Below are 61,511 nucleotides of genomic sequence, written 5' to 3' on the forward strand. Positions count from 1 at the left end.
ACACACACGTGGTTAACACACACGTGGTTAACACACACAAGTGGTTAACACACACACGTGGTAAACACACACGTGGTTAACACACACGTGGTAAACACACACGTGGTTAACACACACAAGTGGTTAACACACACACAAGTGGTTAACACACACACACGTGGTTAACACACACACACGTGGTTAACACACACACAAGTGGTTAACACACACAAGTGGTTAACACACACACGTGGTTAACACACACACGTGGTTAACACACACACACGTGGTTAACACACACACAAGTGGTTAACACACACACACGTGGTTAACACACACACACGTGGTTAACACACACAAGTGGTTAACACACACAAGTGGTTAACACACACGTGGTTAACACACACACACGTGGTTAACACACACACACACACACGTGGTAAACACACACAAGTGGTTAACATACACAAGTGGTTAACACACTCAAATGGTAAACACACACACACGTGGTTAATACACACACACGTGGTTAACACACACACACGTGGTCAACAGTAACCACAGCGGCTCGAGACTCCGGGCTGAATAGGCTCAAGCAACACCGCGGAGTGTCCGTGTGGATGTCGAATGGAATTCCCTTTCCAGGATGGGGCTCGTGTGGGACTCCCTTTTAATGCGCACAAGACCATCGATGTAGAAGTTCTCACAAAAGCAGCGCCTCTCGTTTTATGAACCCAAATGGATGATCATGCGAGTTGACCTCCGTCCCCCGCTCTCTACCCGCCCTGCAGGTTCCTATACGGATTTCGTCACCAAGTGCACGGACTGTCCTCCAGGCACATTCAGTGACCGGCCCGGGTCTCGCTGCCGAAACTGCACACGGTGGGTCCAGAGGAGAACCCCCCTCTTTTGCGACGTCTCCCGTTTTTTTCCCCGTACTCAGAATATTTTTTTTTATTTACACCGGAGGAGGGTATCCGATGAGCCGAGAAGCTTATTTTTTTTCTCACAGATGTCCAGACGTGGGGCCACGGGGTAAGAGCGTTCCAACAAACAGCTTCAAAAACACGACAGGAGTGCAAAAGTACAGGGAAGGCAAACAAATCACCAAGAAGCATCAAAAAATTAAATTGAACCGTCCCCACCCTACCCAGGCAAAGCCTACTGAGGCATTAACTTCCCTTTCAGAAGTGACTACAGTTAGAACGGGGCAGCACCTATAACAATAAAACTTATCTGTGGGGATTGCCCCATCACTGCGCCAGTCGTTATCACTCGATGTGGCTACAGAGTGCAGCGAAAAATCCCAATTCGCCACCTAGTGGTGACGGTAAATTCTGAAACTGTTGGCCGTGCGTGCGCGCGTGTGTGTCTGTGTCTTTGTGAAGCTGTGAACGAGAGCTGGCTCCGTGTACGAACGCCAGCGACGCCGTCTGCAGCGGTACGATGATTCTACGTGCACACGGCAGTGGTTTAGTAACAACAAGGGATGATGTACATGTTCTTCATCGGTACTTCTCCGTGTGTTCTTAATAAATGTGTGTGTGTGTGTTGTTAATCAGGCCCAGATGTATCTGCAAATGGCAAAGCACATGCAGCGATAGCTGCAGGGGCAGCAGTGAGTCTCTCCCTCTGGGTTGCTGTGCTGATGGTGCTGATGGTGCTGCATTCCCGTCGTGCTTCCTTTCAACACAAGGATGCCCCTCTGAGCGACTCCAGTTCCATGGAGAAGTTTTCCACCCAAGGCTCCTCAGCAACCCTGCAACGCCCAGACGAACAACAGTCAATGCTGAATCTGAATGCTTGAGATAACATCGAATACATCGTCAAGTGTGTGTGTGTGTGCAGTGGAAATGAATCTGAGACAAAAACGGATATCAGCCCTTTTGTCAGACCTCTCCTAGTCTTTATAAAGACCTCAATACCTGAGGCCATCATTAGACCTCCTTTGCCAGTACCAAAATATAATAATAGGGTTTTTCCTCTTTTTTCTGGCAACAAAACTGAAACCTTTTTACGGGGAATCATGCGTGCATTAACCAAAACACTTGTGGCCAAAATGCAAACAAAAACACACACTCTTATAATATTTCATTGGCAAAACAGCAAGACTTTCCTCACGCAGTGTGTCACCGGCAGCATACCTTGCAATCACACTGAACTGGGATAAATGACTCACGTCCGTTGACTCATCCAGAGCGAGGGAAAAGCATGGCGCTGCATTTATGTCCTTCACTTGTGTTTCCTCCACTTGATTTGCCATCATTATGGTACGATCGTGAACAGTTTTTGCTGACAGAGGCATGTCGTTTATTCGTTTGATCATCTTGTGCGGGTTGGTGAAGGGGGTTACCAGGACCGGTTCAGTCATCAATCGCCACTGATGTTAGCCGTGACCTTCAAATCAACGGCAGGTTGCTGAATTCATCCCTGGGCCAAACGCTTCAAGCTTAGTACAAACAATCCATTAATAAAGTTCACAATAAGAGAAGTAGCTATCGACTTCGTGACAGGTTTCAGTTCGCTAACGATCCCCCGGCACGTATTGTAATTGCCCCCTGGGCTCGTGGCTATGGAGAGAAGCGATTTTGTTTGTGGTTAGCTTGAGCCTCCTAAACCGGTTCTGTGAGCAAACAGGGACTGATTTTAACTTATAAACTGTTCCCTTCAGAGAACCCCAAGTAAAATGTCTCCATGACTATTACTTAACGAACCAAAGAAGAGCCAAATTCGACGAAACAACATCCCCTCCCAAGTGCCCACAATGCCCCCCCCCAACACCCCTTAAACATACAGACAATGCCTTTTTGGAATGTCCAGGCATTAACAAGTTTTTATTTTCGAATGATCACTTTGCTCCTTTAATCACATTCACAAAAACAAGCATCTCACCCTCACCAGAAACGTCGCTGTTGGGGGTGAAAATCTCAAGGGCATTTCCAGGGAGGCAAATACATTTTTCCACATTTTCAACGTTACGGCAAAACGCCCAATTATAGCCAACAGGAAATAGCACACTCCCCCAACACTGCAGGATGGGGCCATTACATTGTAAAACAAACTGCCGCTCTAGAGCATCTACGTGCCAAACTAAGCAGGAGGGAGGAAGATTACTTCATGGGACCTCCTTTGCCATGTTGTGTTAGACCAGAGGACGCCAAAAGGCGTCCTCTGGTCTAACACCGTTTTGAGACGAGGCTCAAAAGAAAGCTGTCTCTGGTGTGGACCAATCAGTTTCAAAGACAATGCATATATTATCAGAGGATGTTTGTTTGTTTGAATTCTGACCACAAGCATTGTGGTTAATGCAGACATGGTTCCATGTGAAAGGTTTCAGTTTGGTGTTTTAACATTCTAACAAAGCTGTTTTGTTGCCAGAAAAAGGGGAAAACCTATTCTCATTACAGGAAGATTACCACTAAACACGGAACGCCTTCACTACCTCTCCAGTGGGCATTAATTCTTAAAAGCATTCATGGGGTATTCAGGCACTGCCCCCCTCCCCTACCTTTGGTTTTCCGACAGGGGTCTCCGAGCTTAGGAAGACACCAGGGGGTTGTAGAGTTTATTGAAATAGTTTATTGAAACATGCGGTTTAGACAAGTTTTCATTGCACTGTAATCCGTAATGTGTTTATGTTGGTGTCAACCCCCTTTCATAAACTCTGTTGTGTACCTGAATCGTTTTGTTTATAAAATGCTTTTGGAAAAAAAACCCTACAAACTATGTTTATTTTACCGAGTAAGGTGGACTAAGCTACGTAACTCTTTTCATAAGCGACCTGGCCATCACAAACAATAGCTCAACGAAGTGGCTTATCATGTGGAAATGTATAGCAGCGAAATACTTTAAACGCATGCTTCTAAATGTGGAGAGAAAAATCGGAGGACCCGGAGAAAAATTCCACGTGACCACGGAGAGAAAATGCAAACTCCAAATATACAGCAAGCGTCAGGGTCGGGATCGAACCCACGACCTCCTGTAAACCACGCGAGGTAGTTAACTTCTCCTAGCCACCGTGTCACCCTACATTTACGCGTGGTATTCAAGTCTGTGGCAACATATGCCAAGGGCAAACAAAGGAGCAGGCTGTTAATGAACGTCATCTCAAGCATGCTCCACCATTGGCTGCCACCATTCCATCATGAATCTTGACAACCATGTTTTAGTGACTTGTCCTGCCCAAGGCAACGTACGTATTTTTCATAGCATTGTCTACGCCATCACACCAATTGAAAAAGAAGCCACCTACAGTGAGGGAAAAAAAGTATTTGATCCCCTGCTGATTTTGTACGTTTGCCCACTGACAAAGAAATGATCAGTCTATAATTTAATGGTAGGTTTATTTGAACAGTGAGAGACAGAATAACAACAAAAAATCCAGAAAAACGCATGTCAAAAATGTTATAAATTGATTTGCATTTTAATGAGGGAAATAAGTATTTGACCCCCTCTCAATCAGAAAGATTTCTGGCTCCCAGGTGTCTTTTATACAGGTAACGAGCTGAGATTAGGCGCACACTCTTAAAGGGAGTGTTCCTAATCTCATTTTGTTACCTGTATAAAAGACACCTTTCCACAGAAGCAATCAATCATATTCCAAACTCTCCACCATGGCCAAGACCAAAGAGCTCTCCAACGATGTCAGGGACAAGATTGTAGACCTACACAAGGCTGGAATGGGCTACAAGACCATTGCCAAGCAGCTTGGTGAGAAGGTGACAACAGTTGGTGCGATTATTCGCAAATGGAAGAAACACAAAAGAACTATCAATCTCCCTCGGCCTGGGGCTCAATGCAAGATCTCACCTCGTGGAGTTGCAATGATCATGAGGACGGTGAGGAATCAGCCTAAAACTACACGGGAGGATCTTATCAATGATCTCAAGGCAGCTGGGAACATAATCACCAAGAAAACAATTGGTAACACACTACGCCGTGAAGGACTGAAATCCTGCAGCGCCCGCAAGGTCCCCCTGCTCAAGAAAGCACATATACATGCCCGTCTGAAGTTTGCCAATGAACATCTGAATGATTCAGAGGACAACTGGGTGAAAGTGTTGTGGTCAGATGAGACTAAAATGGAGCTCTTTGGCATCAACTCAACTCGCCGTGTTTGGAGGAGGAGGAATGCTGCCTATGACCCCAAGAACACCATCCCCACCGTCAAACATGGAGGTGGAAACATTATGCTTTGGGGGTGTTTTTTCTGCTAAGAGGACAGGACAACTTCACCGCATCAAAGGGACGATGGACGGGGCCATGTACCGTCAAATCTTGGGTGAGAACCTCCTTCCATCAGCCAGGGCATTGAAAATGGGTCGTGGATGGGTATTCCTAGCATGACAATAACCCAAACACACGGCCAAGGCAACAAAGGAGTGGCTCAAGAAGAAGCACATTCAGGTCCTGGAGTAGCCTAGCCAGTCTCCAGACCTTAATCCCATAGAAAATCTGTGGAGGGAGCTGAAGGTTCGAGTTGCCAAACGTCAGCCTCGAAACCTTAATGACTTGGAGAAGATCTGCAAAGAGGAGTGGGACAAAATCCCTCCTGAGATGTGTGCAAACTTGGTGGCCAACTACAAGAAACGTCTGACCTCTGTGATTGCCAACAAGGGTTTTGCCACCAAGTACTAAGTCATGTTTTGCAGAGGGGTCAAATACTTATTTCCCTCATTAAAATGCAAATCAATTTATAACATTTTTGACATGCGTTTTTCTGGAGTTTTGTTGTTATTCTGTCTCTCACTGTTAAAATAAACCTACCATTAAAATTATAGACTTATAATTTCTTTGCCAGTGGGCAAACGTACATAATCAGCAGGGGATCACATTCTTTTTCCCTCACTGTACATCACCAGCATCAAAATAGGGAAGCTGCACATCACCAAACATGTCCAAAGCCCCTAATTCAACATGGCCAAAGCCTGGGCTGCCAAGTGCACCAATCCCAGCACTATACGTTGGTGACCTTAACACCCACCACAAAATGTGGGGCTGTGCAGTAGGTCAGGCCGACGGTAAAGACCTCACTGACTGGATGTCCGCCGAATATCTGCACGTAATTTTCGATCCCAATCAGCAAACCAACTTTCCACTCTGCTCGCTGGCAACGCGACTACAAGCAAAGTGGGAGGCACACTACACGCATCCGGAAAAAAAATACTTCCACACTGCTCCAAAAGTCACCACAGGCCCATCATCACCCACATTGGTGATGGTACATTTATGTTTGTGCTGTCATCGCAGATGTCTGACCAATGTCATTTCTGGCTCTGTGCTTTCAAGAGAGCACATTACCTGGTTATTGTTCTCGAGATCACCGATAGTTTTAGCTAGACTCGCCTGCGGAAGCTACCTGGTTTGTATAGTGTTCATGGTGCAGCGTATAGGGTGTTCATGGTGCTGGTTGACTTTGTTTTCATGTGAAGTGCTCCATGAACACTCGCCTCATCCAAAAAGGTGTTGCGATTACACAACTTCGGCAAACTCTTGCAAGCAGTCTTGCCAAAAGATACAAACTCAACTGTGTTTGAATTCCTGCGCTTAATTATGCAGGTATAAGTTTAATGCCAGTTTTTATGAGTAGTTATTAAAGTCTTGGCTCAGACCACGGACTCATTTTACTTGAGAAACCCAGTATCATTATGTGCGACTGCTTTAATTCAAATATTATAATAGAGTAAAACAACCCTAGTCAGTATTAGTGAAACCTATATTCCTATCTAAGACCTTGTTGCCAGTATCAACGTTATACAAATGCATAATAGGTTTTAACCTTGCTATAAATAAAACAGGTGTCAAGATGTTCAAACACAAAATAGATAAGCACCTATTGCAAGGCATCATCAAGTATATTAACCACACACACTTGTGGCAAAACATGCAAACATACAAACATGCTCTTATAATATACGCATTGTCTTTGAAACTGATTGGGCTACACAAGAGACATCCTTCTTCATGGCCTTGTCTCGCTACCAGTGTTAGCCCAGAGAACGCCCAAGGATAAACAGTAGAAAGGGAATGCACTTATCAAAGTATCAATAGCTCAAGTTGAGCAATTATATCTATGGGATAGATATCGTAAAGATATCCACGCCAACCACTCAATCAACTACCCACTCTCCCAACTACCCACCTACTCACCCACCCACTCACCTACTCACGTACCCCTCACCCACCCACTCACCTACCCACTCACTTATCCACTCACTCACCTACTCACACACCCACTCACCTATCCACTCAAATACTCACCCACCCAATCACTCCATAACCACTCACCAACTCGCCTACTCGCCCACCCACTCACCTACTTATCCACCCACTCACCCAACTACTCACCCACTCACCTACTCACCCACCCACTCAATCACCTATCCATCCACTCACCCAACCACTCACCCACCCACTCATCTACTCACTCAACTACTAACCTACCCACTCACCTATCCACTCTACCAACCACTCACCCAACCACTCACTCACCTATCCACTCACTCACCCACTCACCCACACACCCACTCACTAACCTACTCATCCACCCACTCACCTACTCATCCACCCACTCACCTACTCACCCACTCACTCACCTATCCAATCACCCACTCAACCACCCCACTCACTCACCCACTCACTCACCTACTCACCGACCCACTCACTCACCTATCCACCCACCCACTCACCTACTAACCCACCCACTCACCCACTCACCTACTCACCCACCCATTCATCCGCCTACTCACTCACCTACTCACCCAATCACTCACCTGCTCACTCGCCCACCCACCCACCCACTCACCCAACCACTTACCTACTCAACCACGCACTCACCTATCCACTCACCCATTCACCCATTCACCCACCCACTCACTCACCTATCCACTCACTCACTTACACACCCACTCCACATATGCACCCAGTTTAGATTTTTCACATTCCTCAAGGAGCTTAATTGAATCTGTCTGACCTTCACTCAACGCATGTTTGGTCAGGGTGTGACCGACTGTTCACAAATGTGCACCTCGAAATGTGGCTTTTTTAAGTTCCCGTCATCAACACGTCAATATATAAGCATCGACGAGCTAATGTGGCACTTGGCTATAACTCCACACACTCGCAAGATTCGTAAAGCGCTGCAACGCGTCCTCTCGTAGCTTAGACCCGACGTCATTGTTGTAAGTCAGTAGCTAGGCACGGCTGGTGAATCTGCCAGTCTTCCGAGTCAAGTCAACTCACAACACCTGGGGTCTGTCGCGGGACCTCCTGTCGGCGAGCCTTCGACGCTTCACGTGGCCTCAAAGTGCACCTAGCCTGGCACAAGCGCCGTGGTGACATCACCGCTTCTTTAGTGGCGAACGGGTGCTGCTGTTGTTTTCTTCGAAGACCTTTGCCCGCTATAATAAAGACACCGCGTAGGTGGACAACACGAACGCTGAACATTCAAAATATGTTGATGTCTACCAATTTGTTTTAAACCTCACAAGGTAAGAGCGACCATGAACCCCCACGCTTTTATATCCATTGCCACTTGCGCGTTTAATTGTCACAGAGTAACGTTAACTATTAGGGAGTGTATTAAGTTACCCGCGGTCGACCGGTGGTATAGTAATTGATGTTGTTGATTGAAAGTAGGCAAGCAAATGTCATTGAGAAACGAGTAGCTGGAAATCCGTATGACGTGCCTTTAACCACATGGCATTCATCCAACATTGGTTCATGCCAGCCTAACTATCCTGATGAGACACTCAATGTCGAAACCGATCCAGAGTTTGCTTGCGTTGAACCAATGCTGCTGGAATTACGCGCTCCCAAAAGGCCGTTTGGCTCGTCGGATGTGTAGAAAGTACTTTTATTTATTATTTAGACGGACAAAAAATACGAAGGTGTACTGTCCGCCTGTTTGCTTTGCTGATGTAACCTCCGATCAGCACGGTTGACTATGTACGGTGCGAAAGAAGTTCAACACACGTACATAACAAGTGCCGTGTGTGGTTAATGCAGACATGATTCCTTGCGAAAGGTGTCTGTTTTGTGTTTGAACATTTTAACGCCTTCATTTGAAGCTTTTGTGACTGCAGGAATCCATACTCTTTGGTTGTTTCGGTAACGTCACGTAGGTATATGTTATACCTAGGTATATTTTATACCTACGTGACGTTACCGAAAGAATGGAAGAGTATTTTAATGCCTGTTTTATTGCCAGAAAGGGGAAAACCAATTTCGATTTAAAGCTTTCGTGACTGCAATGATTCATCTTCTTTGGTTCTTTCGGTAAAGTCACGTACATATTATTATTAATACATATTATTGTGTTATTTTATTTTATCAATTTATTATTTTATTCTCATTCTACGTAACTTTACCGAAAGAACCAAAGAAGGGAAAACCTATTGTTATAGCCTTTGAGGAAGTCCGCTGTATTTACTGTGTTGAACTTGGCACGTAGCCAAACGCGCTAATCGGAGGTGCGGGGAAAGGACAGCAAACGAAACATAAACAGCAGTTATAAAGATATTAGTTTTCAATTTAGATTTAAAAGTGCAGTGGCACTGAGGCGAAAGAGTGATCAAAGCTACCACGTGGATTAACATAGAGGGGCCGTCCATAAATGACGTCACGCGATTTTGGACGATTTTTGACCCCCCCTCGTCACACGGCGTCACAAAAAGTCAGACCCCCCTCAAATATGACGTCACAAAGCTCTACCCCCCCCCCCAAACCATATTTCCATTTTGGAAAATAAAACATGCTTCAAATCACTTTAAACTATTGTCATTGCAGTGCGTATTTAATGTGGCGCTGCACTCTGATGTTGTAGGAGAAAACATTTATTAAAAAGGAGGCGTTGGAAAGCAGAAATTTTCCATAAAGTTTAGTTGAAAATATTCAACGTCTAACTAAAACTGCAGATGTTCAGAATATTATGTTGAAATTCTCTTATAATGATATATAAAAAGTAATTATGACTATAAAAAAATACTTGAAACTTTATAGTAGAACGAAGCAAAATGGAGAGTACAATTATAACAATCGCATGTTTATTCCACAGAATGAAAAGCCCTGGTAGAATCATTAGACTCAAAATGTTTAATAACAATCATAAAAAAATTTTACAAAATGTATGCTTTTCCATTCTCCCATGGAGGAAGCAAAATGCTCCTTCATGGAATAAATAAAAGGTGACCTTAGTAGATGTGAATAATCAAACAGTCAATAATGAAAATAAAATAAAAATTGTGTTGTTATAACAGTTCTGTTGAATTAATATGTTTTTAAAGTTGCGCATTTTGATGTGACGTCACATTTCTCAAACCCCCGCTCGTCACACATCCTCACAAATGTCTGACCCCCCCTCCCCCCCCCCTCGGTGCGTGACGTCATTTATGGACAGCCCCAGATCGCAGGATCTGGAGATGGCGATTGCTTTTTTGGAGAATTTCATCCAGCAGTGGCTTGATCATTGGCTCATGATATCTTTGGTCTTGTTGGGTAGTCCTAGTTACCGTCACTCAGTCAATGTTGACTCAAAATAAAACTAACAATTTTGTTGACAAGGTATTGTCGTCAGCAAAGAAGAAACAGAGCAGCCAAGCCTAAAAAGCTATTGGCCCAAAGTGCACATAGCCTGGCACAAGCGTGGTAACGTCACCGCCACTCAGTGGTCAATGGCGGTTGTTGTTATTGGCCCCAAGTCACCTCGCTTGCTGTGCCAGACTTACACGGCAAAAACAAATGCTGGACAGGATTAACCCACAGGCTAACGAGGCCTTAGGCTGCGTTGTAGGCCCTCCTGTAAGACTCTCCGTCCCACCGTTTGTATGTTGAATTTCTATCGCACCGTACCAATCCAACCGTCCTGATCGGAGGTAAAATGTTTACCTTGATTCGAATGCCTTTCTTAGTTTACACATTTTCTTCGCCATGTGTAGTCATGCATTCTTAGGGCCTTCCCTCCTACCAGACTTAGGCCCCTCGTAACTTTAATCCCCCGTTGGGTAAAACCGGGGAGCATTAGCTGTGCAGGCGTGTCTCGATTAACGAGCGAGATACATCACGGGACCTTCTTGCCAGTATCAAAATCTAAGAATTGGTTTTAACTTTGTTGGTGTTACCCTTTCTGCCCATAAAACAGGTGTTAAGATGGTAAAACAACAGAAACCTTTTGGGGCCGTCCATAAATGACGTCACGCACCTGGGGGGAGGGGATCAGACATTTGTGACGAGCAATGTGACGTCACATCAAAATGCGCAACTTTAAATAAATATAGACAACGCGTTCTACTTATATTCTTGGTTCTTTCGGTAAAGTCACGTAGAAGGGAAACAATAAAATAATAAAAATATAAAACAACACAATTCTCACGACGTTTTGACTGCAACAATCATCATCAGGTGTGAATACCACAGTGAGAAAATTTGAAAAAAGTGGCGGTTTTTCAAATTTTCTTGCTGTGGTTTTCACACCTGATGATGATTGCTTGTGTTGCAATCGAAACGTCGTGAGAATTGTATTGTTTTATATTTTTATTATTTTATTGTTTCCCTTCTACGTGGTGGTGACTTTACCGAAAGAACCAAGAATATGAATCCCTGCAGTCACGAAAGCTTTAAATCAAAACGTTCTACTTAATTAAATAGACTTTTTAATAAATGTTTTCTCCTACAACATCGGAGTGCAGCGCCACATTAAATACGCACTACAATGACAATAGTTTAAAGCGATTTGAAGCATGTTTAAAAAAAAATGTTGGGGGAGGGGGGGCAGAGCTTTGTGACGTCATATTTGAGGGGGGGCTGACTTTTTTGTGACGCCGTGTGACGAGGGAGGGGGAGGGGTCAAAAATCGTCCAAAATCTCGTGACGTAATTTATGGACGACCCCTTTGCAAGGAATCATGTCTGCATTAACCAGGCGTATTTGTGGACATGCAAACAAATATCATGCTCTGGTAATGTATGATGCATTGTCTTTGAAACTGATTGGTCCATATCAAAGACAGCTTTCTTTAGAGCCTCGTCTCAAACAGTGTTAGACCATAGAACGCCAAAAGGCGAACAGCACAAAGCCAATGCCACTCTCAGGGCATTTAGAGCTCGGGGTGAGCAGCTACATCGTGCGAAGTATGTTGCCAGTATCGTGATCACTTCCCGAAAATTGCTCTGTAAGTGAACAATTGTTAAACGATCGTCGTTTTCCCACTGACTACCGTGTTAAAATGTGAGATATGTTTCAGCCCTAAAATGTTCCAACTTTTGTTACACGAGATACACAAATTACCGTATAATTTTTTAATAAAAATTCAATTGTAACACTGACAACCCTTGATAAACCACAGGGCAAGATCCCCCGTAGAGTCTATATCACCTCCTCACTCTCCACTGTCTCCCTCTCTCCGTCTCATCCACACAAACCTCTCCCCTCCAAAGACAAGGATCTCCTTTATAGCCTTAACAGACTGTAGGGGAAAGTGGTGTTAGCGAGCACCTATGAAGGCCGGCAGGGCAAACGAGGGTGTGGGTGGCCAGCACCACACCCGGCCACCTTTGTCTCCCTAGTGGCGATGTTTACACATCACACCAGGTACTCATTTAAGGCTGAGTCGACCTAGTGGTTGCCCAAGACCGGTTCAGATAATCGTCACGTGGTGGTGTTGCCCGGGAGCGGGAATCGAACTCGGGTCGCTGGGTTCTTAGCGTGGCGCGCTAACCACTACCCTCCCCACACACACGTACACCATAACACACACACAGTGTACACACAAACGTGTACACACACACCACAGGTGTACACACACACCACAGGTGTACACACACACCACAGGTGTACACACACACCACAAGTGTACACACACACCACAGGTGTACACACACACCACAGGTGTACACACACCAACAGGCTACAATGTTCTAACATTGAGATTTTTTTTCCGTCCTTTTTTTAGTGCGCCCAGATTGATCAAATACTACAATGAACGTCCAGCCAAAACTCAGCCGAGCAAACGAGCCAAATAATCATCACGCTGGGATTCAGCAGGACGTGATCCCAACAGCAAGTTACAGAAGCCAACTGTTCTTCTTCCTTGGCACTCACGGCACTCTTTCCAAGGCACAAGCGTGTGTCATCCAGGACAGAATTATCAAGTCAATATGGCGTATTTGGCCTTCCTCACTGCTGTGAGTATACGAACAGAATAAACATTTCACTGCTGCTCGAGGCGAACGTCTGGGGCGCCGCGGTGGCGAGATGTTATCTCGTTCGCCTGGATAGCCGGAGCGCGTGGGTTCTACCCCGACCCTGGCGCCTGCTGTATACAGTATTTGGAGTTTGTGAATCCCCCCCACTACCCCCCTGGTGGTCAAGTGGATTTTTCTCTGGGACCTCCAGTTTTCCCCTCCATAGAATCAACGTGCGTTTAGATTATTTGGCCACTTTAAATTACCACGCAATAAGCCACTTCGTTGAGCGATCATTTGTGGCCAGGTTGCTCCAGAAAAAGAGCCATATAGGTCAACTAGAGGAAAGTACCCGGCATTGCCCGGGTCTTAAAAATATTTCAAAACTACTCTTAAAAATCTAACAGCAGTGCGTACTGACTGTGGTGGTACCTGCTATGATTACAGCAGTGCATACTGTGGTGGTGCCTGCTATGATTACAGCAGTGCATACTGTGGTGGTACCTGCTATGATTACAGAAGTGCATACTGACTGTGGTGGTACCTGCTATGATTACAGCAGTGCATACTGACTGTGGTGGTACCTGCTATGATTACAGCAGTGCTTACTGTGGTGGAACCTGCTATGATTACAGCAGTGCATACCGACTGTGGTGGTACCTGCTATTACTACAGTAGTACATGCTGACTCTATAGCAGTATTTATCGACTGTATAGCACAAAGTACTCACCTGACAGAGTGGCGTGGTGAGGCCTAGTCCCGTGCAGAGCCTCCAGCCTCGCCTAGATTGTCCAGCCGGCCGAGGTGGCACCTTGGCAGGCTGGGGCTGGGCTGCTACCCCTGACCCACCCCCCCCACAGCCACGATCTCCCCGGCCGCTCTGCAGTAATATCTACGGCCTATAGTGGTAGCATCTAGCGACTGTATAGTAGTAATAACTGCACGCATCGGGGTGGGAGGGACATCAATCAGTGAAAAATTAACGTCAGCGTTTAGTGTATTTTATAGAATGTTTAACACGAGAGAAAATGTCCCCCTCACTCCCACTGAAGGCGTGCGACTTGGCATGGGCCGTCCCTCCCACCAACGGCGCGTGAGTTGGTATGGCCGTGCACGCGTCATAAATAAATAAATGGAAAGTCCACAAAAATCACACTAAATCACTAATTAAACGTATTTAAAGTTGGCGGATGTGAAAAAGGAATAGCGCTGGGCTCACCGCGGGGCTTACGGCGTGGTACCTGACTATTTATTTTTTTACGTAAACCCCACCATTGGAGAGCCAAGCGCGTGACCACACAGAAACCCACACACAACCCCCGCCAAAATCCCACACGCAATTATTGACTTTTATATATATAGATGGGCCTTACCTGGTAAAATAAAAAGTTTCGATTCCCGCTCATGGTCAACACGAGTAAAGATTATCTGAACTGGTCCTGGGCCTCACCTAGGTCAACTAAGCCTCAAATAAGTACCTGGTGTAATTTTTAAGCATCACCACTCGGGATACAAAGGCAGCTGGGCGTGGTGCTGGTAACTTGCCGAAGACTAGTACCAGCGGTGTCAAAATAATCTTCTGTGGAACAGGAAGTTCGTGAAGGACGCTGCTGGGCAGTTGGAGGCAGTCGCCCTCCAACAACAACGGAGGGCAGAGAAGTGACGCGCACATAGATCAGAGCGCCATGCGGCTAAAATGCATCTATTTGGCACAGTATGGGGCACAGCTGGTGCATCCTCCAATCATCTCAGTCAACCCATGGCACCTAGGTCTGGCCCGTGACCTCCTGTCAGCGAGACGTTGACAATTCCCGTGGCCCCAAAGTGCACCTGGCCTGGCACATGCACCATGGTGACGTCACCACCATTTATGTTTATGTCTGCGTGTACGCGTTGTGTGTGCTCTCAAACCAGGTACTCTGTGTCTTGATTGGAGGAGTGCATACGGCACAAGGATTTTGCAATCGCTCCACACAATATGAACTGAATGGCCTGTGCTGTGATCAATGTCCTTCTGGTAAGAAATCAAAATAATTTTAGAAACAAAACCGATCATGAATGTTGAACTTCTTTCGCACCATACATAGCCAACCGTGATACATGGAGGTGGGGGAATCATCAACGCTACAGCACCATTAACTGTGGTACACACCAATGCTTAAGTGGCCAATTTCCAAATTGCATTCCTCTCACGCAAAATGTTCTCCCCTTCTTGCATTGTCAGTAAGCATTCTTCGTGAAACCCTTATTTAAAAAAAAACTTCCTGGCCACGGCCTAATGCTAATGAATGGTAGCCCATCTGACCCTCTACCGTCGGCCCTTGATACCTCAAATCTTCTGGGCATCCTCCCCTTCCCCAATGTCTCTTTCTGCATGTTGACCACCTCCAACATCAACGCATTAACCTCGACAACAAGCTCTAATGTTCATGTTTTTTTAATAATTATTGTATTGGGACTTTTGATGCGATTGCATTTAGGTGCTGTGGATATTGACGTTTTTGTTGACTAATGCTAGTTCTCTGTAGGCTCAGATTAACATGGGTACCCTACTTTGAACAATCTTGCATGCGTGTTGAACAGTTTTCACACCGTACATTGTCAATCGTTGCTATCCTTCGTATGGCCAGCCACGGTGTACCATCAAGTTGTAAAAATGAACAGGCGCTAACAGACGTCATTTTGCATGAGTGTCCATGTTCGTGATTGGGTGACAGGACACTTTCGATCCGCCTGGTGCACCGCGGACTCGCCGACTGACTGCCAGCCATGCCCTGAGGGCACCTACAACTCGGAGTACAACATTTACCCCAGATGCGAATACTGCATGCGCTGCATTCCAGGTGAATTTACAATAGTTCATCCGAGTTTGACACACGCCATGTTATTAATTTTACAATAGTGTATCATGTGGTTATTAGCAGTGGCGGGCCGTGTATTTTACACCTAGGTCTTCAGTGCGATCCTGCCGCAATTAAACCGCCTTCGAATAACCTCACCATGACGCTTGGGTTATAGGCTGTCGTCAATCGACGTAACCACCCCATATTCACAGTGACTGTAACCTTTATCGAGTGAAATGAAGTGATTGAACACGAGGCTCAGCACCTATGAGAGTTACAATACACTAATTGCAGAGGACATGAATACATGGTGACTGAAACCATCAAGGATGTACCACTATTACACAGTATGACATGATACTGCATCACAAATAGACATCGCATAGCCCAAATCAATGTCATTGGCAAAGAAAGAAGGACAAACTCACAATAACCAGTCACATTTACTCATACGACCATCAAGCAAGCAAAAATACCTTAAAACACAAATGATACAATCAGGATTCACAGCATTGCCTTTCCCATCCACGTCAAATCCTTTCGACTACTAAGCAGCCATCGTACCGAGGCGTGACATTAATTGCAGCCTGATGTGACTTTTTTTATGAGGTGTGGGGGTGGGGGCTTATTTCAGACCCCTACTTAACACCTTGTGCCACATGTGCAGTCGTGTCAGAGTGATGGTGGACTCATAATTTTTAGAATTTGCGTAAATACATTGGTATTCGCGCCCCAGATGACAATTTGGCCTGTTTAGCTGTGTCCAGTTGGTGGAGCATGCATACCTCTAATTGACATTTTACCAGCTCAATCTAGCCCAATAAATAAATTATTAATCTTTAACTTACACGCCATGCTTGAAGAATAAAACCTTTAAAAGATGTCTGTGTCGTTTGTAGGGTTACACCAGGTGAAGATGGAGAACTGCACACCTACTCGGAACACAAGGTATGTGTAAGATCATAAATAATAATTTTATGAGTACATATATGTGTGTGAGAGCGCGTTTGTGTGTGTGTGTGTGTAGCTATAATATGCCGTGCCACCCTTTATAGGTGCTCGCTAATAGTCTATACATGCCATCTTATCGGCTTACGCAGTCTATAGAAGTATCCAAGCCGTTCGGCACTCATGCCCCCTGGTTGTGTCTCTTTAACTCGCCACAGGTGTGGCTGTGAGAAGGACGAGAACATCACGAAATTTTCAAAGCAGGGCACCTTGTTCTGGTGCTGTCCAAAATGCCCAGCGGGCATGGAGACTCTGAACGAATGTGAGAAACCAATCTTCATCACCGTCCTCATCGGTTCACCATAAAAGCACGCACATGTCACGCATGTGGTACAAGCACAATACTGGAATCCCCCCCCCCCCCCCCGCTATACGTAATGGATGCGTTCCTTGGAAATGCTACTTAACTCTAAATTATTTCATCAGGCAAACTATAATTTCCCATGTTACAATCAGGGGTCGCGTTCCTAGCCGATATGTCATGAAGTGTACAAAAATCCATATTATAAGTTAGCATATTTTAACTCATAAATACAAATAATTTGACAAAACTTACCAGACATGATTGAAGACCTTGCTGATCAAGGCCTCTTGAGTGAGCAGTGGTGTGGAGTTATGCAGACAAAGGGGCCTCTTCACCGTGATTTTTCTTGAGGTCTTCAAACGTTGAGTATTTTCCTGGATGTTCAACTTACGAATCAGCACGCTATGCTGAAGCTTTCGTGACTGCAAGGATTCATACCCTTGGTTTTTTTCGGTAAAGACACGTAGGTAAAAGTGTGTCTACACACTTAAGCGGTTGTGCTTTTGCTACGTTGTCCCCAACTGAAGAAGGACGCTTGGGTTGCGCCCAAAACGTCGTGATTTAATTTAGTTGTTTTCATTTATTTTATTTAATCTTTTACCTACGTGACTTTACAAAACAACAAAGAGTACGCTATGCTGAGTTTGATCTTCAATCCCAGACACTTACAAGTCTTTCCATATATTCTACCATTTCACATCTGCTCCGAGTTATACCGATAGACCTCGTCTACCTGGCCACAAATGATAGCCCGATAAATTGGCTTATCATGTGGAAATTTACAGCAGCCAAATACTGTAAATGCACGTTGATTCTAAATGTGGAGAGAAAAATCGGAGGACCTGGAGAAAAATCCACTTGACCAGGGTCAGGATCGAACCCACGACCTCCTGTGTACCAGGCGAGGTAGGTAACATTGAGCTTTCATTTGCGATAGCCAGGTCGCTTCTGAAAAACAACTATATCGTACCTCAGTGGGCCTTACCTGGTAAAAAAAAAAAGTTTAATTTATAGATGATGGTCTGGGTTAACACCGTCTCACCTCTCTACCCACCCTCCAGGTTCCTTTACAGATTTCGTCACCACGTGCAGCCCCTGTCCTCCAGGCACGTTTAGTGACCATCCCGGGTCCCGCTGCCGAAACTGCACACGGTGGGTTCAATGCAGAACACTTTGCGACGTCTCCCTTTCCCCGGTGCTAACCGCACGCCGTGGTAAGAATGTGAAAGGTTGACTGACGGAGTCACCCGTAAAACGACTTTTGGTTGGGGGTCTGCACCACCTCTGCCACTCTCCGTGGTCACAGATTGCGGCGAAGAATTCAAAGTCGCCCTGGAGATGTCACCTGACGGTGAAATTATCTTACACGTCTTCTGAAACTGTTGGCCGTGCGCGTGTGTCTGTGTCTTTGTGAAGCTGTGAACGAGAGCTGGCTCCGTGTACGAACGCCACCGACGCCGTCTGCAGCGGTACGATGATTCTACGTGCACACGGCAGTGGTTTAGTAACAACAAGGGATGATGTACATGTTCTTCATCGATACTTCTCCGGGGTGTACTTTATCAATGTGTGTGTGTGTTGTTGTTATCCAGGCCCAGATGTATCTGCAAATAGCAAAGCACATGCAGCGATAGCTGCAGGAGCAGCAGTGAGTCTCTCCCTCTTGGTTACTGTGCTGATGGTGCTGATGTTGCTCCATTCGCGTCGTGCTTCCGTTCAACACAAGGATGCCCCTCTGAGCGACTCCAGTGCCATGGATAATTTTTCCACCCAAGGCTCCTTAGCAACCCTGCAACGCCCAGACGAAGTTCAGTCAATGCTGAATGCGTGCAATGACATCGAATAAATCGTCGAGTGAGTGTGTGTACAATGGAAATGAATCTGAGACAAACGGATATTAGCCCTGTTGTCAGACCCCTCCTAGTCTTTATAAAGGCCTCAATACCTGAGGCCTGTTAAGAGGCGTGAGCACTGAGATACATCTGGCTTCATGATAGAGCTTCTCTACAGTTCTTGTACGGTTATCATCATCAGCTAACACAATACGCATTAGCATTGTTGTGGAGAATATAAGTAACAAATAGATAAGCACACAAAATATTATCCTTTGCAATTTTCTCCCTGCAGATAAATACGTGAGCATTTTTGTTTATATGTCCTATCAGCCGCACGGCCTTCTGGGTTTGCTTAACTTCAGCAGCATTGGTTCAATACGAGACAACTCTGGACCGGGTTTCTGACTTTCAACTTGTCCAGACTCATTTGGTCAAGTTCACCTTCAACACACACACACAACACACACGCGCGCATAACCCAGTCCATTACCTGCCTCTGTGAGCCAAGACATCGGCGATCGTGACCTTCCTTCCATTTAGCTCTGCCCATGACATTTATACTCAAGAACTTTGCAAGGCATTCTCCCAGATGCATTCCAAATTATTCACATATCTTGCGCAACTTTGCCGGAAGCCTTCCACGGCTTCTTTGTGGTGCCTGTAACGTCCCCAGTCAAAATATCTCTTCGTTTTTTTAATAAAATGTCCATGAAATCGAACGTTCCTTTCCCATCTTGTCTGTCCGCAATCTCTTTTCCTTCAAAAAAAAATACATTTCTGTTGCTTTTGGTTCAATTTGTGGTGTCTCCTTTTACATCCATAAAGAAGAACTGGATGATACGTAGCACTGCAATATTCTGATTATTGTCATTAATAACCTTATTTTTCAATATAGATCCCATTTTCTGATAAAACAGTATGTGTGTATGTATTTCATTTACCTACACAAAGCGTTTATTCAGGAACAAATTCCTCAAATCTTAATTGCGGCACAACACTAACGTACACTGTACCGAGGACCAAACACACATAGACTCACAATGAGACCCTTAGACTCACACAGAGACCCTTAGACTCACACAGAGACGCTTAGACTCACACAGAGACTCATAGACTCGCAGAGAGACCCATAGATTCGCATAGGCTCGCATAGGGACCTATATACTCACATAGACTCTCGACCTTGACTGACATAGACTAATTTTCTCACATGGAGACCCAGCCTTGTAGATATACCTATACACTTACACAGAGACCCAGACTCACAGAGCGACTCACGTTGAGACACATAGACTCAGACAGAGAACCATAGACTCACTCAACTCATTTACTCACACGGAGACCCAGCCTTGTAGATATACCTATACACTTACACAGAGACCCTTAGACTCACAGAGCGACTCACGCAGAGACACATAGACTCAGACAGAGAACCATGGACTCACTCAGAGACCCATAGACTCACACAGAGACCCATAGACTCACTCATAGGCCAAGGACTCACACAGATACCCTTGGACGCACGGAAACTCACACAGCGACTCATAGACTCACATGGAGATCCCTAGACTCGCACAGAGAATCAAACTCAGTGTAAACTGTGAGCATTTTTCTATATTAAAGCCACAAACATCTGGAATTCCATCTCTTCAAAAATCTCCACGGTTACTCTCCCATCGAAATCACTATTTGATGCGAAGCTGTCAATTCTTTCTCACGTCATTTGCATTTAACACCACATATCCTTGTCTTTACATATTAACACGATCATAATGGTGTTTTATAGTCTCATTTAGAATGTTGTCCTGTAATCGATTTAGAAAGAATCTTCCTGAACCGATTTGTGCTTTAGGGAATTTACGTTTTAACTTTTGCTTAATATTTATTTTAACTTGCAATATATGTGATTCTTCACGTGATAGTTGTTTTTGTCTCGATAACTTTGTTGATGTACTCCAATCGGGCCTGTAAAACATGATTGTAGCTCTGAATTTAAATCTTCTTAGGCAAAGGCAAGATTGTAATGCTATTTAACGTGATGGGGGAATTCCGCACGACAGTAAACATATAAGGGCATTTGCCAGAACCATTATCTTCTTCTTTGGTTCTTTCGGTAAAGTCACGTAGAATGAGAATAAAATAATAAATTGATAAAATAAAATAACACAATAATATTCTCACGACGTTTCGGAGGACAGCGCTGTCCTCCAGACAGTCTCGTCCCCTTCACCTGATGAAGGCCGCTTGTGTTGTGGCCGAAACGTCGTGAGAATATTATTGTTATTTTATTTTATCAATTTATTATTTTATTCTCATTCTACCTGACTTTACCGAAAGAACCAAAGAAGATGAATCCTTGCAGTCACGAAAGCTTTAAATCGAAATTTAACCATTATCTTGTGTAATTAAATCTGGGTGCAATCATTAAATTGTATATCACTAGCAGGAAGTACCCAGCTTTATCCAGGGGGAAAAAAAACACACATATTTCAAAGCTTGTGCTCTCTTAAAAAAAAACCCATAACGTATACACAAATACTAAACAGGTTTTTCCTTAGCCCGTTCTACTGCAGTGCCTGTGCAGTCTCTGGCTTTCCTTGACACACGCTGCTTTGGGGTTTCCTCAGCCTGTGCCTGGAAGGGGCATTCCTTGTTTGCTGTTGAGACAGCCGCTACTCTTCTACCGTTTGTGTTGTGCACCACGGTGCCACCGCTCTCTTCGTGTTTGTTGTTTTATTTTTGGATTTTTTTTATTTTTCAACAAAATTAATAAGTCGATAAGCAAGCGTGTTTGCCTTGCTAGGGGCAACCGCGAGTCAGAGTTCTGCTCACGTGCAGATGTTTACTTTAGCACGCGGCTCTAATGTATCATTACGACGATCAGCAGACATTGTACAAGTTTGATGTTACTAGCTTAGATATAAGACATCGATATTACTGTAGAAACAATCACAGTATTTTATAAGTTTTGGTTGGTATTACAATCCAATGAATACTTTGGGTGGAATTTTAAGGTGAATTATCATACAAATCAACGCATTGTATCTATGTCCAACGCATTGAGCATGTATTACTCCGTGTAACCATTAAAGGCTATTCTTGGCTGATATGTGTCTAACTTGTTCTACTTCAATGCTAATACAGTACATTACTACACTCTACTGGGATGCTGGCATGGTGTAGTCGTTAACGATTTGAGCTTTCAAATCGGAGGTTGCTGGTTCGATTTTCGTCTCCCGGTGCGGCACTTGATTCATGGGATAGTTTCTTAGATATGTGTATATATGTAGGCCAGTGGTTCTTAACCTGGGTTCGATCGAACCCCAGGGGTTCGGTGAGTCGATCTCAGGGGTTCGGCAGAGCCCCCGCCACGGAGGTCCGGACACACTTGAATTATTGTGTAAATTTGTGATGACACACACGGCCCGCTTGGCCATCACTGGCTGCAGATGATCATGCTACACTGCTTGGCCAATCAGCGCTGCAGGGAATTTAGTGCGTACTCAGTAGTCAACGTGTGACTGTTGTTGTCGTACGTCGTGTGATTTCTTTAATATTTTATCCATACTAACTATGTCGGGCAAAAGAAGAAAGTGGTCGGACGAATATGTACAACATGGATTCTCATGTATCACGGAACGTGATGGGAGTGAGCGTCCTATCTGCATGATTTGCAACGCCAAGTTGAGCAACTCTAGTCTTGCACCGGCAAAACTAAAGGAACACTTCTTGAAGCTGCATGGAGACGGGGAATACAAGAACACAACACTTGCTGAATTCAGGGTGAAGAGAGCCAGATTCGATGAAAGGGCCACTCTGCCTGCTCTTGGATTTGTACCTGTTAACAAACCTATCCTGACAGCATCGTACGAAGTTGCTTACCTGATCGCAAAGCAGGGCAAGCCACACACCATTGGTGAAACACTTGTGAAACCAGCTGCATTAAAGATGGCGAATCTGATACTCGGAACAGCGGCCGAAGGTAAATTATCCCAAATTCCCCTTTCAAATGACACCGTCAGTGACAGAATAGAAGACATGAGTAAAGACATCTTGGCTCAAGTAGTCGCGGATCTGATTTCAAGCCCGGCAAAATTCAGCCTTCAACTCGACGAAACCACAGACGTTTCTGATCTAAGCCAGCTTGCTGTTTTTGTACGCTATGTGAAAGACGACATGATAAAAGAAGAGTTTTTATTTTGTAAGCCTCTTACAACAACAACGAAGGCAGCCGATGTGAAGAAGCTTGTGGATGACTTCTTCAGAGACAACAATCTTTCATGGGATATGGTTTCTGCAGTTTGTACGGACGGAGCTCCAGTCATGCTGGGAAGAAAGTCTGGTTTTGGTGCGCTAGTAAAGGCCGATGCACCACACATCATTGTGACGCATTGTATTCTGCACAGGCATGCGTTGGCAACAAAAACCTTACCTACAAAAATGACAGAAGTATTAAAAACTGTGGTGGAATGTGTGAACTATGTGCGAAAAAGTGCTCTGAGGCACCGCATCTTCAGTGAGCTGTGTAAAGAAATGGGCTCTGAATTTGAGGTACTTCTGCTCCATTCTAATATTCGGTGGTTATCCCGGGGACAGGTGCTGAATCGTGTTTTTGCCATGCGTGTGGAATTAGCCCTGTTTTTGCAAGAGCACCAACACTGCCATGCAGATTGCTTCAAAAATCCTGAGTTCATTCTCATTTTAGCGTACATGGCTGATATATTCGCAGCTCTCAATCATCTCAATCAGCAGATGCAGGGTGGTGGAGTCAATATCATGGAAGCGGAAGAACACCTGAAGGCTTTTCAAAAAAAGCTACCGTTATGGAAACGACGAACAGAGAACAATAACTTCGCAAACTTCCCGCTTCTGGACGACTGTGCAAGTAAGATCGAAGATGTGTCTGGAATCGGAGATATTTGTGTATCCACGGAACTGAAGCAAACAATTGCCACGCATTTAGATGAGCTTGCAAAGTCTCTCGACGGATATTTCCCTACAAGAGAGTCATATCCAGCATGGGTGAGACAGCCGTTCACGTTTGCTGTTGAAACAGCAGATGTCAATGATGAATTCCTCGACGAAATCATTGAAATTCAGCAGAGCCAGGTTCAACAGCAACTCTTCAGAACAACAACGCTCTCAACGTTTTGGTGTCGACAAATGAACAAGTATCCAGTTATTGCTAAGAAAGCCCTGGATTTTTTTTATACCATTTGTTACAACATATCTTTGTGAGCAATCCTTTTCGAGGATGCTGGACATAAAAACGAAGAAAAGGAACAGACTTTGCTGTGAAAATGACATGAGAGTGGCACTTGCCAAGGTGAAGCCACGCATATCTGAACTGATCTCTCAAAGGCAACAGCAGAAGTCACATTGATTTCCAGGTATGTAATTTGTTGTGAGTTTATGCATTGTGTTGGTTTTATTCTTTGAACAAGGTAATGTTCATGCACGGCTCATTTTGTGTACCAGTAAAAAACATATCTATGTCTTGAATTTGAAAAAAATCACATTTTATTTTTCACTAAAGAGGGGTTCGGTGAATGCGCATATGAAACTGGTGGGGTTCGGTACCTCCAACGAGGTTAAGAACCACTGATGTAGGCGATGGCTGTTCTTCACCCATGTGTAGTGTTTATGAAGACGAATAAACTTCTTATGAGGCACACTCTGTTTATTGTAATTCCCTTCCCACACAGTCCTAAACACACAGAGGGGTATACGGTCCCCTCACCCCGATACCCTAAGGAGGTACAGCCTCCGGACTCAGCGTAACCTACACACAGGTCTCCTTGATACCTAAGGAGGTACAGCCTCCTAGCTTGGCGGGACTTGCACGTCTATCGCTACCCTATTCCAGCTGGGACCTAGGGGAGGCTATCTGACCCACCGCTGGCCCGGTGGGTCCTGACCACTGGATACGCCGAGCCTTAACCCTCAGAAGGGCTGGGAGGCCGGGTCCAGGGTCCTAGCTGGTCTTCAGCCCGGGCTTCGGTCTTCGTGTAGGGAGGGAACTCCCCGCGCTTTGCGCGGTCACCCTTTCTTATACCCGTTTGTGGCCAAGTGTAACCAATCCCACACTCACACGTGGCACTGTCTGATTGGTTCTCCCCAACTGTGGCTACGATCCACTTCACCTCGTCTGACCCCAACCGTTATGTACACAGAGAGAGGTAACGCTGTACTGCCCCCTTGATACCTGGTGGCAATGCAGGTTATCGAACAGTGAGTAGTTAACGCCTCTACACATGTATGAATATGCTTTATCCTTTCTGACAATTAAACGGTGTTAAGATGTTCACACACCACATATATATACATTTTGCAAGGAATCAAGTTACTGCATTAACCACACACGATACTTGTGGTGAACATGCAAACAAAAAACATTCTCCGGGCAAATATTACCGGAGCATGCTCACCACAAGTACCGTGTGTGGTTAATGCAGTAACTTGATTCCTTGCAAAATATTTCTGTTGGGTGTTGGAACATGTGTTTGAACATCTTAACACCTATTCTAGGTTCTTTCAGTAAAGTCACGTAGAAGGGAAACAATAAAATAATTAAAATATAAAACAATAAAATAATCACGACGTTTCGACTGCAACACAAGCAATCATCATCAGGTGTGAAAACCACAGCAAGTAAATTTTTAAAAAGTGTTGTTTTCACACCTGATGATGATTGCTTGTGTTGCAGTCGAAACGTCGTGAGAATTTAATTTTTTAATTATTATTTTATTGTTTCCCTTCTACGTGACTTTACCGACAGAACCAAGAATATGAATCCCTGCAGTAACGAAAGCTTTAAATCAAAATCTTATCACCTGTTTAATTGCCAGAAAGGGGAAAACCTATCTTTATGTTCGCCACCCAGTTTGATGAACTGTGATCGACCGTCGAGGTGTGACTTAATCCACTTCAGTGTCGTACTCGACACACGACCCTTGACCTTAGACGCCCGATGAGTGTCTCACGGTCGATGGTGTGGAACGCGGCTGAGAGATCGAGGCCAACCAAAGCTGCGTTGCACCGGCCATCTGTGATCTTGTAGAGGTCATCCGTGATCTTGTAGAGGTCATCCGTGATCTTGTAGAGGTCATCCGTGATCTTGTAGAGGTCATCCATGATCTTGTAGAGGTCATCCGTGATCTTGTAGAGGTCATCCGTGATCTTGTAGAGGTCATCGGTGATCTTCAGTAGCACCGTCTCACCGCTGTGGAACTTCTGATACGCAGACTGCAACGGGTTGAATCTGCCCGACGCAATGACGTGGGCAAGTAACCGCTTAAATCTAAATTTCGATTTAAAGCTTTCGTGACTGCAAGGATTCATCTTCTTTGGTTCTTTCGGTAAAGTCACGTAGAATGAGAATAAAATAATACAATGATAAAATAAAATAACACAATAAAATTCTCACGACGTTTCGGCCACAACACAAGCGGCCTTCATCAGGTGAAGGGACGAGACTGTCTGAAGGCCGCTTGTGTTGTGGCCGAAACGTCGTGAGAATTTTATTGTGTTATTTTATTTTATAAATTTATTATTTTATTCTCATTCTACGTCGCTTAAAGCTAGATTGAAATCTCATTTCTTTAAAACTGATTTTAGTTTATTTTGGTTCTCCTTCACCCGCACCTACGGCTGGCTATGTACGCTGCAACATACAGACATAACGCCCTCATCACCCTACAACCCCCCGCTCCCCCCATCCCCTACCCGCCTCTGTCTACCCAGTAGGGTGGTGACGGTACATGGATTGTGGTCGTGGTGGTACAAGGATGGTGGTGGTGGTGGTGGTGGTACACGGGCGGCAGTGGTGGTACACGGGTGGCGGTGGTACATGGGTGGCAGTGGTGGAGGTGATACATGGGTGGTGGTGGTGGCGGTACACGGGTGGTGGTAGACTGGTGGTGGTAGTACACGGGTGATGATGATACATAGGTGGTGGTGGTACATGGGTGGTCGTGGTTGTACATGGGTGGTGGTGGTGGTGGAGGCACACGGGTGGTGGTGGTGATACACGGGTGGTGGTAGTATACGGGTGGTGGTGGTGGTGGTGGTGGTACACGGATAGTTGTAGTACACCGATGGTGGTACACGGGTGCTGGTGGTACAAGAGTGGTGGTGGTGGTAGGACACGGGAACACCACCACAGTGTTCCAAGTCGCCTGGCCAGCGTGGAAGTGGAGACCAGAATATCCTCTCCCCACTTCCTCCAGTTGACGCTCTTCTACCAACGGTGGCGTGAGCCGAGCAATTTCAGGGCTGCACCTTAACGCCAGGTGGTCAGGAACAACCGGCAAGGTTTTTGGAAACTGTGATAAGATACGATAGGAATTCCAAATTCGAGCAGTGTGACAAAATAAGTTTCAATCTTGATTTGAAGCTTTCGTGACTGCAGGAATCCATGCTCTTTGGTTCTTTCGATACCTACGTGACTTTACCGAAAGAACCAAAGAGTATAAAATAAGTTTCGTGACCTGCAGATGTGGTGGCTGGACACAGTACGGACGGGAACGCAGCAGACGATCTGATAGATCGAGTCATCAATTGCCAATACACGATTAACACACGGCTACATTCTCAATTCACCGCAGAGATTAACGCCTTGCCTGACCATACCCAGTGCGGGTTGGTGAAGGGGGTTACCAGGACCCGTTCAATTATTGCTCTCGCCACCGATGTTAGCCGTGACCTTCAATAGAACTCAGGTCGCTGAATTCATGACCACTCAACTGGGCCGACCCAGTTGAAAATAAGAGAAGTCGCCGTTGACTTAGTGATGGGGGTTTCAGTTCGCTAATGCCTCCCCGAGCTCGTATCGTAATCGCCTCCACAATACACCGTAGCTATAAACAGATGGAAATTGTTTTGTTTATGGTTAGCGTGGCCCTCCTTAAACCGGTTCTGTGAGCAAAATAGGGGCTCATTTATGGGCGGCTTCCAAGTATGATAGTAGTCACTTTAAGATGTTTCTCGTTCATGTTTTTGCATGTTGCGGTTGCACCCGATTCAAGAACCGCATGGCTCACAGGGCTATACCTAATAAATAAAATGAACTGATGTTGCGACACGAGCCAAGGGTAAACAAAGGAGCCGGCTGTGAGTAAACGTCATCTCAAGCGAGCTCCATCCTTGGCTTAGCACGTGGACATTTACAGCAGCCAAATACTCGAAACCCACGTTTCTAAATGTGGAGAGATGAAAAAAATCGGAGAACCCGGAGAAAAATCCATGGGGAGAGAAAGAAACACGCGAAGTAAACATATTCAGTAGGCGTCAGGGTCGGGATCGAACCCACGATCCTCCTGTACACCATGCGAGGTAGTTAACATCTCCTAGCCACCGTGGCGCCCCATACCGGACCCAATGTGGGTCACATGGGAAGAGCAGCCTCTGTCTAAATTAGAGCCACCCTATGTAAATGTAAGTAACCTTACCGATGATACTTAGCGGCACCCTCGTGACCACCACATATAATTTTCTCGAAAATTAAGTGAACAAAATGCCTCCTACCCCGGTATCTCTACACATATAATATGCACCCGGTCTGCATTGGCCCACAATCGGTCTCAATGGGTTCGCAAAGGTTCCCATTGGTGCCACATGCGTCTCTATGAGTCTCTGTCTGTCGCCAAGGGTCCTCATCGGTGCACACAGGTCCCTATGAGTCCCCACGGGTCCCTATGAATCCTTGTGGTTCTACATTGTTCTGAATGGGTTTGTAGGTTACTGGGTGCTGTGGGCCCCCCACGGGTCTCCATGGGGACCCCATAGGTCTACACCCGTCTGCAGCGGTCTTGATGGGTTTGGACGCAACGGGGCCTGTGAGTCCACACCGGCCTGCATGGGTTCCCATTGGACCACATGGGTCTCTATGAGTCTCTGTGGATTTCCCCGTGGGTCAACATGGTACTACATTGGTCTGGATGGGTTTGCATGTGGTGATGTGTTTGTATGTTATGGGTTTTTTGTACACACCCCATTTGGCCAACAGGGCCATTGGTATTTTGGAAGCATTTGGACCTGAGCTCAGCAACCGCGATGGAAGTTAAATAAATAAATAAATAGCCCAAGCTTCTCAGCTTCATTCTGCACGCGCACACAGTTGATCATCGATTATCCGGCGCGCGATTATCCCGCTGCTCCCAACATTATCCGTCCGCGGTCCTGGGCCGATCCGGCAAAACCGGCAAACAATCGCTCCAAAGGCTGCGGACCCAGTCCGGCGATCGGCACCGTGTGTAGCGTGGCAAAAACAAGTAGCTACGCTTGATTTCAGTGTCGAATATTATACACTACATACTACAATTTAGACAATGAAAATACTGCACGTATATACATCACCACTTGATGTATATACGTGGTAAGTACGGTACCTTTTAAAGTAGGATATTTATTTTTGTCACCGCGGCACTGGTGCCAGGCTAGGTGCACGTCGTTATCGTGCGCCGACAAAAACAATTCCAAAGCTCAACTGGGATACCGGCGCAAGTGCCCGGCGGTTACCCAACCGCACCACCACCAAAACACGGGAACTTTGCCCACCAGCGGGCGATCGACACCTCACGTGGCCTTCAAGTGCACCTAACCTGGCACGGGCGCCGCGGTGACGTCACCGCCACTTAGTGGCAATGGCGCTTGATGTTGTTGGGGAGAGGTGGCGCAGCAGTTAGCGCTCTGCGCTACGAACCCGGCGAGCGGAGTTCGATTCCCGGTCATGGCCAGTGCCAGCGGCGCTAACCGCTATGCCACCGCTCCACACAGACAACAAAGACAAAGAGCCCCCATATAGCCTCAAAAATGGAATCGCCCCAACAAACTGTTGGCGCAAGTGCTGCTAGCGAGTAGCACCAATGAAGGCCGTCACGGTACACGAGGTGGTGGGTGGCCAGCACCACGCCCGACCGCCTTTGTCTCCCCACTGGCAACGTTTACTACACACCGCACCAGGTACTCATTTGAGGCTGAGTCGACCTAGGGGAGGCCCAGAAACGGTTCAGACAATCGTCACTGGTGGTGTTGGCCATGATTGGGAATTGAACACGGTTCGCCAGGTTTGGAATCCAGCGCGCTAACCACTACACTACCGTTCCACACACACACGCTACACACTAGTACACACACAACAACCGCCATTCGCCACTAAGTGGCGGTGACGTCACCACGGTGCTTGTGCCAGGCTATGTGCACGTTGAGGCCACGTAAAGTGTCGAACACCCGCAGGCAGGAGGTCACAGGGCAGACAGGTGCCACGGGTCTACTGACTGAGATGGCTGGCTAATGCACCACCTGTGCCCCCTACTGTGCCAAATTGCTGTGCTTTAGCCACCCGGCGTTCCACTTGTTGTTGTGAGCATTGCTCCTCTGCCCTCCGTTGTTGTTGGAGGGCGAATTCCTCCAACTGGCCAGTAGCGTATTTCACGAGCCTGCTCCACAGAGGCCGATCTTGACACTGCAAGTACCAATCATCAGCAAGTCCACTCAGCTCCACATCCTCTTGTACCAGATCACTCCATCTCTTCTCTAGCCCGTGCCGCAATCGCCTTTATCCGGCTGAACAAAAACTGTTTATGCATGTGTAGTGATGGTAGCATCACTACTGTGTACACACGCACAAGCGTGACGTCACTATGCGGGGGAGCGTCATGACCACGCGGGTCTACACACACGCATGACGTCATCCCGGCTGGAGGCGGGAATGACGTCAGGGCCGGTTCTGGGCTCCGGGAGGCCACGAGGGTGGTGTGAGGCCGTGGCACTCTCTGTGACCCCGGCTGGACACGTGACTGGACCCCAGTGGGGGCCGGGGGCCTAGGGGGCACCTCGGAGGGCACGTGGACAGCAGGGGGGCTTCGAGAGGGTTCTCGAAGGGAGGCGTGGCCGGGGTGGGGCCCGGGAACGCCGAGGCCCATATAAGCAGCCTCCTCACGAGGTTCGAGGCTGCCCGTATCAAGAACGAAGATGCATCGTGAAGACGCCAAGAGGAGTCAAGCCTCCAGTCAGCGGACCTGGCAGTAGCCCACCTGGCTGGATTAACGCTAGAGCATTTGAGAAGTGTGTGTTAGCTAGAGTAGGTCGGTGGTCACCACCTTATGTGCAGTGTTATATTACTTACCGTTCTAATAAATCAGCGTTGCCTCCCAAGGAGTCGTGTGTGCACCTAATTCGAACCCACTACATTTGGTGTCAGAAGTTGCGGAAAAATAAATAACGTTAGGTGTTATCCTAGTCAGCTTATTATATGTGCACGATTACTACAACTTACCTGCTCGCTTTCACACGACGAGGAGGCGAGACGATCATCTTCGGGGCAGCCCCGGGGTTCTGCAGCCTCGGTGAAGGAGGGAGATGGCGCTGCAGGCGGGGCAGCAGCACGCACATCACGTCGCTGCTTCGCCGCCATCGAGAGAGAGAGAGAGAGCGACGGAGCTGGAGGAGAGAGGACGCCGCCGCCGCCGCCGCTGCTGCTGCTACGGGTGCCTGGGCGGGAAATTCGCGCGCGCGCATCGTGCACGCGCGGCCGCCATCTCGGCGGGCGGTCGGGACGCGGTTCCCGCCAAAACGCCGTTCCCGCCAAAACGCCGTTCCCGCCAATACGCCGTTCCCGCCAAAACGCCGTTCCCGCCAAAACGCGGTTCCCGCCAAAACGCGGTTCCCGCCAAAATGCCGTTCCCGCCAATACGCCGTTCCCGCCAAAATGCCGTTCCCGCCAAAACGCCGTTCCCGCCAAAACGCGGTTCCCGCCAAAACGCCGTTCCCGCCAAAACACCGTTCACGCCAAAACGCGGTTCCCGCCAAAACGCCGTTCCCGCCAATACGCCGTTCCCGCCAAAACGCGGTTCCCGCCAAAACGCGGTTCCCGCCAAAACGCGGTTCCCGCCAAAACGCCGTTCCCTCCAATACGCCGTTCCCGCCAAAACGCCGTTCCCGCCAAAACGCCGTTCCCGCCAAAACGCGGTTCCCGCCAAAACGCCGTTCCCGCCAAAACGCCGTTCACGCCAAAACGCGGTTCCCGCCAAAACGCGGTTCCCGCCAAAACGCCGTTCCCGCCAAAACGCCGTTCCCGCCAATACGCCGTTCCCGCCAAAACGCGGTTCCCGCCAAAACGCGGTTCCCGCCAAAACGCCGTTCCCGCCAAAACGCCGTTCCCGCCAAAACGCCGTTCCCGCCAAAACGCGGTTCCCGCCAAAACGCCGTTCCCGCCAAAACGCGGTTCCCGCCAAAACGCCGTTCCCGCCAAAACGCCGTTCCCGCCAAAACGCGGTTCCCGCCAAAACGCGGTTCCCCTCAAAACGCGGTTCCCGCCAAAATGCCGTTCCCGCCAAAACACCGTTCCCGCCAAAACGCCGTTCCCGACAAAACGCGGTTCCCGCCAAAACGCGGTTCCCACCAAAACGCGGTTCCCGCCAAAACGCCGTTCCCGCCAAAACACCGTTCCCGCCAAAACGCCGTTCCCGCCAAAACGCGGTTCCCGCCAAAACGCGGTTCCCGCCAAAACGCCGTTCCCGCCAAAACGCCGTTCCCGCCAAAACGCGGTTCCCGCCAAAACGCCGTTCCTGCCAAAACGCCGTTCCCGCCAAAACGCGGTTCCCGCCAAAACGCCGTTCCCGCCAAAACGCCGTTCCCGCCAAAACGCCGTTCCCGCCAAAACGCCGTTCCCGCCAAAACGCCGTTCCCGCCATTCTCAACGCCTGTGGAGGGAGATCTTGGGCCGTCTTGGTGGCATCCTGTGCTCACCGTCCAAGAGTCTTCAAGTTCCACAGTGCAGCCTCCGTTCCTCACAGCCTCTCAGGCGAGTCGTGACACAATGCACCCGGCCCTAAAAACACTTCACCCAACTCGCGTGCGCCGGGTTACGATTAGGTGTTTTTTTTTTACTCGCTGGGTTGCGAAGCGTGTTAGTTGGGTTGGGTGCGTGGCAGATTGACGCGGCGCCCGTGCGTGTGTCTCCTTTGTAACAGTGTTGTTAAGTACGGCGTCGGGATTGTTATCTTAAGGAGCCAGTTAATGATTAATTCGGCTATGTGGGGGGTCCTTGGCTCCGTTAAGGTCCAGTGAATTGCCGGGTTAATGATTTGTTGACACTTTGTTTGATTGCCGTTGCGGAGTCGCGATTGTTTTTGGATATACAGTATGGAGCTTCGCTCGTGAATGTTGTCAATGTGTGACTGTGCGAAACTTTGCTTGTGAGTGTTAACAATGTATGCTTTGTATGGAGCTTTGTTCGTGATTGTTAATATATAGCTTGTGCCACATTTGTTAACGAAGTGTTGATTGTATGGGATTTTTCTCGAGATCGCGATGTGTGGACTGTATGTACTGCATAGACTGTCTCTCTGCACTGATACGGGTTGTGACGTACATTGTTGTGATCCTTGGAACGGATCGTTAAATTGTGATGATGACATGGTGCCAGTGATTTGGATTGTGCTGCTGGCTGTGGCTAATCTGGGCCAAAGATCCTGACCAGAATGCCCCCCTGTCATTGTTGCGTGTTGACACGAGTGTGGTCCCGTCATGGTGTGGCTGATGGCTTGACCTGGCGGCCCGGAGATCGAGACACTCCGAGGCGCGTCTGAGAGAGTGAGCCAGAGGCTCAGGGAGCTTGTGGTGAGTTGCTCTCTCAGCTCGGTTGGTACAGCTAAATGCTGCAATGCGATGCTTGGAGAGAGGGGTTGGTGTGTCCTCTCAACCCGGTTGGGACAGCTGATTGCTGCAATGCGAGTCCTGGAGAGGGGTGTTCTTGTGTCTTCTCAGCTTGGTCGGAACAGCTACATGCTGCGATGCGAGTCTTGGAGAGAGACTGGGTTATCATTCCCCCGATACGGCCGACCACGTGCGCGTCGGAAAGGCGGGGGGTGCTAGCGAGTGGCATGAGATGTCTGGGTTGGCCTTCAAGGGAGGGCTTCTGAGTTGTGCGAGCGCGGTAAACCGCAGGGGATGCGGCTCGTGCATGCTGCCGCCATTTTGTGCGTGCATGGGTATTTGTGTGAACCATTTCTGGGCAAGAGCAGGCATTTTTATTTTTGTCACGTCGATTTAACATTTTTTTTACAAAAAATGTAGATACTGAGGCAACGCTGAAGTGCGACTTCTTTGCCCAGTACATGGGTCAACCTGGAAGCATGACTTCCTTGACCCGGGATGTTGTACAACTTCCAACGGTTGTACCTTTGGTTGCAGCATACTGGCTCGACCTTGGAAGAGTGACTTCCTTGAGCCAGTACATGGGTCGACCCTGAAGTGCGACTTCTTGACCTGGGACGTAGGGAGACGTCCGGAATGTTAAGTGGTGTTTGTAGGTGGGTGTTAGACTTTCGGTCTTCGCCCTATTGCCACCTGTGGGGTGGAACGGTAACAGGGCGGTGTGAGACCCTGCCATCTATGGGGTGGTTGTGTGGTTTTGGTTTGATTTACCGGTGTTGGTTGTGCATCCAACGCGTCGGAATCTATGTATTTTTGTTTTTATTTCTTCCGCCGGGCGGAATACGATCATCTCCACTTCCCTGGGCTGGGTGGCTGTCGTGTCCGACGAGCTGAGGCGTGGACTTGTGGTGCTGTGCCTCAGGAGGTGGTTTCTTCTTGTCACAGGATTCCTGCACCTGCCGCCCTTGGAGTCGCCGGTTGTGCTGACCGGATGTGGACTCGAAGGGAGGAGTGGAGCGCCCGTACGTCACTCCTGCTCATCCTGTTGCCCAACTCCTGGAGAGGGGCCGTGCCCTTTTTGGGCCTTTTTCAAGTTCCCCCAGGACCTCCAGGGAGAGCGTGCTCGCCTCCCCTGGAGGCGCGGCCACGCGAATTCGTTTGAAGACTGGCCGCTGTCCATGACTCTCACACCTTGTTGATTGCCTACACCGTTGTCAAGCAGCCACATTCATATGTCGGTGCATGCGTACAAATTCACACGGATGGGTTGTGCTGAGGGATAAGTGGGTTGACCAGTTCTTTTGGTGTACATGTTGTTGTTGGTTCCCCTCATTCCATACATTCTTCCCTTCCCCCCCTCTCGGTGTGTGCACATATGTTTCTCGGGGTGATTATTGTTGGTTGCCGGTTGTTTGTTGACGTTGTTGTTGGAGGCACACTGTTTTTTTTCTGTATTGTCACAGCCGAGACGGCTGGTTTTTTACATGGGGGAGGGTGATGTAGTGATGGTAGCATCACTACTGTGTACAAACACGCATGACGTCATCCCGGCTGGAGGCGGGAATGACGTCAGGGCCGGTTCTGGGCTCGGGAGGCCACGAGGGTGGTGTGAGGCCGTGGCACTCTCTGTGACCCCGGCTGGACACGTGACTGGACCCCAGTGGGGGCCGGGGGCCTAGGGGGCACCTCGGAGGGCACGTGGACAGCAGGGGGGCTTCGAGAGGGTTCTCGAAGGGAGGTGTGGCCGGGGTGGGGCCCGGGCACGCCGAGGCCCATATAAGCAGCCTCCTCACAAGGTTCGAGGCTGCCCGTATCAAGAACGAAGATGCATCGTGAAGACGCCAAGAAGAGTCAAGCCTCCAGTCAGCGGACCTGGCAGTAGCCCACCTGGCTGGGTCACGCTAGAGTATCTGAGAAGTGTGTGTTAGCTAGAGTAGGTCGGTGGTCACCACCTTATGTGCAGTGTTATATTACTTACCGTTCTAATAAATCAGCGTTGCCTCCCAAGGAGTCGTGTGTGCACCTAATTCGAACCCACTACACATGCGGTAGCTGGGCATGCGGGCTACATGACCCAGCCAATGCAGCCTTGCCTGCCGAAGGAGCTCATCGATGGGATTTGTCCAGATATTTCAAAGATTTGTGAGCTCCTCACACATTCCAGCCTGGTTAAACCCAGGGTGGATCATAGGTAGGTCAGCCAAAATGTTTCTAACCGGCGAAGATTTTCCATTAGGGGGGTCCACATTTCGCCAGCGTAGAGAAGGGAGGGAATGACTGTGGCCGAGAAGACCTGAAGTTTCGTGTGGAGCGACAGACCAGGTAGCTTCCACACAGCATTACGCAACCGATGAAAAGATAATGCTGCTCGACTGATTCCGAGTCAAACCTCTGCTGTCAAACCGGAGCTGGTAATGAGCACACTGCCCAGGTATGGGAAACTCTCCACTGTCTCCACAATTTCCCCATCACCAATTGGGAGTTGTGGGGGTGGAGTGTCTGATGGTACAAAATGCCCAGTCACGTGCTTAGTTTTCATGGGACTGATGGTAAGGCCCCATCTCTTAGTGGCATGCTCCAGGTTCAGCAGCAGCACCTCCAACTCCTCTGAGTGAGCAGCAATTATCAGATCATCAGCATACATAATATGGTTGACCAATAGAAAGTCATCCCTTGACCCCACCTTGGCATCGATCAGCCTCCCATTGTATCTGTACCAAATGGAAATTCCTCCTGTACAGCCATCGAAGGCTTCATGAACTACGTGGTCTAAATAGATGTTAAATAATGTGGGAGCCAGAGGACATCCTTGTCGCACCCCAAGGTGAACAGGGAATGGCTCCGACTCCCGGCCACGTAGTTTTACCCGGGCCCGCTCACCATCATCAAGGTCCTTAATGATCATGAGCAGAATCAGGGACTCCGAAAGCACGAAGAACAACCTAGAGCCTAGGCCTACTGATGGTATCATAGGTCTTGACCAAGTCAATAAAGCAGAGATGTAGTGCTTGTTGGAATTCCCTACACCTCTGGAAAGGCAATGTTGAATAATCCTTGCCAGGACCTTTCCCAGCACACTGAGCAGTAAGATGCCCCTGTAGTTGTTACAATCTGTGCGGTCCCCCTTCTTAAAGAGGGGGACCACCAGGGCATCCTTCCAATCCTGCAGAACCCGTCCAGTGTTCCAGACTGTTGTCATGATGTCATGTAGGGCATTCTGTGTACAAACGCCACCCTTCCTCAGCATTTCGCTTGGGAGATCATTCTGCCTGGTGCCTTTCCTGGTCTCAGACTCTAGATCACCTTCAGTAATTCCTGAACAGATGGCACCTCAGCCAGCCACTCACATGCGGTGACAACGTCTTCCAATATTTGAGGCACAGCAGCCTCAGCGGGGTCATCCCCACTTTGCCCCATGATGTTTTCCAGGTTGAGGGATTTCCCCTCCACCAAGACCTCACAGAAATGCTCAGCAAATCTGCAAATCTGTTCCTGGGGGTCAGAGATTCGATCACTGTTCTTTCCCCTAATGACGGTCATAGGTGTGATGGCGGGCCATTGAGGCAGATTCCATTTCCTCAGCACCCCACGACCACCACCCATCCTTGCAGCGCCTCACGGATCTCCAAACCTCTGAGCGAAGGCTGAGGTAAGCCTCATTCTCTGATGTGAGATGCTGTAGACGATGATAGTGGGCCTGACCCTTTTTCTCAGCTAGCCTGAACACCTCCTCTGTCAGCCAGAGCCTCTGGGGAGGTCTGGACCGTGTACCCAACGCAGCCATTGCCACTGCATGAGCCACAGTCCTAAACCTCGCCCATTTCCCCTCGACATCCGGAGGAGTGGGGGACGATGCCAACCCAAGCTACAAGCGATGATGAAACTTTCGCTTCCAACTTTTATCAGCTATCTGAGACCAGGCCACTTCGTTTGAATGGGGTCCTGGGTGGACACCCACCACCGGAGTGGAAGAATGGCAGGCGCATCTTTCATTTGACAAGTCGATGGTCAGTGGGCAGATCAGCTCCACGGTAGGTCCTGGTGTCAAGGACATGGGCCCGCATCTGTTGTTCTATCACTATATAGTCCAGCAGATGTTCTTGCTTGGACCCAGTGTGCATCCATGATGTGTGGATGCGCCAATGCTGGAACAGCATATTGGATTTTTTTCCCATGGTATCGTAGTAATTTATTTGAAGGTGGAGGAGTTACCAGCCCCTCACACCCGTCCAGAGCCCCGATTTGGCCGCTGTGGTGGCTACAAACGCCATAAGGGGGAATCGCCAATCTACATTGGCCCTCCAACCCGGCACTGTTCACCACAGTGTTGCCATCCAGCACCAACGAGGAGGTAGGGGGTTGTTTTACCGAACTGTACACACACGCACACACCCTCTGAAAATTCCCTGAAGCCTGCAATGTTGCTTGGTGTTACCAGTCTGCCGTGCTGCTGCCTTCTGTTCCAAACCCTGGAAGGTGGAATCAGAGAGCCAGGGTTTTACGAACACGATTTTGGAGGCCTTCCGTAGCTTCAGCGGCCAGAGTACTAGAGTCTCGAACATGGGACCAAGCACATTCAACATCAACATCTTGTGGTGAGATGGTGGAGGCTGCCAAGTGAGACTCAACTGCCCTGGAGAACTTATATTATCAGCAGTATCGTGGCTGTCCCTGAGTCTCTGGACATCATGTCGCTTAATGGCTGATGATTTCCCGAGTATTGGGGAGCGGAGGGAAACTTGTGCATTAGCAGGTGCCTCTGTTCCATGGAAAACCCGGTTTGACTGATAGGATCTATTTCATTCGTTGTGTGACCATCGTTTGAGATCTAAGTTTGTGGATGTTCAGTCTACGATACCGATAACAGTGAGGTCCTCAGATGAGCAGAAGGACAGACGTTTGGGAGCATTGTCGTTGGCAATCCCAGAGCCAAAAGGCCCGATAACATATTCTAAGCCGCTGCCGGTTGTTGCATGTAACTGCATTTACATCTCCAATGATCATGTTTGTGTTTTTTGCCTTGGGATAGAAAGTAGCGAGCCACGTAATTGATCACAGAAGTGGTCTTTTTCATCAGCGCTTGACTGTTCATTTGGTGCATGTACAACAAGGAGCGACAGATGTCCATGTCGATGCTGTATCCTGGCCAGCAAGATTCGTGGTGAGACGGGTGTCCATGCTATAAGCGAGTTGTTGAGAGTCGGCCTGATGATCAGTGCAACCCCACAAACAAGACGTTGACACCCCGAATGCATAACGGTTGCATCGTCAAAAGTGGCTCGATCACTTCCTGTGAGTCTGGCCTCAGTGAGGGCCAGCGATCATGATATTATATTTGGCCGGTCAATCAAATAGACAAATATATATAAAAAAACAAATCCCAGTAACAATATTTTAATGCCTATACGCAATAATATATGCTCAATTAGTCGATGCAGATATTTAACTCCATTTTGTTTACATGATAATTCACTTCACAATTCCAACCAAACTATTAATTGAATTGTAACGCCGTCTAAAACCAGACTATGTCATTTAATCACAGCCAGATCCTGCAATTTTCATGTCAGGGCTCTGCGATGCATTTGATCATTGCTGAGTCATGACATAGCCAGCACGGTGGGGCGTAGCATCGTATCGACAAGGCTCGATTATCGCAACTCACTATGCTATGGAACTCCTGTAAAAAAAAAACATTATACTGGTAGGAACGAAGTTGTAAACTGAGTGTACCAGCCTGCAATAAATTAATGTGTCCGTCCGTCCGTCCACTTTCATAAGAAGTGAAATCTCGTGCTGTTGGGTGTAATAAAATTGCGCAAAATTCCAATGTTCCTACCAGCCCACCCTACAGGGAGCTGTTAAAGCTGCAGCGTGTACAAACGTCTCTGGCAAGTGCCGTGACGGGTACTGCAAGATCCGACCGTGTCCGTCCAGTGCTCGCTGAGCTGCATTGGCTTCCATTTGCCGAACGAATACGTTACAAGGTCGCGCTCGTTACACACGTGCTTGCCACAATTGAACCACCACAATACCTTACTGATCTCGTTAAGGAGCATAACCCATCATTATGCGAACTCCAATCATCCTTGCAGTGGATTGCCACTCACCATGGAACAAATACACTGCTGTATACGCGTCGCGCACTTTCAGATGCGCTTCTGCGGCTGTCTGGAATGCTCTTGCTCTCAATAATGAAGTCATTGGCGCTATGCACTTTTAAATATAGATTCAAAACTAATTTCTTTAGAACGGCTTTTTGTGTTTAGTTTGTTGTCCTTCCCCACACCTTTGATATGTATGGTTGGCTATGTACTGTGTGAAAAAAGTTCAACATAAATACACTCCACTATAGGCTTCACTAGTGACGTCATCACATCTATCCCTCTATTTAAGTAACGAAACAGAAGGATGTCCCCACAAATCTGTCTGTCGCCTGATGAAGCTAGCTGTAATTACTGGCTAAACGTCGTATTCAGATTGTAAATGTTGTGGCTTGGCTCTTCAACACTGTGCTGTACTACTAAACACTACACCATACACTACACTATACACTACTATACACTACACCATACACTACACTATACACTACACCATACACTGCACTATACACTACTATATACTACACTCTACACTGCTATACACTACACTATACACTACTATATACTACACTATACACTACACTATATACTACACTATACACTACACTACTATACACTACACAACACACTACACTATACACTACACTATACACTACTATATACTACACTATACACTACACTATATACTACTATACACTACACTATACACTACTATACACTACACTATATACTACTATACACTACACTATACACTACACTATATACTACTATACACTACACTATACACTACTATACACTACACTATACACTACACTATACACTACACTAAATACTACTATACACTACACTATACACTACACTATACACTACACTATGCACTACACTATATACACTACACTATACACTACTATACACTACACCATACACTGCTATATACTACACTCTACACTGCTATACACCACACTATACACTACACAATATACTACACTACACACTGCTATACACTACACGATACACTACACTATACACTACCATATACTACACTATACACTACACTATATACTACACTATACACTACACCATACACTACACTATACACTACTATACACTACACCATACACTACACTATAAACTGCTATATACTACACTCAACACTGCTATACACCACACTATTCACTACACAATATACTACACTACACACTGCTATACACTACACGATACACTACACTATACACTACACTATACACTACACTATACACTACACCATGCACTACACCATACACTACCATTCGATGTCATTGCAAGCATTCAGCATTGACTGTTGTTCGTCTGGGCGTTGCAGGGTTGCTGAGGAGCCTTGGGTGGACAACTTCTCCATGGAACTGGAGTCGCTCAGAGGGGCATCCTTGTGTTGAACGGAGGCACGACGGGAATGGAGCAACATCAGCACCATCATCACAGCAACCAAGAGGGAGAGACTCACTGCTGCCCCTGCAGCTATCGCTGCATGTGCTTTGCCATTTGCAGATACATCTGGGTCTGGTTAACAACACACACACACACACATTTATTAAGAACACACGGAGAAGTACCGATGAAGAACATGTACATCATCCCTTGCTGTTGCTAAACCACTGCCGTGTGAATGTAGAATCATCGTACCGCTGCAGACGGCGTCGGTGGCGTTCGTACACGGAGCCAGCTCTCGTTCACAGCTTCACAAAGACACAGACACACACGCGCGCACGCACGGCCAACAGTTTCAGAATTTACCGTCACCACTAGGTGGCGAATTGGGATTTTTCGCTGCACTCTGTAGCCACATCGAGTGATAACGACTGGCGCAGTGATGGGGCAATCCCCACAGATAAGTTTTATTGTTATAGGTGCTGCCCCGTTCTAACTGTAGTCACTTCTGAAAGGGAAGTTAATGCCTCAGTAGGCTTTGCCCAGGTAGGGTGGGGACGGTTCAATTTCATTTTTTGATGCTTCTTGGTGATTTGTTTGCCTTCCCTGTACTTTTGCTGTTTGTTGGAACGCTCTTACCCCGTGGCCCCACGTCTGGACATCTGTGGAAAAAAATATAAGCTTCTCGGCTCATCGGATACCCTCCTCCGGTGTAAATAAAAAAAAATATTCTGAGTACGGGGAAAAAACGGGAGACGTCGCAAAAGGTGGGTTCTCCGCTGGACCCACCGTGTGCAGTTTCGGCAGCGAGACCCGGGCTGGTCACTGAATGTGCCTGGAGGACAGTCCGTGCACTTGGTGACGAAATCCGTATAGGAACCTGCAGGGCGGGTAGAGAGCGGGGGACGGAGGTCAACTCGCATGATCATCCATTTGGGTTCATAAAACGAGAGGCGCTGCTTTTGTGAGAACTTCTACATCGATGGTCTTGTGCGCATTAAAAGGGAGTCCCACACGAGCCCCATCCTGGAAAGGGAATTCCATTCGACATCCACACGGACACTCCGCGGTGTTGCTTGAGCCTATTCAGCCCGGAGTCTCGAGCCGCTGTGGTTACTGTTGACCACGTGTGTGTGTGTGTGTTAACCACGTGTGTGTGTATTAACCACGTGTGTGTGTGTTTACCACTTGAGTGTGTTAACCACTTGTGTATGTTAACCACTTGTGTGTGTTTACCACGTGTGTGTGTGTGTGTGTTAACCACGTGTGTGTGTGTTAACCACGTGTGTGTTAACCACTTGTGTGTGTTAACCACTTGTGTGTGTTAACCACGTGTGTGTGTCAACCACTTGTGTATGTTAACCACTTGTGTGTGTTAACCACGTGTGTGTGCTAACCACGTGTGTGTGTTAACCACGTGTGTGTGTTAAAAACTTGTGTGTGTTAACCACGTGTGTGTGTTAACCACTTGTGTGTGTTAACCACGTGTGTGTGTTAACCACTTGTGTGTGTTAACCACGTGTGTGTGTGTTAACCACTTGTGTGTGTTAACCACGTGTGTGTGTTAACCAAGTGTGTGTGTGTTAACCACGTGTGTGTGTTAACCACGTGTGTGTGTTAACCACTTGTGTGTGTGTTAACCACGTGTGTGTGTGTTAACCACGTGTGTGTGTGTTAACCACGTGTGTGTGTGTTAACCACATGTGTGTGTGTTAACCACTTGTGTGTGTGTTTACCACGTGTGTGTGTTAACCACGTGTGTGTGTTAACCACGTGTGTGTGTGTTAACCACGTGTGTGTGTGTTAACCACGTGTGTGTGTTAACCACGTGTGTGTGTTAACCACGTGTGTGTTAACCACTTGTGTGTGTTAACCACGTGTGTGTGTGTTAACCACGTGTGTGTGTGTTAACCACGTGTGTGTGTGTTTACCACGTGTGTGTGTTAACCACGTGTGTGTGTTAACCACGTGTGTGTGTTAACCACGTGTGTGTGTTAACCACGTGTGTGTGTTAACCACGTGTGTGTGTGTGTGTTAACCACGTGTGTGTTAACCACTTGTGTGTGTTAACCACGTGTGTGTGTTAACCACGTGTGTGTGTTAACCACTTGTGTGTGTTAACCACGTGTGTGTGTTAACCACGTGTGTGTGTTAGCCACTTGTGTGTGTGTTAACCACTTGTGTGTGTTAACGACTTGTGTGTGTGTTAACCACGTGTGTGTGTGTTAACCACGTGTGTGTGTTAACCACGTGTGTGTGTTAGCCACTTGTGTGTGTGTTAACCACTTGTGTGTGTTAACCACGTGTGTGTGTGTTAACCACGTGTGTGTGTGTTAACCACTTGTGTGTGTGTTAACCACTTGTGTGTGTGTTAACCACTTGTGTGTGTTTACCACGTGTGTGTGTTAACCACTTGTGTGTTTACCACGTGTGTGTGTTAACCACTTGTGTGTGTTAACCACGTGTGTGTGTTAACCACTTGTGTATGTTAACCACGTGTGTGTGTGTTAACCACTTGTGTATGTTAACCACTTGTGTGTGTTTACCACGTGTGTGTGTTTACCACTTGTGTGTGTTAACCACGTGTGTGTGTTAACCACTTGTGTGTGTTTACCACGTGTGTGTGTTTACCACTTGTGTGTGTTAACCACTTGTGTGTGTGTTAACCACTTGTGTGTGTGTTAACCACGTGTGTGTGTGTTAACCACTTGTGTGTGTTAACCACGTGTGTGTGTGTTAACCAAGTGTGTGTGTGTGTTAACCACGTGTGTGTGTTAACCACTTGTGTGTGTTAACCACTTGTGTGTGTGTTAACCACTTGTGTGTGTGTTAACCACGTGTGTGTGTGTTAACCACGTGTGTGTGTTAACCACTTGTGTGTGTGTTAACCACTTGTGTGTGTGTTAACCACGTGTGTGTGTGTTAACCACGTGTGTGTGTTAACCACGTGTGTGTGTTTACCACGTGTGTGTGTGTTTACCACGTGTGTGTGTGTGTTTACCACGTGTGTGTGTGTTAACCACTTGTGTGTGTTAACCACGTGTGTGTGTTAACCACGTGTGTGTGTTAACCACTTGTGTGTGCGTGCTAACTAGGGGGCACGCCCAGCAGTGGGTGTCTCTTAGCCACGTATCAACCATATGGGGGAAGTGCGGCGAATACTCACGAGACCCGACGGATTCCGCACCCCAGCGGTGAGTCCGAGAGCAAATGAGTTTATTTTTTACTGCCACGGTGGCTAGGAGATGTTAACTACCTCGCCTGGTATGCAGGAGGTCATGGGATTGATCACGACGCTGACGCCTGCTGCTGTATATTTGTAGTCTGATGGTTCTCTCTCCCCGTGGTCGCGTGAATTTTTCTCCGGTTCCTCCGGTTTTTCCCCTCCACATATTAGGAGCATGCGTTTAACAGTATTTGGCTGCCATACATTCCCACGTGATAAGCCAACTTCATTGGGCTATCATTTGTGGCCAGGTCGCTTCTTAAAAAGAGTTTCATAGCTCAGTTGGCCTTGCCCGGTAAATAAAAATAGTTTATCGTTAAAATAAATTATGCTGCGGTTTTTTCCTTGGAGGAGTATCTTCGAATAACCGTGAGCCCTATTGACCTTGTACCGCATTCACGAGATGCTGTGGGTGCTTTTATGGTGAACCGATGAGAACGATGATGCAATTTGGTATCTCACACTCGTTCAGCATCTCCATGCCCGCTGGGCAGTTTGGACAACACCAGAATAAGGTGCCATTGGCGGACAATTTCGTGATGTTTTGGTCCTTCCCGCAGCCGCACCTATGGGGAGTAAACCAAACGCGTGCAACCAGGAAGCCCTCAGTAGCGATCGGCTTAAGCAGCTGGCCATCATTTTTTCCCCCGTTTCCAATGCCCTAGGGGATTTACGCATCGGGGATTGCTGACATTTCTACAAGAACGTAAAAGGGCAGTGAGGACCACGCTTAAGCCTTCCGTTATTACGATGAGGTTTTTTTTTTTTAAATAAAAATATCGTTTCAATGTTATCGAGGCGAGAGCTCACACGTGACCAGGGTAGAGCATCAGGCTCCAACCTAAAATAAACCTCACCACGGAACATGTTTTTAGACTGAGGGCATCGCTAAGGTCACTGAGGTCCTGGAGCTCTTCTCTGAGAATCTCCTGGACTTGGAGCGCAGCAGATCCTAAAGCCTCATCTCCCACCAATGCCATGCAGGAGTACAATCGATTTCACTCGTGAGTAGAGTGCAAAATACTCTAGCCCCCATGGAGCCTTTCAACCAAGGCCGTAGCCATGGAGTCAACATTTGGGGGGACCAAATCTTCCGGGGGGTCCCCACCCCCCCCCCCCCCCGCCAGAAAAAAAATCTAAATTTAAAAACGAATTTCCTGCCTAAAATATTTAAAAAAATTCACTAACACATAGGATGGAGTTTTTTTGTACAATAATGTTTAATAGTGTATTGTATTACATTGCTCTGTTTTTTTTCTTTTTTACCTTGTATGTAATGGCAGAGATTAGGGATTAATAAAGTACAACCATAACCACAATCATATAAACAGATATCTATTTTAGAGTAATATATTGGGGGGACATTTTGAGCATATTTGAATAATGAGGGGGGGGATGTGTCCACTCCCCCCACCCCCCAATATATATTACAATTACGGCCTTGCTTTCAACATATGGTTAGCGAGCACCTACGAAGGCTGGTACGACACACGATAGCTGCACACAAAAAAACGCACTTTTTCACACACACACGAAAATATTCACACCCAATAATTTATTATCCTACACGTACCTCGCATTTCGAGTGGGAATGCAGTCCTCGATTTTCACCTGGTTACATGCTGCAAAAACCACACAAACAGGTAATGTTTTTCGATTATTTTTTTCTCTCGCTTAATCGGCATGCGCGGCATATGAATTTATATTCCGAGTTTAAGATCATGCTGGTAAAATGTAAATTAGAGGTATGCACTATCCACCTAGTGGACACAGCCATAAGGAGCATATTGTCACCTGGACAGATGTGCCAATTGATTTAGATTCCTGTCAAACTGATTACGTTGACAATATGGACAAGTTGCTGGTGAAATTTCGATGTAAAGCTTTCGTGACTGCAAGGATTCATCTTCTTTGGTTCTTTCGGTAAAGTCACGTAGAATGAGAATAAAATAATAAAATAACACAATAAAATTCTCACGACGTTTCGGCCACAACGCAAGCGGCCGTCTTCAGGTGAAAGGTACAGACAGGTCTTTCACCTGAAGACGGCCGCTTGCCTTGTGGCCGAAACGTCGTGAGAATTTTATTGTGTTATTTTATTATTTTATTCTCATTCTACGTGACTTTACCGAAAGAACCAAAGAATAAGTTGCTGGTGGTTGCAGAACACTGTGCGTCAATCAGGAAAGGGCACACGATTAGTTCTGATAACGTTATGGTCTGTGTTATTATAGTCATTGGCAATGATTAAGGAACATTTTTAAATTGCAAAAATAAAATAAAAACTTCAACTGGGCCGAAAGTCGTCAACTTAGTAGACTGCCTGGAAAGGAATTAAATCTTATCACAATAATTATAACGAATCAAAACATCAATTGACTTTAGCCGTTCAAATTAGATAAATTGATTCGATTACAATGTAACAACGAAGTCTGTTTAATGAACCGTAATCGTTAAGTAATCCTCATTATGCTAATTTAAGTAATCTCACAATAAACAATGCGTAACTGAAATAAGTTATTGTTGTAGTGTTTAATATATTAAGCTAGTGTGATTGTCCGTCATATAACGGGTTAATAACATTTTCATTGAACTAAAAATACTAAAATTTGAAGATTGTATTGAATTTATTTAATTTAAAAAATGTCTATATGTCACATTTCGTAAAGAACAAATACTACATTTACAAAAATGTTTATAATAATCCCCGTAGCCTACACAGCGTTACACACAGCATACAGAGTGTCAGGCGTTAGAAACAGGTCACCAAAACTAAATGTATAATGCGTCAACACTGTTGAATGTCAGGAATGATATTGTTATTTATATTGAATCGTGGGCAGATAGAGACACCAATATCAGATTGACAGCAGTGATGTTGCTAAGCAGTGAGGCAGTGAGAAACGGCCTTAAATAAAAGTGAAACGTCTTTTGTACAGGACCTGAGGGTTCCAGCTGAAATCCCAGATTAATGGAAACCCACCTCCACGAAATCCATTGTTGTGCGCCCATTGACATCCGAATTCACTGATTTTCTTTATAAAAAAATTTTTTACGTTCAGCCACCGAACTGGACGCACGCTCTCCAGTTCGGGAGTGCAACACGTTCACGCAATGTTTGAGCACTGGCTAATGCCTGACGATGCTGGGTGTACTCTCAGTCGAAGCGTCGTACAATCGTCACATTTTTACTTGTTTTTTGAATGCAACCAGTTTGCCGAGAAACAAACCATTGGCACATTTCCCCAGGTGACAACTTGATTTTATTCAGCTGTGTTGGCGAAGGGTTGCATCGCTATATCCTCATTGAAATTCCCACACAATATGACCCCAAAATATAAAGGCGTTTCATAATAGAGGTGGCAAAAAGCCTTCGCGGGTTAAATTAGCGTGGGCCTTCATTTATGACATTCTCTCCAACGTGCTACCCTCCGCTGTGTTAAAACGTGGATGGACAGTGAAATTCACCTTGAACGCAGCGTGTGCAGTACGAGCACATGGGGTTGGTGTTGTACTCAGAGGTGTAGGATCCCTCAGGGCAGGGCTGGCAGCAAGTCGGCGTGTCCACTGTGCACCAGGCGGATCTAAAGGATCCTGTCACCCAATCAAAAGACCCTCGTCAAATGAAGTCCGTGATCACCTCCGCTGGTTATCGTTACAGCTCGGTACACTGTGGTTGGTCACTCTCGATGATTGTTCGCACGAGTTTCAAGGTAGGGAAACCCTTTTTCACTGGAGCCTGCATAGAAGGAGCGTAATTCCTCGAAAGCTTCAATGTCCAAAGCGTAAAAATGCAATCACATCACAATTAGCTGTACAGGAATAAGATAACAAACTGCATTAGGGCCTCAACACATCTGGCTGTGTCTATGTCGAGGTTGCATTAGCGTAATGACGACTTGACACACTTCTCTTGAGATGGCACTTTATTGAAGACACGTTCACTTGACATCAGGCAGAGATCCCACTGCAACAGCCCCGAGTCTCCCCCGCATCTCCCCCTTTTATATCAACACGAGGCCACGCCCACCTTCTCGATCATCCTCGCTGACTCTGGACGCTCCCTCTACCGGCAGACTCTACCGTGCTCTTCCGTTACCTGACCACGCTCCCTTCTCGAACATTCCCGTAGCCACCAGTCCCTTCGCACTCACAACCGGTACACCTGTCATTACCTCCCGTGGCCACTAGTGCACTCGTACTGTACGCTGACTTCCCTGTCATTACCTCGCGTGGCCACTAGAGCACTCGTACTGTACGCTGACTTCCCTGTCATTACCTCGCGTGGCCACTAGTCCCCTCACACCGCGTGCAAGCACTATTGCCACTACATTTGTTTGGACAGGCAATGCTTCTGGCGTTTTCTTTGGAGTCCACCGATTAGACTCGGACCAAGGATGCGAGAACACCACCGCGAAAGTACCGGACCCAGAAGCATCAACCCTGTGACTGTCAAGAGACGACTATCGCTGTTTGCCCGACTGTGATGCGTAAAGGCGGTGTGTTGAAGGAGCGAGATTAGCCGGCGACTGTAAACGTTCACCTGGGGTGCGCCACATCTGGCCCCATCGCCTCTGGCTGCCAACATCAAGAATGGCCCCGCTGCCCTAGAGGCAATGAATGCGAATGCCCAGCTGGGGTGGAGGGCATCAAAAAAAAGATTGCCGGACAAGCTCAATAGTAGTAGACTTTAAGTGAAGATTTAGTAGTAGACCGTTTGAGGGGGCAGGGGGCCATGGCAAGACATAGACCCATGAGAGATCTACGAGTGGAAAACACCGCGGCGAAGCCCAGGATGAAACAGATTATGCTCTGAAGCTGTTGCCCGTTGATGTTATGCGATGCCTGTCTGGTCGGTAATATGACAGGGTTGTTGTGCGTAACAGTTTCAGAAGCAAAATAAATGTCGTCTGAGGGCACGAACATCTTCCCGATGAAGGCAAGTTTAAACGAATGGGAGGAAGAAAATCTCCAACATAGAGGGCCACAGATTAAAGTATCTTGCGTGCTGTTTTTTTATGGAGCCGCAGTTCGTCTGCAGACGATTTGAACGACAAAAGTGAGCGAATCAATGGGAGCAAGAGAGAACAGGGAATCCCGGAGCAAAGATGATTCTGGAGGCACCATCCACACGTCCTATTGATCTGCTTTACGTCTTGCAGCAGAGTGTTGTTCTCCACACACCATTGTTATTCAAATCGTCTAGAACAGCGGTCCCCAACCTTTTTGGCAACAGGGAACGGTTTCGTGGATGACAATTTTTTCACGGACCCGGGGAGGGGGGGGGGGGGGTTCATCATTGGGTCTCTCCCCCTTTTCAAAGAAGCTCTCCGGCGACGTTTGTTTTTTACTCATTGTGGCTACTAGGGGGTTAGAGCTCGTGGGCAACACCACGTGACTGAGACGAGTGTGCAGTGCGGGAAAGAGGCGCGGATGGAAGTGGTAAATGATAAAATAATGGGCGGGCCACGTGGGAACTCACCGCTCACCACCTCCTGCTGTGCGGCCCGGTTCCTAACAGGCCACGGACCGGTACCGGTCCGCGGCCCGGGGGTTAGGGACCCCTTTTCTAGAAGAAGAATACAGCAACACTAATTGTTGAGGAAGAGACACCGATGAAGAGGGGGAATGTCAGAAGCATTGAGGTGTACAGGGCCGACGGTAGAGTTGTTTGATGGACTGTCTTTTGTGAGTCCGGAAGAGAGAGAGGGGGGGCAGAGAGGGGGGTAGAGAGAGAGGGAAGGGGTAAGAAGAGCAGAGCGATACATCTTTTGTTAATTCTTTCATTTAAAAAGGGGGGGGGGGGGGGTTTACATAAAGCAAAGCATAAAAAACACAAAAAAACGAAATGATGAACGAAGCAAAGTGCAGACTACACCGAGCATCTTCTTGTTTCCTCTGATCGTAAAAATAAAAAAAATAAAAAATATATATAAAAAAGAGAGAGAGAGATATGTACACCACAGTGAATGGTGGTGTAACGTCAATGTTTGGTTTTGTCTCTGCAATCATTTTGGGCCGCTCACCGGGAGGACACTTATCACAACAGTGCCCATCCATTGGATATTGCGTGAAGGGATTGCAAAATCCATCCGATGCTTGCACGGCCCCCAACGAGATTCCCAGCAGCACCTGGTGTGAGAGCACGCGTGGCACACAGACGTGAACGCACACAGCATCAGCAACTTTATTTATCCCGGAGGAAATCCGATGAGCTGAGAAGCTCTTTTTTTTTCCACAGACGTCCATTCCCTCCACCTGCCGAAGTCGACGTCGCTAACAAAGTTACAAATAGACCGAGGCAGTTACTTCGGTGTGAATGTGGAAGAGGATGGCTGGCCGATGGCCGAGATTTCACGTCGAATGTGAGAGAACAGCCGAAGGAAAGAACAAACACGCTCGAGAGAACGTCCATCAACGGTGGACACGGAGCGATGAAAGCAGCTCATGTCGGGGTATCACACGGATCATTGTTGAATCGCGTGACCCTGCAACATTTGGATGGCTGCGGGAGGCCTTTATCCAGTTGTGGATCGATCACAGACGAAGATGGCGATTATAAGACGACAACGTGAATGTGGTTGTCTCCTTTAGGCTGCCCCTTCGTCTCGACCTTCGGCTATATTAGAATGATGGTCGAATACTCACAGCACTGTGCACGGCCAGCATCATCATCATCTGGGCGAGATGATGTTATATCGGGGGATGCTGTTAGGGCCGTAGCGGTAGTTCCCCGAGTTGCTTTTCTCAGTGTGCGATGAATCTAAAAAAACAAACATATCAATGTTATTGCACTGGAATTTTGATTGGTGTGTTTGCTGTGCTACGTGGTGGTCGGCAAAGGCCCCATTGCAGCAATATCCAATGTTGTACCGTACTCATTGCTCACACATCAATGTTGTCCACTTTTACCAGTGAGCATCGACACTCACGACCTGCACGCCGTGGGGCGGCCATTATTCAGGCGTTAAAGAGCTCGTAAAGCCCGGACCAAGCAGATTAATTTGCCGTCCTGATTGTTGTTGCTTAATTGTTAGACATTCTATTGCAATGTTGTGGCGTTGACAACTCAAGCATTTTGCTGCATCCGCTATAACATCAGCTGTACTGTGTATGCGACCAGTACACTTTGATTGATTTAACATGTGGAGCCCTGGCCTGCAAAACGAATAAATTCAATGCTCGATCGCTGCTCGATCACACAGACGATCGATTTGTGGATTGAAACGAGCCAATTTTTTGGCTGTTAGCCCGCCCATACTACAACTTTTGGCATCCCTGGGCATGAGCATAATGTGCTCATCAAAAAACACAGTGAAGTTAAAGTTTTGCACCTGCCATGCGGCCATCCATTTAGCACGTACGCAAAAATCTGTCAAAATTTTACCCCTCCCCCCCTCCCTGTAGGCACGCGTACTTTATACACCCCCACCTGCGTACATACTCTTGACGCCCCCTCCCCGCCCCGAATCCTATAAAACGGCAGATATTGAATCCACGCAGAAACTATCAAGGATGAATAATATTAACGTGTTTAAGCAAACAGATTGTCAACCGCCGGACTATCTACCTCATTTGAAGGCCAATGTAGACAAATTATTATTGAGGCTTCACCCCCCCCCCCCCTCCTTTCCTATGTGTACATTGTCAGTAGGCCCCACATACGCAATCGTACGCATTTTGGTTAACCCCCCCTCACCCCTCCATGCATACGTACTAAATGGATGGCCCCCATTCCTATGAAGCGTACGTTGCGTGGCCCTAGGATTACAATACGTGCCAGGGAGGCATTCGCAAAGTGAACCCCATCACAAAGTCGATAGCTACTTCTCTTATTGTCAACTTGATTATTAACGGCTTGTTTGTACAAAGCTTCAAGCGGTCGGCCCAGTGAGTGCTCATGAATTTAGCAACTTCAATTTGATTGAAGGTCAAGGCTAATGTCAGTGGCGAGTAATAACTGAACGGGTCCTGGTAACCCACTTCACCAACCCCCATTGCCTATGGTCAGGCAAGGCGTTAATCTCAGCAGTGGATTGAGAATGTATCCGTATATCAGTCGTGCATTGACAATTGATGACTCAGTCCGACTGCTTCGTTCTTGTACATTTTCAGGCAAAAAAAATGTTTCTGGGAGGATCGGGTGTAGCGGTCACAGACGCCAGGATTCAGTTCTCTACTCGCATCTATAGAGCCTCGGCATCATACTTTTTTTTAATACAACGTGCAAAAACACAGTCAGGTCCTGCAGTGTTTATATCAGGGCTCTAAGACAACATTCGACCACTGATGAGTCGTGTAGCGATGTTTCGACAGGAGTCAATTACTTTACGGGATGTCTGGCAAGAGCATTAGCACGCTGCAGCCAGTACGACATTCGTTTGGCACGACGTGTCGCGACCAGTTACGGCAAGACCTGACACCGTGTCCGTCTGGTGCTCGCCGAGCTGCATTAGTTTCCAGTTGCCAAACGAGTACATTGTTGTAAGGTTGCACGGACTACACACACACACACACAAAGTGCGCTTACCACAATTGAACCACGACACATTGCTGATCTCCTCAAGGAGCATAGATCATTATCACGCGAAATCTGGTTTTAGTTTGTTGTCCTTCCCCCGAACCTCTGATTAGAGCAGTTGGCCAGGTACGGTGCGAAAGAAGTTCAACATTCATGCGCGCAACCCCATCGTGGAAGATCTCCTGCCTAAGCCTCAGGGGCGGCCCTAGACGAGTTGCCAGCAACTGGCGCCCTAGGGCAAACCCTGCGATCTCCGATTTTCAGTTTAATGTTTTTTAAGCGTATTTGTTTTAACACACGGGCATAATTATCGGGTTTTTTTCGGTTCGTCCTTCCGTTATCTGTCCGACCAATACATTCTCATAAACGTTGAGAGTTGAATTATAATTCACATTCCCACTGTATGCGCACGGGGAATTGAAACACTGACACTTTCGTTATTTGAATTTGTATTTTCCCCTCGAATTTCGCGCCCCCCACTGAACTTGGCGCTCTCGTTCCCCTATGAGGAAGGTCTGCCCTTGCATCTAGTGTCTCATCAGCATAGTGAGTCGTGCTTGCACCAATGCCATATGGTGTAAAGGAAAGCTACGTGGATTTCACGTTACTTTATTCGTGTCCCAGTGACATTTGCTGGCCAACCTTCAATCAACAACAGCAATTACTATACCACCGGTCCACCACCTGTCAAATAATAGTTCACACCTCACCGCGGTGGCGAGATGTTCAATCCCTCACCTGATTTATAGACGGTCGCGGTATCGGTACAAACTCTGACGCCATCGTTATATTTGGAGTGTGAATCTCTCTGTCCCCGCGGTCACGCTGATTTGTAAGTCGACATGCCGGTCCTCCGCTGCACACACTGAATCGACATCACGCGTTCAGAGTGTGCGTCTGCTGTGAGTGTCCGCGCGAGAAGCCACTTCAATTGAACTATAGTTTGTGATAGCCAGGTCGCTTCTGCAGAAGAGCTATACAGCTGTGGGATCTTACCGTGTCAAATAAGAAACAGCAAAGATACGTGTTTGGTCAAGTAGTTCAGTACTTTTCGATTTAAAGCTTTCGTGACTGCAATGATTAATCTTCTTTGGTTCTTTCGGTAAAGTCACGTAGAATGATAATAAAATAATAAATTGATAAAATAAAATAACACAATAATATTCTCACGACGTTTCGGCCACAACACAAGCGGCCTTCATCAGGTGAAGGGGGCGAGACTGTCTGGTAGGACAGCGCTGGAGTGGCCGCTTGTGTTGTGGCCGAAACGTCGTGAGAATATTATTGTGTTATTTTATTTTATCAATTTATTATTTTATTATCATTCTACGTGACTTTACCGAAAGAACCAAAGAAGATAGTTCAGTACTATAAAAGCACAGCAGTCGATGGTCGATCTTACCTGAAGCAGGTTTGCGAAACATTTCTCACTGTTCACCACTCGCATGCAGAGTCAGAAATGAATCACGAAAAAGCCGTGATGTCATCACGGCGCTTGTGTCAGGCTAGGTGCACTTTGAGGCCACGTGAAGCGTCGAAGGCTCGCCGACAGGAGGTCACGCGACAGACCCCAGGTGTTGTGAGTTGACTTGACTCGGAAGTCTGGCAGATTCACCAGCCGTGCCTAGCTACTGACTTACAACAATGACGTCGGGTCTAAGCTACGAGAGGACGCGTCGCAGCGCTTTACGAATCTTGCGAGTGTGTGGAGTTATAGCCAAGTGCCAAATTAGCTCGTCGATGCTTATATATTGACGTGGTGATGACGGGAACATAAAAAAGCCACATTCCGAGGTGCACATTTGTGAACAGTCGGTCACACCCTGACCAAACATGCGTTGAGTGAAGGTCAGACAGAGTCAATTAAGCTCCTTGAGGAATGTGAAACATCTAAACTGGGTGCATAGGTGGAGTGGGTGTGTAAGTGAGTGAGTGGATAGGTGAGTGAGTGGGTGGGTGGGTGAATGGGTGAGTGGATAGGTGAGTGCGTGGTTGAGTAGGTAAGTGGGTGGGTGAGTGGGTGGGTGAATGGGTTGGTGAGTGGGTGATTGTTTGGGCGAGTGAGTAGGTGAGTGATTGGGTGAGTAGGTGAGTGGGTGGGTGAAGGGATAGGTGAGTGAATGGGTGGGTGAGTAGTTAAGTGAGTGGGTGAGTGAGTGAGTAGGCGGGTGAGTGATTGGGTGAGTAGGTGAGTGGGTGAGTGGGTGAGTTAGTAGGTGAGAGTAGGTGAGTGGGTGGATGAGTATGTGAGTGGGTGGATGAGTAGGTTAGTGGGTGGGTGAGTGGGTGTGTGGGTGAGTGGGTGAGTGAATGGATAGGTGAATGAGTGGGTGGGTGAGTGGCTGGTAGAGTGGATAGGTGAGTGGGTAGGTTAGTAGTTGAGTGAGTAGATGAGTGGGTGGGTGAGTGGTTGGGTGGGTGAGTGGATGGATAGGTGATTGAGTGGATGGGTGAGTAGGTGAGTGGGTGAGTAGTTTGGTGAGTGGGTGGATGAGTAGGTGAGTGGGTGGGCGAGTAGGCGAGTTGGTGAATGGTTATGGAGTGATTGGGTGGGTGAGTATTTGAGTGGATAGGTGAGTGGGTGTGTGAGTAGGTGAGTGAGTGGATGAGTGAGTGGGTAGGTGGGTGGGTGGGTGAGGGGTACGTGAGCAGGTGAGTGAGTGGGTGAGTAGGTGGGTAGTTGGGAGAGTGGGTAGTTGATTGAGTGGGTGGCGTGGATATCTTTACGATATCTATCCCGTAGATATAATTGCTCAACTTGAGCTATTGATACTTTGATAAGTGCATTCCCTTTCTACTGTTTAACCTTGGGCGTTCTCTGGGCTAACACTGGTGGCGAGACAAGGCCATGAAGAAGGATGTCTCTGGTGTAGCCCGATCAGTTTCAAAGACAATGCGTATATTATAAGAGCATGTTTGTATGTTTGCATGTTTTGCCAAAAGTGTGTGTGGTTAATAGACTTGATGGTGCCTTGCAATAGGTGCGTATCTATTTTGTGTTTGAACATCTTAACACCAGTTTTATTTCTAGCAAGGTTAAAACCTATTATAAATTTGTATAACGTTGATACTGGCAACAAGGTCTTAGATAGGAATATAGGTTTCACTAATACTGACTAGGGTTGTTTTACTCTATTATAAGATTTGAATTAAAGCAGTCGCAACATAATGATACTGGGTTTCTCAAGTAAAATGAGTCCGTGGTCTGAGCCAAGACTTTAATAACCACTCATAAAAACTTGGCATGCAACTTATACCTGCATAATTAAGCGCAGGAATTCAAACACAGTTGAGTTTGTATCTTTTGGCAAGACGGCTTGCAAGAGTTTGCCGAAGTTGCGTAATCGCAACACCTTTTTGGATGAGATGAGTGTTCATGGAGCACTTGACATGAAAACAAAAGTCAACCAGCACCATGAACACCCTATACGCTGCCCCATGAACACTATACCAACCAGGCAGCTTCCGCAGGCGAGTCTAGCTAAAACTATCGGTGATCTCGAGAACAATAACCAGGTAATGTGCTCTCTTGAAAGCACAGAGCCAGAAATGACATCGGTCAGACATCTGCGATGACAGCACAAACAAAAATGTACCATCACCAATGTGGGTGATGATGGGCCTGTGGTGACCTTTGCAGCAGTGTGGAAGTATTTTTTTTCCGGATTCGTGAAGTGTGCCTCCCACTTTGCTTGTAGTCGCGTTGCCAGCGAGCAGAGTGGAAAGTTGGTTTGCTGATTGGGATCGAAAATTACGTGCAGATATTCGGCGGACATCCAGTCAGTGAGGTCTTTACCGTCGGCCTGAATTACTGTACAGCCCCACATTCTATGGTGGGTGTTAAGGTCACCAACGTATAGTGCTGGGATTGGTGCACTTGGCAGCCCAGGCTTTGGCCATGTTGAATCAGGGGCTTTGGACACGTTTGGTGATGTGCAGCTTCCCTATTTTGATGCTGGTGATGTAGGTGGCTTCTTTTTCAATTGGTGTGATGGCGTAGACAATGCCATGAAAAATACGTACGTTGCCTTGAGCAGGACAAGTCACTAAAACATGGTTGTCAAGATTCATGATGGAATGGTGGCAGCCAATGGTGGAGCACGCTTGAGATGGCGTTCATTAACAGGCTGCTCCTTTGTTTGCCCTTGGCATATGTTGCCACAGACTTGAATACCACGCGTAATTGTAGGGTAACACGGCTGGCTAGGAGAAGTTAACTACCTCGCGTGGTATACAGGAGGTCGTGGGTTCGATCCCGACCCTGACGCTTGCTGTATATTTGGAATTTTTCTCCGGGTCCTCCGATTTTCAGGTACACAACAGAGCATATGAAAGGGGGTTGACACCAACATAAACACATCACGGATTACAGTGCAATGAAAACTTGTCTAAACCGCATGTTTCAATAAACTATTTCAATAAACTCTACAACCCCTTGGTGTCTTCCTAAGCTCTGAGACCCCTGTCGGAAAACCAAAGGTAGGGGAGGGGGGCAGTGCCTAAATACCCCATGAATGCTCTTAAGAATTAATGGCCACTGGAGAGGTAGTGAAGGCGTTCCATGTTTAGTGGTAATCTTCCTGTAATGAGAATAGGTTTTCCCCTTTTTCTGGCAACAAAACAGCTGTGTTAGAATGTTAAAACACCAAACTGAAACCTTTCACATGGAACCATGTCTGCATTGACCACAATGCTTGCGGTCAGAATGTAAACAAAAAACATGATAATATGTGCATTGCCTTTGAAACTGATTGGTCCACACCAGAGACAGCTTTCTTTTGAGCCTCGTCTCAAAACGGTGTTAGACCAGAGGACGCCTTTTGGCGTCCTCTGGTCTAACACAACATGGCAAAGGAGGTCCCATGAAGTAATCTTCCTCCCACTTGCTTAGTTTGGCACGTAGATGCTCTAGAGCGGCAGTTTGTTTTACAATGTAATGGCCCCATCCTGCAGTGTTGGGGGAGTGTGCTATTTCCTTTTTGCTATAATTGGGCGTTTTGCCATAACATTGAAAATGTGGAAAAATGTATTTGCCTCCCTGGAAATGCCTTGAAGTTTTCACCCCCAACAGCGACGTTTCTGGTGAGGGTGAGATGCTTGTTTTTGTGAATGTAATTAAAGCAGCAAAGTGATCATTCGAAAATAAAAACTTGTTAATGCCTGGACATTCCAAAAAGGCATTGTCTGTATGTTTGAGGGGTGTTGGGGGGGGCATCGTGGGCATTTGGGAGGGGATGTTGTTTCGTCGAATTTGGCTCTTCTTTGGTTCGTTAAGTAATAGTCATGGAGACATTTTACTTGGGGTTCTCTGAAGGGGAACAGTTTATAAGTTAAAATCAGTCCCTGTTTGCTCACAGAACCGGTTTAGGAGGCTCAAGCTAACCACAAACACAATCGCTTCTCTCCATAGCCACGAGCCCAGGGGGAAATTACAGTACGTGCCGGGGGATCGTTTGCAAACTGAAACCTGTCACGAAGTCGATAGCTACTTCTCTTATTGTGAACTTTATTCATGGATTGTTTGTACTAAGCTTGAAGCGTTTGGCCCAGGGATGAATTCAGCAACCTGCGGTTGATTTGAAGGTCACGGCTAACATCAGTGGCGATTGATGACTGAACTTGTCCTGGTAACCCCCTTCACCAACCCGCACAAGATGATCAAACGAATAAACGACATGCCTCTGTCAGCAAAAACTGTTCACGATCGTACCATAATGATGGCAAATCAAGTGGAGGAAACACAAGTGAAGGACATAAATGCAGCGCTATGCTTTTCCCTCGCTCTGGATGAGTCAACAGACGTGAGTCATTTATCCCAGTTCAGTGTGATTGCAAGGCATGTTGCCGGTGACACACTGCGTGAGGAAAGTCTTGCTGTTTTGCCAATGAAATATTATAAGAGTGTGTGTTTTTTTGTTTGCATTTTGGCCACAAGTGTTTTAGTTAATGCACGCATGATTCCCCGTAAAAAGGTTTCAGTTTTGTTGCCAGAAAAAAGAGGAAAAGCCCTATTATTATATTTTGGTACTGGCAAAGGAGGTCTTATGATGGCCTCAGGTATTGAGGTCTTTATAAAGACTAGGAGGGGTCTGACAAAAGGGCTGATATCCGTTTTTGTCTCAGATTCATTTCCACTGCACACACACACACACTTGACGATGTATTCGATGTTATCTCAAGCATTCAGCTTCAGCATTGACTGTTGTTCGTCTGGGCGTTGCAGGGTTGCTGAGGAGCCTTGGGTGGAAAACTTCTCCATGCAACTGGAGTCGCTCAGAGGGGCATCCTTGTGTTGAACGGAAGCACGACGGGAATGGAGCAACATCAGCACCATTAGCACAGCAACCAAGAGGGAGAGACTCACTGCTGCTCCTGCAGCTATCGCTGCATATGCTTGGCCATTTGCAGATACATCTGGGCCTGGATAACAACAACACACACACATACTCTTTGGTTCTATTGGGTAAAGTCACGTAGGTAAAAAATAAAATAACAAAAATCACGACGTTTCGGCCACAACACAAGCGGCCTTCATCAGGTGAAGGGACGAGACTGTCTGGAGGACAGCGCTCAGATCACGACCTTTAAGCTGTGTGAGAAGAAACAAAGCGCCTTGACAAAGGGATTAGCATATAATGTAGCTTTGAAATGGCTCATTGAAATAGCTAAGTTAATATATACACATCCGCAGAGGCACCCCTTGACAAAGGAATTAGCATAGAATTTAGCATTGAAATAGCTGAGTGATTAGCTTGTAACTGGTCACAGAAATAGCTATGTTAGAGTCAGAGCATATACATTCACCGAGGCACCTAGTACAAATCAAACAGGAGAATTTAGCGAAACACAACCACGCTCAGACCGCGGACCTTTAAACTGTGTGCGAGCAAACAAGGTGTCCTGACAAAGAAATTAGCATAAAAATTAGCATTTGATTGGTCGATTTTAGAAAAGAGGTGGTGTACGTGCCGGTGGACTTGCCGTTTGGCGCGGGGGGGGGGGCGGAGTTTACCTATTGATGGTGTGAAAAGGGAATTTATAAGAGCTGCGAAAGTTTGGGGTACCACTACTTGAAAAATATACTGTACCATTGAAATTAGTTTAATGTTTAGTTCGATTTAGAACATCTTTCCAATGATTGCTTAATTTGAAACCATCTTCTCGGTTGAAATTGTGTCTGTGTTTGTAGATCTGAATTGCCTCGTGAACAAATCTCTGATAAATCTCTGATAAACAGTATTGGCTAGGGGACTAAATTTTGCTGTCACCCCAAAACACATACCAGTAGATGATATCATCTCTCAGGTCGATGTAGCCCTCAAAGGCGTAGGACACATCCAAGCAGACGTTGCGAGAGCTGAAATAGCCACTATTCTTAAGAATGCTAAGAAACCCATTAGTAACATCAGCAAAAATGAACGCTCTGAACTCGCGAATTTAAAAAACAGAAGTGATATAGTCATCTTCTCAGCCGATAAAGGCTACGCTACTGTTATTATGGATAAAGATTCATACAACAACAAAATCCAGAATCTGCTCAACGATGGAAGTAACTCAAAAATAAAAAAATGACCCTACTAATAGCCTAGCGATAAAAACCAACAAGATCATCACAAGTTCGACCTCCCTAATCGACCCAACTAAACGTCCCTCCCTAAAACCTTCTGCTGCAAGACCCCCTAGATTCTATGGTCTTCCAAAGATCCATAAAGAAGGCACCCCACTACGACCCATCGTATCCACGATCAACTCCCCTACCTATAGACTAGCCCGTTTTCTGTCAGATACCTTGCTGCCTTTCACTGGCAAAACCGCCTCAGCAGTACTTAACTCAGCCCAATTCGTCTCAATGGTCAAGACATTGTACTGTCCCCTGACGATATCCTTGTCAGCTTCGATGTGGTCTCTTTGTTCACCAAGGTCCCAGTACCTGATACCATTGAAATAATTGAAAATTTGGTCCAACATGGACTAAACCCCGACACACCTGCACTGGTTAGGCACTGCCTCAACAATACCTACTTTACTTGGAATGGCTCCTTCTACAAACAAAATGAGGGTACCCCCATGGGATCCCCCTTATCACCAGTGATAGCCAATGTTTTCATGGAGAAATTTGAATCGGACGCCATCCAGACTTCCACCCTCAGACCTTCCCTGTGGAAGAGATATGTGGATGACACCTTCGTCATTTGGCCACATGGCTTCCCAGCTCTGAACCTTTTCCTACACCACATCAATTCCTGACATCCCACCATCAAATTCACCATGGAAGTGGAGAAGGATGGCAGGCTACCATTCTTGGATGTTCTGTTTGAGAGGAGACCTGATGGCTCGTTGGGGCATTCTGTCTACAGGAAACCCACCCACACGGATTTCTACTTGAAGCCTGATTCCCACCACCACCCAGCTCAGAAGAATTCTCTCATCAAAACTTTATACCACAGGGC

General features: G+C 46.9%; 2 protein-coding genes across 3 annotated transcripts; one reads left to right on the plus strand and one right to left on the minus strand.

The window, feature by feature from the left end:
- Window positions 1-7,936: 7,936 nt before the first annotated feature.
- LOC142905272 (tumor necrosis factor receptor superfamily member 6B-like) lies at window positions 7,937-22,255 on the plus strand. 2 transcript variants are annotated; one of them, XM_076054476.1, is made up of 9 exons: window positions 7,937-8,468; window positions 12,926-13,157; window positions 15,073-15,175; window positions 15,876-16,001; window positions 16,901-16,949; window positions 17,168-17,271; window positions 18,375-18,465; window positions 18,730-18,782; window positions 18,906-22,255. In XM_076054476.1, exons 2-9 carry the CDS (start codon window positions 13,131-13,133, stop codon window positions 19,157-19,159), a joined length of 807 nt encoding a protein of 268 aa, XP_075910591.1. In that variant the 5' UTR covers window positions 7,937-8,468; window positions 12,926-13,130; the 3' UTR covers window positions 19,160-22,255. The 2 variants fall into 2 exon arrangements, with proteins under 2 accessions (XP_075910591.1, XP_075910590.1); XM_076054475.1 differs by having other exon boundaries at window positions 18,730-22,255.
- A 16,928-nt stretch (window positions 22,256-39,183) lies between these two features.
- Window positions 39,184-54,907, minus strand: LOC116956553 (tumor necrosis factor receptor superfamily member 3-like). The gene is made up of 10 exons (XM_032978249.2): window positions 54,464-54,907; window positions 53,800-53,926; window positions 51,189-51,303; window positions 50,567-50,672; window positions 48,009-48,134; window positions 46,114-46,162; window positions 45,003-45,106; window positions 42,104-42,194; window positions 41,570-41,622; window positions 39,184-41,446 (listed from the first exon to the last, which is right to left on the minus strand). The coding sequence occupies exons 3-10, from the start codon at window positions 51,216-51,218 to the stop codon at window positions 41,190-41,192; spliced, it is 816 nt and encodes a 271-aa protein (XP_032834140.2). The 5' UTR covers window positions 51,219-51,303; window positions 53,800-53,926; window positions 54,464-54,907; the 3' UTR covers window positions 39,184-41,189.
- Window positions 54,908-61,511: the final 6,604 nt, after the last annotated feature.

The sequence above is a fragment of the Petromyzon marinus genome, chromosome 66 (genome assembly GCF_048934315.1).
Source record: "Petromyzon marinus isolate PM22_M1 ecotype Great Lakes invasive population chromosome 66, UKy_Petmar_22M1.pri1.0, whole genome shotgun sequence".
Taxonomy (NCBI): domain Eukaryota; kingdom Metazoa; phylum Chordata; class Hyperoartia; order Petromyzontiformes; family Petromyzontidae; genus Petromyzon; species Petromyzon marinus.

Coding starts and splice junctions, on each gene's coding strand:
- LOC116956553 (XM_032978249.2), bottom strand. CDS start 51,218: ATGATGATGATGCTGGCCGTGCACAGTGCT. Junction 50,673..51,188: donor TGCTGGCCGTGCACAGTGCT/GTGAGTATTCGA, acceptor CTCTCACACCAG/GTGCTGCTGGGAATCTCGTT. Junction 46,163..48,008: donor CTGCACACGCTGCGTTCAAG/GTGAATTTCACT, acceptor TGGTTTTTGCAG/CATGTAACCAGGTGAAAATC.
- LOC142905272 (XM_076054475.1), top strand. CDS start 13,131: ATGGCGTATTTGGCCTTCCTCACTGCT. Junction 16,002..16,900: donor CTGCATGCGCTGCATTCCAG/GTGAATTTACAA, acceptor TGTCGTTTGTAG/GGTTACACCAGGTGAAGATG. Junction 16,950..17,167: donor ACACCTACTCGGAACACAAG/GTATGTGTAAGA, acceptor AACTCGCCACAG/GTGTGGCTGTGAGAAGGACG.